Source organism: Dreissena polymorpha, chromosome 16 (genome assembly GCF_020536995.1).
Source record: "Dreissena polymorpha isolate Duluth1 chromosome 16, UMN_Dpol_1.0, whole genome shotgun sequence".
Lineage (NCBI taxonomy): Eukaryota > Metazoa > Mollusca > Bivalvia > Myida > Dreissenidae > Dreissena > Dreissena polymorpha.
In genome coordinates this window covers 22,857,400-22,929,488 of record NC_068370.1, presented here as the reverse complement: position 1 = coordinate 22,929,488, position 72,089 = coordinate 22,857,400, and the positions used below count along the sequence as shown (strand labels likewise).

The window sequence follows — 72,089 nt, the reverse complement described above, 5'->3', positions numbered from 1 at the left end:
TGCTCATAACAAACACAGAGGTGCCTATGTTTATACAAAATGTGTACTTATTAAACAAGAGCATACACTACTACTACTACTGCTGTAACACATACAACTGAAAACAACAATGTCAAAACAATGTGAAAGTACTCTTATCTTTGTAGCAACATTGGGTTCATTTTCAACCAAAAATGTGCACTAGCATTCGCAAAAAGACTTCATGCAAATGTATGTTATTTTATTGAACTAAATCTCGAAATATGGTTTTAATTTATAATGTATTGTTGTAAGTTCAATTGCACTCTCTTAAACCACACCGAATATGTCAATAGAGATTGTGTTGGAAACAAAAGTAGTGCCGTTTTGACATTAATGAACGCATTTACTCGAACGATACTGATACTGAACAAGAAGCATTCTGCTTATTTAAGTCATTGAACATGCATTAATACCAATGCGATCAATGCTTACACTTTTCAACAAACCATTTTATTACATAACAGTGACAAATCGGACAAAAGCAAAACTGTTCTCATTTGGTTCTGAAAACTGCGAATCAAAACAAGATATGCGTATCCATCATGTAAAACAATAAATACTTTTGGATGTTATAAGACTTCAAAGAAGAGGTGTATAATAAGAATGAGGATCTGAAAAAAAGATCAAAAAACTTAAACAATAATTCGATTTTAATGTTCGCGTGAGCACATACCCTGTTTTCCAATTGTTTAGCAATGATTGTTGTGTTGTATTTAATGAGTTCATTAAAATGTAAGTAGACAGATAGATTGTAAACTGTATTATACTTTCTATCGGCAATAATGTCAAAAATATCAGAGATAATACCGATAAACTTTAAGCAAACTAAACGATGTTTTAATGCAAAACATTACAATGATTACAAAACGGATAATATCAGATATGGTTTTAAGAGGATTCTTGTAACATTTGATGACTCAGCGAAGTAAAATTAAACAATTGAACGGAATAATTTCAAGGTGAAATACATGTAAGACATTTAAACAACGTCAACCATAACAGAGCTTGTGAATTACATTTATTCAGATATTGAATAAAATAATTTAAAAACGAAAATAATTTGCAAAAGAAATATAGTTATAATGTTTGAAAAGTAAGCGCCAAATGATGTTGAACAGTTTTCATGCATTATATAACATGCATCATTATTTAACACTCATACAGTTCTAATACAATTTTAAATAATAAAACATATTGCGTTTATCTCGAATGTGTTCATTTAGATAATTTGCAAGTCATGTATTGTCCTTTAATCGTGGACTTTGTTTTCCAAAAAAGAAGTCAAAACTAGGTAATTTTGACTTTTGTAGAATGTGTTCTCCCCGAAAACGTTTGAATACGTTAAATACATTTTCTTTCTCGGCAAAACGAAAAGATGAAAAATGTGTATTACCACTGTTATATCAACATATTAATTGCTGAACGATTAATATGTTAAAGTTAATATCTATGCTTTAGCTTATGTTGCAGTTGTTGTTTGGTCATTTGTGTGTGTTGTATTTCCGAGTTAATGTTCTTCCATAGGCAATACTGCAGTTTTCACGAATATTTATCTGTCGAGGTGGTTTGACAATTGCATTTGCTTTTCTCTATGGTCTTGAAATGCAATTATGTTTTGTTTTTTTTATTTCGTGTGGGGTTTCTTTCCAGATGCCTTAAGTTCTCTTATAGGTGATTGAACTGCTGTTTAAATTGGTGTTAACTTTTCGGTTATATTTCTAAAAAGATATTGTGTCCTACAACTAGTACAGGTAGCATATATGAATCACTTATGTTACGTTATGGGTAAGTTTTAGTACGACTTGATTGTAATATGTTACCAGTTTACATCGCTTGATCGAATTTCATATTATTCATCTTAAAGATTATGTAAGTTGCATTTGTAAATAAAAGCGCTAAAGGCACTGAAGTTCTTCGCTATTGCATAATCTTAAACGCAACTCAGTTTTCAAAATTATGTTATAGCTTTTTATATCGCAAGTTTAAAATGAACACAACCCATTCATATTTATAAATAGTGTGTCTTAAAGCACAGGTCGAGATGTGTGTGCACGGTTTATCCACATACTTATGTTAATGGAGCTTTTAGGATGACAAACGGTAAAAAAGATCCCTTTTAGATGTTTACAAACAAAATGCCACAAGGTTAAATTTAAGACCTCATTGGTTGTTTATTTGATTTAAAAGTGATTTTGTTGATTTTCCTTGTCAGCGAGGTTACTTTGAAGTTATTATCACTTTTATCTTTTTATCAAATCATTAATTCAGAAGATAATTTAAGCTTCATTTTGAGAAAACGGGGCTTAATGCACATGGAATAATTGTCATCCCAGTACCAGATACTCTCTTTAAACGAAAAATACCATACAATCAGACAGTGTCGTCCTTGATCAGCTTGTGTGTATTAAGCAAGCATTCAGCTCCGTTTTCCCTGAAAGCAGCCAATATAAACAGATTCCAATGAAAAACTGGCCAATGTCGTCGCACAATCTGTTAAACACTTGACTGACCAATGTCGTCGCACAAGCTGTTAACGCCTATTGATTACATACACAGACTGGCTGTGTGCAGTGTACCAGTGGTGAAGTATAAACAGGCAGATGTGGTGGTTATCGTTCCTAGCGTAGTTAAAAGCAGACTGACTTGCCAAACTCCCTCTACATTAGTTGTCCGTTAGCGCGAACAACTAAAAATAGTTCCTTTAGTCTCATAAACAGGCGTTATGAATCTATTTTGTGCACAAAAAACTGAAAAAAGTGTTGAAAAAATATCCCCAGTGCAAAAAAATGAATTCTTGAATTCATGATCGACAAAGGACTAATATATTTATTAACTACCAATGTTTAAATGTTATTCAGTGCCATAATGTGAATGAAATAACATTAATATATATGTGTTGTGTTTTGAAGACCATATTAAATTATAATGAAATAGCGGAAATATATTGTATAGACCTAATCACTTCGATCATAACGGTATTTGTAAGGAGAATTCTTTTTTATTGCACTGGGGATGGTTTATTCAAAACCATCATTTTATGATATATTCATAACAAGAAAACGGATAAACAACAAGTTTCATTGCAAACGCTCGTTTCAGTTTTTTTCACACAACCATAGACAGCAATAGATATGCATTGAAGAAATACAAGCGTGACATGTCTTGCAATGTTATGCATGCGTATAGAATATATTTTCTAATATATAAATTGCAAGTAGTTGTCGTTTTCTTATTGTCGGACTTTTTTTGTTAAATCTCGATTGACTTTCCTTTGATTCGTGTTAGCTGTAAATTGTTAAGTGCATTTTCCTTGGTCTGTCTTTTTAAAGCTTATATTCATATGCAATTGAGCTAGGCAATTCCTTTTTACTGTGATTACCTAACGTTCATGTATTGCGTCACTGGCAACTTCATTCGAACGAGTAATGTTTGTACAAAGGTTACCGATTATTTGCAGACGTTGTATCAGTAAATTTGTTCACATTAGATGATACAATTATTTCATAGAACAATGCAAAAAAACTGTTTACCTTTTGTGTATAAAGTCTACTGAAAACTGTTTCTAATATATAGCTATTTTGACTCAAACAGCCTTTGTATACACGTTCGTGTGATCTGTCTACAACAGTTAAAACGTATCCCACTCCACTGTGAGTCCTGACTTTCGTAGCAATTTTTTTTTATTTTAATGGTCGATTGATTATGTTCTTTTTGTGACCAGCTAGGTGTTCACTGAAGAAAAAAAAAAGTTCAATCTCAATAGCAAACATATATTACTATCTAAAGATGCAATAATATCCGTAAACGTCTACAATACTTATTACTGTTTTATGTTCGTTTCTCCTTGAAACTTTCAAAAGTATAATACTAATGACACATTTGCATCGTAATTGTATTTTTGAGTTTACCTAAAATTCAACCTTATCATAGGTTTATATAAATATCTCTTATTCGACTGCATTCAGTTACCTATGTAGTTCGGATGTTGATGGTTTATTATATCCTGGTGGTAGACAAATCTGGTATTTTTAACTCAGAAGGTTACAATATACTAAATATTGTTGGTGATAAATGCTGTCCTCTCTATAAACAATCAACAGCATTAATATGCAGACACAATCCTCTGTATGGGCGCTTGCAATGACATTATTTGTGAATATTTATGTGTGCAACATAAACCCTCATCAACTGGTGAGAAGCCGTTAAGAAGATGGCCGTAAAACAGTGACCGTTAATTCGCGTAGATTTCTTTCTTACATACCACATGACCTATATTTTGTATTGTTTAACTCAATTCGGCTTGGAATGTTCTTTAAGATAAGGTATGAGTATGAGGGTCTCTATGCGCACAATTTTTCTTTAATTTGTGTTACATTTATTGTTTTTACATTGACTTTGTTGAGGAAATCTTTAAATATATTGTGATCAGAAGCCTGCGTCGTGTTTCTGCAACTAATATACAGTACAAGGTGTTTAATTCAGCATTGCAATAATATTATAATATTGGACAGCGTTGTGTACACAACGGTCATATGTTTGGACGAGTACACACAGCATGCATAAGTTATTGGACTATCCCAGATGAGATAATCATGTGAAGATTGCGATGTCCATGCCAACACACGTATGTTTCACCGTTTTATACGCATTATTACTTTTGAATTTTATAGAAGAAATTTCGTAGCGAGTAAAGTCGATGTATATAGCGAATATTAATCAGAAATTAACGCTAGACACTTTCTTGCTGGTTTGGCTAGAAAGTGAGCAGCATTTAAACAATTAATGCACGTAAAGGGTTTAAAACGGCGAAAAATACCTGTCTCGGCATGGAAATCGCCATCTTGAATATAACCTGATTACCCCCTTTTTACCCCATGGGCCAGTGCAATGTGAGTATGAATAATATGAACGATTCAAAATATATTTCAGTTATGATCAAAACATAGTAAAATTATATTTGTGTTGTATTATATGCGTTGAGTTATATTATAACGTTTAAGTCCAATATCCACGCAGATTTGTCGTTCCTTGCTCTTACATACAATTTCTGCCATCACAAGAAAATCCTACCCGATTTGGTAGGATTTTATTTTGTGTTGTTTAAGTATTATATTATGAAAAGTAGTATCATTTTCTTTTATAGATTTGAAAAAAATGTCTGGATAAGTTAAGGTTCATAATACAATAATAAAATGCTTAAATTATACAGTAAAAATGCAACGGAAAATTTATTGTACCACGTTGCTCGGCTATCATCACGTGATTGGTTATGAAGGCAGGCATTTGATCCAGCTATGCTGTTTCCGGTCAAATCTCTGCGCGGAGGTTGGTTTAGGTCCGCGAAAGAGCGCGATTGTTCATAGAATACGGTCTCTGGGATATGCATAATATTTTAAATATAAATTTATACAACTACGAGGTATTTTACTTATATTTTTAAGCATGATTAGTTTGGTGAGTATATAATGTGTTATTGTTAAACGTCATTATAACATCCCCCGCTTGTCTCGCCTAGTACAAACTATTCCAGACACGAGACAACAAAAGAACTGTCAGAGTTTGTTGTTCAAATGTTGCACTGAATTCATGTCCATAACTCAAAAGAATACACGTGAGAACGCCCATATGCTTTGCCGAACATTATGTTCATGTTTCAACATGTCATTTAATGATATCTAATGGCAACTTACGCAAAGAAGTATTTATCTGATGTTATTAAAATGCCAAAAAAAGGATTTTCGTCAATGATTGCTGATTATACGTATTTCTTTGTGCGATGAAAACAGCTTTTTGGGTTATATTACAAGGATTTAAGGTATTAACGTATTCGCTATCGAATAGAACTTAAAGTTGACGTCAACGTCTATATCTTTTCATAATGGGATCTGTATGTTATTTCTATCATGCATGATATGTGTTTAGTGATGATATTTTCTCAAATCTTTTAAACAAGAAGGATTAATGTCTTAATTCATTTCATGGGGCCTCAGAAAGTTGGTTTTCTTCTATTCAGCAGCATATCAAATCATTTAGTTATTACATGACAATTAAATCTGTTGTTTTTTTTTTATTGCATTGCTTTTGGGTTCAAATAATAATGCTATGAAGTTATGTTGGTGTGCGAATGATTAATGCCGGATAAATTGTAAGGTTTCATGCGCCAACTTATCGGTTTGAACCCAACATGCTTTGCATATACCGTTCCAGGACGGTAACACCAGATTTAATATTTCTTTATGTCGTTATGTATGTATTGAATACTGATCGCCTTTTTTAAATTAAAGATTTATGAATAGTACTGAGCATGTATCTACTTAAAATACTTATAATAAGTTTCATTATTCCTTTCATTATGCTGATTCTTGCAACGTTAATTAGTGTCATTGTAATTGCTTATTAGTTAGCAAGAGTAACGGGGTTTATCGTCAATTGAGCAAAACGCGTAGTAAAAGAAAGTCATTTGGAAGATTTCTTGGTTTAAACCATGTCGTTAAAACTAGATTGGAAACGGATTCTGAATTATAAAAAATATAATTTTGCCCCATTATTTTAAAGTGTAAGATTTATTTGTAAAAATGAATCTTTAACTAAGAACCGTTAGTAGAAATAAAACATTGTGCTATCGGCCCTGTCGAATTTGTACATAATTCGATAAAATGTTTTTGAACTGTGAACCTAAGACATTAGAAAGAGGGATTTTCGCTCTAAGGATTCTGTTTGATTCAATGGTTGCATTTGTGAGATTTCTATTAGTTCGACAGAGACCCTGCTGTGAGTCTTCCTAGATATGAGATTATGGGTTTGGATGGATGTCAAAGAAAATCAAATCATGAGAACCATTAATAAACCAACAGAGAGAATGGAAAGTATGCGTGCATGTTAAACAAAATTTCGTTTCGAACGTTGTACAAATATGTTGAACGAATGAAAAAATCAAATAAGTGTCCAATTTATAACGAATAATCAAGTTATGCCATTGAAACGATATGGTGTGTTTGTAGTTCAAACTGCAATTTAAAAAATGAAAACAAGAACAAGAATGACATGTTTAACATAGGAATTCCGTAAACACTGGGTGCAATCAAAACTGTAAATGCCTTGTGTTTGAATGCATTTTCAGCCCCCTTAATCCTGTTCAGTATGTCGTATGTGCGATCTTTTTTAATTTTAACCTTTAAATTCGGCTTTTAAAGCTCATTATTTTAATGGAACCTTTCTTCCAATGTATATTTTACAAGAATTATTCAGGCAGCTATTACGCAGAGTTTCGCCTTTAGAAGATTATATCAGCTCCGATAAATGACAATTTGATGATTTTTTTTTGCCACTTAAATAGGACTGAAGAACTATATTTTCTTCGATAACATATTATAGACAGTCTCCGAATGTTGCGTTCGCGGAGATAATTATTCCTGTTAACATTAATTGTGTTTATTAGGAATATTTTGCCAAAAGTGAACTCGTGCAAATTTGAACTTTTCTGAAATTGATCCATCTTGTGCACTTGCTCCATCTCCATTATTCTACGTGAACTCGGTTTATGTTTGCTGGGTCATCGCTGTGAGTATTTTCAAAACTGTTATATCGAAAACAATTATTTAGTGATCAGTTATGTTGATTTTAAATATTGATGGTGTTGTGTCTCGAAATTAGTGTCACATTATTATTTGCATACGTTGCTCAATAAGCCTTTTATCACCAATTACATAAATAGCGAGCTACTCTGATACGTGCAAGAATGTTATTCTTACGGTTTAGGAACAAGTCTACGATCATTTGCATCAATGATATTTAACTGTTTTAAATCTTGTGTTCATTAGCGTTTTTTGACATTGAGACATTTACAAACAGGACATGGTCAAAAATAGTATATTATTATAATTTTGTAAACAAACTGATTTTATACGTTTTACAACTTTGTTCAGCTTTGTTTTGTGTACCTTAGGTCATGTTATGTGCTTTATGAAAATAATTATGCAAATAAATCCTGGACTTTAAAGATTTAAACTTTCTGATGTTATACTTAGAACGAACATACAAAATCGGAAAATTGAACTGCAACAATGTATTATCATGATAAAAAAAGGAGCAAAAAAGTTTTAAGAAGATCGCAACCTAGAAGATCAGAAATTACAAGTCTTATTATAATGTGTTTCTGTTCACTTTGTTTTTATACCGCATGACTTTTAAGCATAATACGTATTTCTCACATTGCCCTGTGATTTAAAATAATATGTTATCTGAATGGATAATAGCATGTTGAATAATATGTTATTGACGTTCATAAACTCTTCATTAAGCCACCAATTTTTCCTCGTTACGTTTAAAGTCTTTCCACTTCATTTTCGCATAAGAGGCACCAGTGATCTTTTTTTGTGATGTTCCGTGATTGCGATGCGCAATAAAACAACATATATATCGCGTTCTCGCATTTAAAATCCGTTGCCTCGCATCATGTTTTTTGCGTTCTTGCCCCTTTCATATCCAAAGTCGACAATGCAAAAAGACAGTGCGATATTGCGGAATGGTATTAGTTTGTAGTAGAGATCTTTTGCATGCTTTGATTATGTTCGATCAAGATATTTATTTTGCACTATCACTTGTCGGCTTCATGTTAGGATAAACTGTATTAATTTTAATAGAAAATAATGTATTCATGAAGTTTACATAAAACAATAATTAGTTATAACTTAATGGAGTTTATCGTCGACCTATTAATGTATTCGCTAAAACTACAAAAGACAAGTGTTTTAGTGACATTTTGGGGTAACAAATTATTGCTTCAATAGTTGAATATATTGCATTTTATTGAGAAGTCATTACTAGAAAAGCCTTGTTTCATGCTCGTAGCACGATGTGTAAACATACCCTAAGTGGCACATCCATGGTATTTCCCCCTAAATCAGGACCTGTATATTCACCAATTTTTATTCGCTCTTATCAGTCAGTTATTTGGCATTTATATACTTGAAATGATTTATGAATGAAATCTTTCGGAAAAGAAATGTACAATATACAAAAAATAGTTTTGATGAAAATCGCCTTAAATTGGATTAGATCCTACAAAATGCGAATTTGAACTGCAAACGAATCTTATTATCGACAGTGTGCATTTCTTGAATACAGATTGTACAACTACTAAGTACTTGTGCGTGCCCGCTAAACATGTAACTTGATCAATATCTGTCTTTTGTAATAATATATTTATTAGTGAAACAAATTTCATCATTTAACCACTCACATATGTAAATATTGCACATAATATATGAATATTTAGAACACAATACTATGTTTACTACATAAACATTTAATTTTCCAATATCAATATATGCAATATGTATGCAATATAAAAACATTCATAAAAATAACAAATATGAACGTGTGGAACGTATAAGCAAAACATTTTAATACGTACATATTACAATTTACCAAACCAATGTGAATTCATATAACACACATGTATACAATTATACACAAAAATAGTAATGTAGGACTGTGCAACGTTTGACACGCCATAATATGAACGCCATGATTACATCGTTGTGCAAGCATGTAAACGTATTTCCATCACAATGGTAAACAAATAATCTGAATTCTACAATGCATGACAACACACATCTCGAAAAAGCACCCATATAAATTTAATTAATTTGAGACCGCATTGAGTCTTGTCGCTTCGAAATATTCATTAAACAGAACATATAGTTCATGAGCGGTAAAATGTCATGGAACATCGAAACATCTCTAGGACAAGGAGTTTGCATTTGTTTCTAACGAGATCTGCCTTCGCGTAGCCGGTAAGTTAACTCTCATTTAATACAAAATGACATCGCGAGGTAGAAAAACTCTGAAACGTTGAAAATAGAACCGAATAAAAGCCTACGTGAGAAATAACAATTAAATTCATTAACGTCTTTTCTAAAACAATTGTTATTATTGAGTCTGTATGTTCGTATTTAAATAAAAAAACAAATCAATTCCATTAATTTAAATTCTTCTTTTAAAACTAAAAAATCATCGTATACAAGTTAAACCTAAGAATAAAGTATGTTTTGGTTGTCAATGTTTATCTCTTAAAATAAGTTCAAGACCTGATATTAATCGACCAGGAAACTCCTAAAAACAATATCAACTAACGCAACTAATTAGGATGTCAGTTTCAGCCATTTACCGTGTGATGAAAACCTTAACAGTGAAATCTTACACAGCGTGTTTGGAATTATTTCGTTCCAATCGTCTAACCATCATCTTGAACTCAGTTAACTCAATTTGGAATCGTCAAAATCTTAAATACAAGACTGTTAATAAACTACATGAAATTATCTTCTCCATAATACTGTTTGACATATAACGGGAGTTCATTAAGGCAGTCCCGTCTACGTGCTTTTGACCAAGACTCCGCAATTTGTTCGTTAGTACTTTATTTTTACGCAACATCCAACATAACTGTTTTAAGTCAAGCATTTACCATAGATGAAAATGTAAAAAAACATTTTCATTTGAAATAAAACAAATTAATAACTAGCACTGGATGTAACTTTTTGTAACGGTACATACTTACGGAAATTTAAATATGTTCACTAACTGTTCAACGTAAAGTCATAATTATTATACAGAAAAAACATCGTTGCGTTGAGCATGCACATTTCGTTCAAGAGCTCTTATTGAAATTGGAATGTTCTTTGATATATAACTGCATTATTATTTTTCAATCAATAACGGATTTTGAATAATCACTTAACTATGTTTAAAAAAAGAGCCTTCTTTTGCATATTGCATTTTAACAAAAATCATTATATTTTTAAAGATGCATAAAAAGCGTTGTTAATTTGACGCATGTGTGTTTATTAATTGCTTTATAGTTTTTTACGATGAGCTGTATATGAATAGGTCGCAAAAATGTTCTGTTCTGTTTTACTTTTATAAGCGATTTCGCTGGTTTACTTCTTCCTTGAAAATATCATGTTATTGACACATGCTAATGCCCTTATTTTTGTTGTTATGCATTCAATATTATTCACAAATGGCGCCTTTATTCATGGCAAAATCCGTCGCTTTAACAACCGAAAGACATATCAAGAAGACGGTTTTACATGTGTGTGAATGAACGTTTGATAAAATTTTTTGATTATCAATCTTCCTACAACCCATAATTATCGCAAGATATCTAGGTCAAAACCCTCATATACAGATACGCAAATAACAACATTTTTACACTACCTAAAAGATCTGTAAACAAACATGGCGCACAAAAAATGTTACAAATGTCTACACATGGCAGCCAATATAAGTTATGCAAATTATTGACGTGATTAACTCAACTGTGTCGTACACTCAATTTCTTGACACAACAGGAGAAATGACTTAATATACAATTAACGAGAGAATTCTTACAAATGACATTCCCCGTTACCGAACATTAGGATACTGGTAAATGTTTAATCTATTAACCTCTTAGAGGAAACTTATTCAGATGAACTTAAGACATACATGTCAGCGAATTAGTTTTTCAAACGTCAACACCGCAATCGAGTAAACCCACTTTAACTGAGCCTGTCATCATCTAACAACCACATAGCATGCAAACTAGCGAAATATCTGCTCAATAATCCGGTATCACCTACATATAGTTTTCTATTCGGTTGAATTTTACGGAATTCGAATCTAGAGACATCGATATATAATCATAGAGACACGGTGGTAGAGAATGACCCATAATTCGATAGTAGATTTTATGTTAAATTATTTTTAAATTCTTTGTGGTCAAAAGGTTATTCCATAAGCACAAGTAAAGATATAAACTGTTAATGATCAACAACTTGTAGCCATATCCTTCACTTACCTGAACCTTTTAGGAAACTGCAGTCAAGAGAAACTCACGGAATATTACTGAATTAATTACTGAAACGATAATTTGCCAAAAATATTCTTTTGAAGCATCGGTTATTCACTTTTAGCAGGCCTATTGTTCTTTTTTTTCTGGTTAATTCTACACATAAAATGGACTTGCATGTATGTTGGCATAGTGGTCTACTGTTATGACGCAATCGGTCTATGAATCGGAAGGGCCCTGGTTCGAATCGCATATCACTTGATTATTTCTGAGAAAAATATACCCACGCTTAATCATTTTCTCTCTTCTCAGATTTATAAATGGGAAAAACATGCTTGCCGTGGACTGCGTTACGAATCAAGTCTAGTTGGCTCTAAGTATCCATGTGCATAATATCAATTGTGCGAGATAAATCGGAAACTTCGTTCACGTAAACTTTTCGGAGACAATACAAAATGTCTTCAAATGCATTTGATCCTCTTGATTATTTTGAGTAGAGTGTCGGAAAGAAATTGGGCTTTATGCGGACAGAAAACTACTCGAATGTTGCTTGCACGCACATGTAGTGTTTTCAAAGTAAAGTTGACATGTACGGAGATGTATGATTTAATGGTATGTAGGGTGGTTATACAAATGCTGCAGTTGATAATATAATTCTGGATAAGTTTAATTAGTGTAATTAGTGGATATGCTCCTTTTCATTAATTGACTTAAATATAATACGACATTATACAGTAACGTCAGCAAACGATCTGTCCTCGACGCAGGATTTATATTGATATACAATATAAATCAAAATTATATTATCTTTCCTTTAGAAATAAAATCGGAACGCGGTAATGAAAAAAAGCAATTTCACAACATAAGGCACAATTAACATTTAGATATACATGTTTCATAAAAAAGAACAAACGCCAAAGGCATTTAGAATGTAATAAAGTAATCAAATTGAAAAGACAACACAATAACATTAAAATTAAGCCCTTAATAACATGTTAAAAACATATCCTATTATAATACAAGTAATAAATTAAAATACGCTTTGAGCTTGACCTATCACACAATATATCACTGACATCAAAAGAACCGGTATATGGCATTATGCATTTGTTAGAATGCTTGACGTAATAGCATGCAGCTTATTTTTTTGTACAATAAATATGAATTACACGTTAGCGTTATAGGCGGATAATTATAATAATGATACTACTACTACTACTACTACTACTACTACTACTACTACTACTACTACTACTACTACTACTACTACTACTACTACTACTACTACTACTTCTGCTACTACTACTACTACTACTACTACTACTACTACTACTACTACTACTATTCATCATCATCATCATCATCACCATCATCATCATCATCATCATCATCATCATCATCATCATCATCATCATCATCATCATCATCATCATCATCATCATCAAAACGATAGCACGCGTCACTCCAAAACAAAGCATATAGCTCGCTACTCGTATTTGCGATATATAGTTAAATCCTATGAATTCGAACTTTTTGTGAAGCAGGCGCATGGTTTCGAACTCATTTACATGATCGATGGATGGGTAGACATGATACACATATTGCAAATATTGCAAATTATGCAACCGAATATAAGTAAACATAAGATCATTTTTATACCACTATTTTAAATATATCGAAAAATAAATATGCTTATGTTGTCCACGCATGTCAAATTCATTAACGCACTTAACAGGACGCCACATTTACGGTTGAGTGGACACTATGGATGTGGACACTAATTGGAACTACGGGGTGACTCGTAATCATCGTCTTGGTCTGTCTTGTTGTTAAACAACATGTCGTCGTCGGTATCGTTTGCCTTCGTTGGTACTACTGAACTATGTTCGACGTTTCCACGTTCACTAATATAATTCATTAATGGATTAAAAGCTTTTGTCGGACTTCGAGTTGAACTAAGATTGCAATTTTTATCTGGAATATCTGGGATCGCACGTTTCAATGGCAAGTTTGAAACACGATTATTCGACAGTGGATAAATGTCGTCATATTGCAATTGCCCTGGGTTTTGAGTCAAATGTTTCAATTCTTCTGATACCAGTTTGTCCGTATTAATACGCTTGTAAAGTGGATTTTGAACCATGTTTCTGTCCGAAAATGGAATCTGAGATAAGTTTGCTAAGTCATCATTATTACACATAGCGGCATGGCCATTTACGCAGCCATGTAGGTCATTACTTTCATCACCATTGTTCTCATTCTTGCCTGCACCACTATGAGCTGCCGAGTCGTTTCTAAGACGAAAACAACCACGGGCACTTACAACGTCGTCCTTGACGCTTCCACTGGCGCCTATGCTTCGTCTTTCACCGTTTGAGTCATTGATGGTCTCAAAAACACTGTCTCGCCTTACACTAAATGAGAAATCTATTTTCAAAGATGGCGCTGTACTTTCCTTCGACCCGTCACTCCCGCTAATTGACGTACTCCTTGTATCCATGGTTATAGAGTTAGTGTCCGAGCTGCCTAGCAAAGCGGACAGTTCGCGCTTTCGCTGAGCTGTATACTTCGTACGGTTGACCTCGTCGTAATATCTAGACACGTTGTATTCCTCTGGATTCACAACTCTTGACACTAGCTCTGGTTTCATATATGCTAAAATACATAAGGTTATGATAACGTTAAAAGGTACATATTAGTAAATTAATTAGTGCAAACAAAAATATTACACATTTTATACCTTGCATTTATTTCAAAATAATATTTTAGTGAAAATCCATTATTCAAAAATAATTTGATGTAAAGAAAAAAACGACTCACAACAGCAATTAGTTATATATTTGCGAAATATACAAAGGTCGATAAAAATTGTACGTGTGTTACTTACTTCGAAAGGCTTTGCTTTGACTTCCACCCTGCAGAGAAATAAACATTCGAAATCTTACACCATACATGGATTTTTTAAACGGAATATGAATGCATGAATATTGAAGATACACATGTAACACGAAGATGTCTGAATTCCAGCAGAACGCGTATAATGTATTTTAATGAAATACTTGTTTAAACGAAACACACAAGGTAAACATGTCTTTATCATTTTAGCATACCTCCTGAACTTTCACGTTCGATCCACGACGGAATTTTATACAACAAGAATGCCGTATCTGCAAACGGATACTTATATATTAATATACATACTTATTTGGAAATAAAGCATGTAAATATACTGAAACAATCACATATTTAATAAAGTGAACATCGAGAAGTAATGATCAGGTAAACATAAAGTTAATGGTAAAGGTTTAGACTTCTCCTGACCGTTAATACATGAATGCATAACAAAGACTCTAATCTATCTGTAAACACAATTGTTCCATGCGGTAAAAAAAAGTTATTTCCGACCGCCAGAATAACAGTAATATATCATACATTAAAACATAATGTTAGTGAAGTAGTGTTTGTAAACGTTTTTAGACGTTCGGTGCTCCATAAACAAGTAGAGTAGGTAAATAGCATTATGTTTAAAAAAATCCAAATGAAAATACAACCTTAAATGAACAGGAAAATGCGTATTCACGTGTTTATACAAAGTCCAGAACGAAGTAATATGAGTTAAAGGTATGCAAATTAATACATTAAAATTTATATAACATCTGAGTAAACAAATCGATGCATAAAATGACAGATAATTAATTTTAAGGACTTTAATTTACGAACTATTTATAAACTAAAGAAGTTTCTATCCAAAGTGACATTAGTTGCAGCTTTTCGTATAACTTATTAATGGAACTCAACAATTAATATACAATAACTTCATGTTTTTTAAATATTACCTGGTCGTTAAAAAATATGCATTGCACATATACTAATTTAGAAAAATAAAATGTATAAGATAAATACGTACATTCTTGTCTAGAGCACAAGTAACAACTAAGACTGCTATACTCTGAAAACGGAATGAACATGATTTAGAACTTAATAATCAGTGAAATGCTCATAGTAGGCAGAAGACGATGTAGTATGCTTACAAAGTTACACATCACAATGTATGCTGGTTATAACTTTTGAAAATTCGATTGACATATAAACAGCATTAGTATGTTTTAATACTTACAAACATAAATACGCTTATTGCATGGATTGCATTGGTAACCACATTATCTGCATTCGAAGATTCCAGACCAACAGCGGTTGCCTCAAACAGCAGTTGTAGCCCAATTAATACTGATCCCTTTGCTATTGCTTTCCTGCAAAAATGTGTTCACTATTTAACATTAGACGCACACTACATAAGCTATATTTTGATATATTTTCTTATTGTGACATCTTCATAAAGTAAACTTGTTTTTACGTAGTAGTATATTATTTATTATTTATTATTCTTTTTGCCTCAACAAATATATAAACCATAGTAATACTGTTATTGGAAGTAGACATGTATACTTCGAGGCACTTTGAACTAGTTTTTTTTTTAGAAAAGGCAAGTGCTACGATGTAGTCATGGGTAATATCATTATACAGGCTTCTAACACATTCGCGATTTTGTGCTACTCGAATGATGACAGTTATATTGCCACGTTCATGCACGTGTCAAATTTAATAAATGCAGCGTGAAAATCATAACACAAGTAGAAATATGTATTTCTTCGGTCATATAGTAAAGAGCGGACTTTTGGACCGAATATCAACCCAAACATAAAAGATCACTTCACAGCGACACGATCACGCAATGAAAATATTAAATGACCTCAATCTGACTTCATATCAAATAACATCGAAATAATAATTTATTGAAATTAATACAATACAAACGTAAAAATATTAAATCAAATTTTACGGAAACGCAATTGGAAGTAAAATAATACACGCATGCAATTTTTACGAGCATCTCGAATAATGTTTGCGCAAAAAAACTAAGCGACATATTTTCTATTGCACTATGGCAAAAACTTATGCCCAATCATACATTGAATTTCATTCGTTATTAACTCATGCACAGTAGTATTCTGATGATGCTGCGGTGGTATTTTCTTTTCTGAGCGCTAGAAATAACAAGACGAGCAACTGAATGATTTCTCATTGAAAGATGGACTTTTAACTGAAAACACTTAACATAGTATTTCGTCAAATAAGTGGATATTTTGCAGGTTGGCAAAGTTGACTTGAAAGTGTTACTTTACATGCGTGATATGGGCTATACTTTTTCAAATAACCATGATATTATAAATATACGAAGTACCTAATATTTATAATTTTTTTATAAGTTTAAACATAATTGAGGACAGGATAATTAAAATTAAATATATCAAATTAACCAGATGTCAAGGCAAACGTATCTATGAAATTCAATATATCCAATTTACCATAATTCGACGAAGTTATGTCTCTTTGTATACAATGCCAATGTCAATGACAGAAAAAAAACATAATTTCTGTTTTCTAGTTTAGGTTTGAATAAAATTGTTCAGTGATTAAACTAATGTCATGTGTATTCCTCATTGATAGCTTTGACCGAACACGTCTTGTATTTCCTTTTCACAAATATATGGTGATAAGCATATTTTGTGGAAAGTTCATGTTTTGTTTAATAATTAAATTGTGATACTTACAAATAGTTTTTCCTTTCTTGGAACTTCGCTTCATCTCTCCAAGAAAGTATTTTCTTCAGGCACACACTGACTAGGACCACGAATACCTGTTAATTACAAATCGTTTGTTAAGTTTTAAATATTAACAGCATTGTTAAAATATGACTGAGACATGGCTGGAAGCGCAAATGTGTCACACTACCAGTTATTATTCCGGATATATAGTCGTCCCACATGCATAGATATTGATACCAGTAAGAGGAGCCGCTTTACCTTTGTCTGGGTATTTAAACTTTGCTTTTCTTATGATCTGATTTTTGAGACCTTTGAAGTGAAACAAAAACGAAGCACAGACATAATTGACACGCAGTCGTTATATTAAATCACACAGACCAAACCAGTAACATCTTATAGAGTTCAAACTGCATTATAGTGTCAATAGCTTTAAAATAATGTAACACAATAAATGTCAAAAACAAAAACACATATTAGACTAGGCATATGTTTTCCTTATTTCCGTATAATTATATATACCCCGTCTCCGGCGATCGCCGATATTTTCATACAACCATTTCAACGCCTTTTCAATGAAGCATTTAATCTAAAGTCACCCACAATTTGTGAAATATAAACGTCGACTTAAATGGAGAGCCGAATTTAATTCCGATTTTATCTTTCATGGGAAATGCAATTTTCATTTAAACATTATGAGAGGGATTGAAATAGGCTTTGACCACTTACCGCTAGTTCAATCAAAGTCAAGATGAGGAACACATAGAACCGCTTCATGTCAATGTTCAGCCAGAAGCTGCAGAGATAAAAACAAATCGAATATACTTTTTTTATTAGTTCAATGCAGTCATTTAAAAGTGTAAGTCGAATGCTGATTAAAACGGAAATGTTGGATCATTTAATGTTAAGTCCCTTTTTTGGAAATACAGCATATATATTTAAAACAGTGACCATCTTACAATACAGACCATACTATGAACACAACAATACTACTCAATTAGTACATATAAACAAAAAACGTTAACCGAATCCTTGTTTGGTAAATTTATTTTTTATTATTAAAATAAATATTTGAACACGCTTACATAGCTTTGAAGCCAATAATTGAAGTGTCCATTGCTTTTCCAACGACGACTACTGGTAGTGTTGTCAATAACGGTATACCTACAAATAATTATGTTGCTCGATGTAACTTCTGTTGACCACCGCATGTACTCGGATTAACAGAAATAAGCGGATAATTTGACGTATCGTCACCAAGGTTATATATAATATATAAATACAAGTTGCAAAGTACCAAATTATCGCTATGGAATATGTCCTCAACTTTAACTTTTTGACAACGTTATGTGTTTGTTTGTTCAAGAGATTTTAGAAATTAATCATTAATCTGCATATTTTTAGAGCTTTTCGTGTTCTTCTTGCCAACAAAGGCGCATTAAATATACAAAACCTCAAAGCGATCTTATTGTGTTTTGTGTGACAATAATGAATTAATTATTGATTCTATCTTGAAGATTTTCCGTAGATCATGTCAGGGACGTAGTTTTAAGACTACTGCAATATGCAAATATGATGTTAGTAATTGCAGGTCATTTCAACAGCGGCTACTCATGTTTTTAGCGCATTTCTAACCGTTGCATATTTAATTAAATTAATTTTAATAATTTAAGAAGTAACTTTTATCGTACTGAACTCTTTGATTCAATTTATTACATATTATTAAATTATAACGTTCTACATTAAACATAGCGGAGTGTATCATAAACAACATGTTTCAATGGAATTTTAACCTTCTTTATTTATATACGAATCGATGCGATTATATCTTTTTACACATTAAAAACAGCAATCTGGCTTTCAAACACAACGATCTTAATGAAGAAATGTTATTTACACATGAACACATTTCTTAAACATAACATAAACAATGATGTTGATTTTGTTTTGATTGTTTTTTTGTTTCGATTGGTTTTAGTTGTCTTCCTCGAAAAATCGTGAATACTACAACGACTTAAATATCTGCAATACTTTTGGTACACGTAATAAGATATTTTTTCGTTATAGATGCAAAATAAAAATTCATGTTCATGTCTATTAATCGTAATGCAAATCAAATGCCATTTTTATCACATTTTTGGTCGGAGCACCATCAAAACATATTACTTGAACTTCGTTATAACACGTTAACAAATTTACACACATATTTGTAGAAGACACTGGGGAATTAATAAGGATAACTGTGTAAGTCTTAAGGTTTTCAAAATAAAACAATTATTACTTATAATAATTATAATCGTGTAAATAAACATCATATCGGATTTCCGGAAATAAAAAACGTTGATCATAACCACTTCAGTAATGCAACTGACGTCTGAATTCGAACGCATCGTCCTACCAACGCTACTTCACAATAACAATCGTTCTAACCAGTATCTCATTCAGACGATTTAATTATCTCATATCCCCGCTCGCAGAAAATGTTCTGATAACATGTCAACGCTTCATAATATCTGGTAAGTAAAGCCGAGTAAGGGAGCTAAATGATAAGTGTATGTACACATTTCCGTTTCTGCACACACACACAAACAACATTAGATAAAAAATATAAAACTAAAAAAGCAAGTCTTTCACATATCTTCTACAATAGCCTGAACAAAACTTAAATTACTCTCAAGATCAAGATATTTTTCATAACATATCGGCAACGTGAGGACACATTACACGAGGCCACAAAACCGGTTTAACATTTGGTAACTGTTGACACATACTATGTGTTTATTTATCGAATATATTACCTTGGGGTCGATTATTAAATTTATCTGGTAAGCGCTGTCGGCTTTGCAGCGTCCGAGTACAGGAGTTTGTAATGCTATTTTGATTATAACTGGGTGGACACAAGAATTTCTTTTGTTATTTATGAATATACATTTTGAATTGCAATTAGAAATTATCCGCGTGAACAAACGCTCGAAATTATGCTTTATAATTTAGATTTTATCGATATTGAGACCATGGTTTCTTTAAGTTATATACATTTTTCAGTATTAACAAACACTGTTTTGCATAATAACCAAGAAATTCAAACTTATAATATTCCAACCCATTTCGGTTACTTATTGAATAGAATACCCGTACTCAGTGCTTATTGAGCACATTACTGCTACTTACCTATTGCCCCAAAAGCAAACTTCGCGGTTGTCATCTCAATCTTGTTAATTCGATGTGTAACAAGGAAAATATGGAACATTTCCAAAGAGATGGTTGTCATGGCAACGAATAGACAGAATGTGATGATAAATCCGACCAGCTGAACCATCGCCTGTAAGAAGAAAACATACAATTGATATAAATTCAAGGTTCAGGGGAATACGTTATTATTATTACAGTCACACAAATTAGAAATGATGTGGTACACTTTATGCTGCTACTGCAATGACTTGTTTGCTTCAGTTGCTTCAATCACTACTAACACTTACACTGGAACTACTTACCAATATAACAACTACACATATTGTTCTGAAGTTTTTCTTTCTTCTGTTCTTCCATTCTCTAGTTATTTATTTTTTACAACAACAACAATACTAACAACAACAACAACAAAAGCTAGAACTTTTATTTCTTTTACTATTAATACTTCTACCGCTACTACTTTTACGCCTGCCTGCCACCATTACTACTGCTACAAATTCTTATTTCATACAAACAGTAACAACAACAAACTAAAGTGTTATTACAACTGCCACTGCAATGTTTTTCTTCTACTACTACGACTTCTTATTATATTACTAGTAGAGCTACTTCGATTACTTCTGCTCAATTACTTCTTGATGTTACCTCAATGGCAGACATGCATTTTATTACCTGGCTTGTAACAACGTCCATTATGCTTAGAAGGCACACACAAGACATCAGCAGTGTACTAGTTATGTATGAAAGATGGAGCAAGCATATGCCTCGTGTTCTCAACCTACAATATATTGACTTTTTGAAAAATAAATTCGCTTGATATCATACAAAAATTATTCAGAATCCTCAAATATATACAAAAAACTTGTTGTCTGGAAAATAACTTGGTTCTTAACGTAATCTGCATGTTATCCTCTCAAATATAATGTTAAAAAGTATAGTTTGAACAAAGTTAAAAATTAATATATCCGGTACACTTTGAAACGCTTAATTTGACTATAACCTATGAACATGATAATTTAAAACAACTGCTGTGCCATTTAACAAAGTATATACTTGTTTTAAATCAAAACGTTTCTTTAATGCACGATACATGTTTGTGCTGACCCACAGGAACACTTGACGTGTGTTTATCTTGTTGACATTTACAGCACTACCTTTACTTTATACTATTTTAATACCTCACTCCTTTGTTAACTTTCATATAGCCATTCATGTATAATTTCAATATGACATGATGATGGAACGTAAAATATCACAGATTTAGTTTTTATGGCTTGCGTAAAACCATAGTAACATGGGTTTTCTGATAAGTAGTTGCACTTAAGCTCATATTCGATAGTAATACTAGTCAATTGTATATACCCATATGATGCGATAAATATTATCAGCGTGATGACCAAAACAAGCACTGAGAACACGTAGCAAACCGACAGAACAGCATGTCTCTGCCCTTCGGGCCTGTCCGGCGCCTTTCCCTGCAAAGTTATTACATTAGTTGAGACATCATTTTGGAATTTAAACACCATACGGCCACGTAGAATGCCTTGTAATGCAGGTACCTCAATTAATACAATTTTATTAAATGTTTATTACATGTTAGATGAGTGAGCTGATGCGCTTAAAGCTACGTATTTCAGTTATAATCTGCTAACCGTTATGTTGGATGGCAATAATCCTACAACAAAATGCCCTGGGAGTTCACATTCACACGTCGTGAATTCCTTTGAAGTTTCTATGGTAACACACCCGTCTGAAGTCCACATTCCGCTGTATGTATCTCTGCCAAACAAACACATGAAATACTTTTGGGATCTTCAGCGGTTACATTACCATGTCATGGTTACCAGTGTGCTTCTCAACGGTATATATTACTTATCTAGAGTTGGTAATCTCGATTTGATTAACACACTGGGCATTGTGTGGATGAAAAAGGACAAGAATGAATTGTATAATGTTTTACACAGAACTCTATGTTCTATGAAACGACATCAAAAAAGATAAAATTAGAATCATATAACCGCAACATGGACAGTGGAATACGATGAGGTTTTAAGTTGATCAATTTAATTGGTAAATATATATTAGCGTAATGTATAATATCGATGATGTGCGTCTTATTGTTTTATCTTAATAATAAACAAAAATACTCATACATTTTTCAGTGGACTGCCATGATGATAACTTATCGAACAGCAATCGAAAGATTCATATGGAAGTTATTTTTGTCTAAATACTTACTGTGGATCAAATGACCATCGGATACATTTCGTAGTATTTAAATCGGTTATTTTGACCTGAAAAATTTGAACACTTGAATAGATTTAATGAAGAACTACGAGCAACAAATTTTATCGCTTGTTGGTAATTGTGTATGGCTCAAACGTACAATGTTAATTATTTAAAGGTGCGTATAGCACAGTTGTATCTGTTGGTCAACATGAAGATTCACAACTGTGAAGGATAACATAAACAGGTCTATATTTCTCGGAAATAGCCTGATATCATTGTTGTAAATCAAACACGTTTTGTCTGTAATCAAACTAAAATATATATAATACCTGTGGATTGTGCTTAATGATGACTCTAACAGTTGAGATGTATTTTTTCCTCGGTTCCTTGTACACGGGCGCCATTGAATACATCCGGGATACAGGATCAAATTTCATTCTATTTATTGCAAAACCACACAAGTTCTATAAATATTGACCGGTTAAATTGTATTTTAAACACACATAGTTTTAAAATGAGTAATGTTCTGTCGTCAGTATAAGTTATAATATGAACGTTTGACAAAATAAGATTGAAAATGCCGGCACAACTTAATTCTTTTAAATTAGACGCCGAGTTAAAATCGATTCGTATTTATACTGTTTTTGAGCAAGAGCAAAAGAAACACATGTCTTTTTGACGCATTGCTTAGAATATATATGCTTATAGTTGGTAATGAAGGACCAACATTGACAAAGCTTCACGAAACATATTTCTGATGCAAACACATGTAAAGACCTGTAAATGCGGTATGTATTTGGAACAATGAACAGCCTCAGTTATGTAAAACACGAGTCGAGAAAAATACATCGCATTTATTTTTGTTTAAGTAGCAATTGAACAATGCCAGCTAATATTTCAATAAGTGACGATACCTTAGTCAGGCTTTTCAGCCACGTGACATAAAACATATCAATCGTACCTAGACTCGTTCCTCATTGCCTCGTCCCTGTATAACAATAAGTCGGCTAGAAAGTTTGTCGTGACGGAGTACACCTGCTCTGTTACATCGTCTTAAATGACAACGCAAACATGTTCATTGGTGTTAATGCATTCAAACATTTAGTGTGCTACAGGTGTTATTTTTTAATAAGTACTTACACCAACAGTTTTTTTATAACTGAATAATCGTGAAACAGATGACAGTTACTTCATTCTGAATAAATGGAGTTATAAATTCAAATCATGATAAGTGCAAAACATATTTGAAAACACATTTGAAGCTTAATTTAGGCTAACCGTATCTCACTTCTTGATGTGTGATGTCGTTGTCATCGATGCCAAATCTTACCAGCATTACTGTATCTACTTTGCTTTCTAAAATATATTAAATATAAAAATAAGTATTACTATTTTACGACTGGCTTTAACGATTACAATTTAAAATATAACCGAGCTTTTATGCACAAAAGATGTGTACATTCAAACAGAGGTAGTGGGATCAACCGATGTCGCAATATCCATACAATTATCACAAACCTCTATTTACCTGACCGATCAGTTTGATACTCATTTATTGCAGGATAAAGTCTTAACACATTGAAGCCTAAGGAAGTATTTACTCTGAGAGTGCGAGCTTGACTTGAGACATTGCATTTAGTCGGATTCCCTTACTTTTACCGATGCAAGTTTAGATACATTTATTTTAAAACGCTTATTGCATATCTATTCGTGTGTTGCTTAGAACGTGGCTTAATGATTAGTTAATTGCGAGATCAAAAGAGACATCGATAAAAAGATACATAGATAATAGCTTGTTTCAGCTGAATATCCAAACATCTACCCTAAAGATCTTTACTGTAATGAGTCGTGTTCATCGTTAACGGATGCTGCATTCATAAACTTACATCCTACTAGTGTTGACAATAAAACCAGCGTACATTACAAACGAGATTATTTACATTTCGATATTAAATTTTTTAGCCACATTTGTTAAGACTAAGGGTGGATGCCTTTTTTTTCACTTGATTTTCTTTTCACGAATGATTTTCGGCCCATTGGCCGAGATGATTATCTTTGCCCGAAAAAAATGAATAACGGCCCGCTCGCGACGTCGATTTGTTAATATTTACAGTAGCGATATGTAATATTATCAATTGCAACTATCATCAGTTGACTAAAACAGCTATACAATAACACTGTGTCTCACCTATTAAATCGTTGTACGAAATGTGCTGGAGGTTGTCGTACATCATCAAATTGATGGCTCCGGAGATCAGAATATTGATGGTTGCAATAGTACTCGGTCCGGCCATTATATCACGCTTTTCATCGGGCGTCGCTGTGGAAGCGCGATGCAAGATGGCACCAATTACCTCCGCAACCCTCTGTTACACATTGTTTAACATGAATTATATACAAATAAAACAATTATGGTGTAAAACATTGATTTGGTATTTGGTCTTCACAAGTATGTGTGACTGTTTTGAAGCGGCTACGATATTTGAAGTAAGTGTTGAATGCATATAAGTTTATTTAGTGAGGTTTAGAAATCCTAACCCTCTAGCATAGGCAAGTGGTTCAGAACTTCGTTCCAAGCAAATAAACTTATCAGTTAACACACTTGCCTGCTATACATGTATATCTATCAAATCATGTTTGCATTCTTCTGTATAAAGTGCGCGATAAAATAAAAGATAACGACCGAAAACACACCTAATTTATCAAATGACGTGATTGACATAAAAGATACATGACTATTTTGCGCGTTTTGAATACAGGAACCTGTGTCAGATGGTGTGTTATCTTCTTAATGAAAGTATGATAAAGGTATACAATAACAAAACAACGCGTAATTAAATTATATCGCTGTAATGCAAGAGATGCAGTGTAAACTGTAAAATATCTCATACCAGTGCCTCTATTTTATTGAGGAACCTGTGTCAGATGGGGTGTTATCTTCTTAATGATAGTATGATAAATGTATACTTTGATAAAAGTATAACGTAATTAAATTACATCGCGGTAATGCAAGAGATGTAGTGTAAACTGTATAATATCTCATACCAGTGCCTCTATTTTATTGTCTCCAGAATTAAGCTGGGGAAAGGAGAGCATGTGGCTGATGAGCTCCTCAAGGATTCCGGCGACCATATCGATGTCGCCCGAGTAGAAAGTGACGTTCCTCTTCGTGAGGGCAAAGTTGTACAGATCGTCAAATATTTTAGTGATGTTGTTTTTCTGATAGCCGTTTTTTAGCAACAGTACCTAAATAAGACGACATACACAGTATTGAGTATTGTGTGTCTGGTTATGGCCAATATGTGTTTTTCATTTTTAACGTAACATATATTATTAAATTCAAGTGTACCTCTTGCTTTTACAAGTTGTCTGACCTACATTATTTATTCCAATATGACCAAATACAATCTAGAGCATTCTTATATGTTGCATTGTTTATTCCTACCTCATCATGCAGGTAAATCAACATAAGGGACTGACACTTGGAGAAGTTTGGTTTCTCCCATTTGCAGATGCGCGTTACAGAATCACATTTGCAATCGCGCTTGGCGTTTCCTGAAATAACAAATGCTTGAATGTACAAAATACAAGCGGGCTCTTCCGGGTTACGATTCGGCAGTTATATTAATTAATGTTGTGATTTTAACAATAATATAGACTGATCAAAAACTAAAGCTTGTGTGCAAAAACGATTATTAAAAAATATATATATATATTTTCTATCAGATAACTGATGTTTAAAACAATCGTTTGTTAATTTAACAATCTTTTTATTTTTAATACGTAGCCAAACGTGTACGTTATATGATTATTTTTTTATTGTTTTATTTGTCGAAAGCACTTTGCTATAATATCATTCCAGTCGTTAAAATTTAGTCAGAACCATTTCTATCAATTACAAAATACAACAATTACCAAGTCAAGCAAAAACAACACATTCATCCATATATATGACAAATTAATATTGTTAGTACCACCGAAAAAATAAAAATATCAATAACGAAGCTATGATGCAAATGCTTTCAAAAGGATATTTATGTTAATACATTACCGAACGGAAGAAAACTATAAATACTTTACTATGAAAGAATATTTTGCAAATGCATAAAATTCACGAGAATTTAACTGATTTTTATTCCGAGAAAGTGGCATTAACATCATACGGCAGGCTTTCTTTGGTATTAAAAACCTATTTATAAACCAAAATCCCATATGGACGTTAAATAGCAATTAATGTATTGTAAATTGCTTGTACTTATTAAATGTGCTCATTAATATGACCACTTACTTTATGAATAATAAACACGAGGCAATGTTGAAAATAGGAGTTCATCTTTAGAATACGATAAAAAGGACCTGAGATGAGAAAAAGCATAACCCGGTCAAATTAATCCGAGGCGCATACACATACCCATTAAACAACCAACCGTAAACATATAAATACATTTCTTACAACAAGGTTTAACTTATAAATAATATATATACATTTCTTATAAGCGGTTGAACTTCTATTTCCAATTATTTTCATTAAGACATGTTTGATTATTTTTGCAGACAATATTCCCGCTGTGTTTTGATGGCCAAGATTCGCGGAAAAAATCATTGTAGAAAGCTGTGAGGAGGAAACAAAAGCGATCACCCAACAATGTTGACAGCAAAGCGATCACCCAACAATTTTGATCAGAAAAGCGAACACCCAACAATTTTGACAGCAAAGCGATCACCCAACAATTTTGACAGCAAAGCGATCAACCAACATTTTTGACAGCAAAGCGATCACCCAACAATGTTGACAGTGTAACAGTTAGTACCAAAGACACTTTAAATCAACAAATTGTTAATTGTAGCAACTGATACATCGCATAGTTCATGACGTTAAAAGCATCAAAGATTTTGTCAAATGTAATATATATTGTAAACAACTGGACAAAACTTAATTCACAGTCAAATACAAAAGCAATGACATTAGTGACGTAAAGACCACAAATTCTCGTCACATTACTATTAAGAAGATATTTTCGTCGTTCTTAGCAATACACATAAGCTTATTTAACTGGCAATACTCCGTTTTACTATCATGCTTTTGAAGGCTGCCATCAGTGTATCTTTGCAGAAATTGCCGTGTGTGTCATGGAAACACGCTGCTTATCGAACCTTTGCATTATACATTCAAGAAAGAAAGCTTACTGGCTCGCACAGGATGTGGACATGTCTGGCTAATGAAAATAAAGCGATCGAGACCTTCGAACAACACGATCTGACTGTTCTGGAGTTGTCCCTTGTCGGCTTGATTGTATTTATCATGCATGTTAAAACGTAAAACTTGTGTTATACATATAATTAGTATTAAATATATCTTAATATATAATTTATCATACGACTATTAAAGACTGGTAATGTTGTCTTTAACTTGGAAAGTGTTATTGAAGTGAGACAGTTTGTAGGTTCCCAAGGGCTTACACTGAAATGCACGCATCGAGCACTCAATTGAATGCCCACACATATTTCAAGTCTTTATGCACACCATTATGTATCTGGGCATACCGTTGTGCCTTTATCTTTGTAAAGCTGCTAAATGCATTTTAGCTTGCATAATGTGAGTGAACGTGACATTCACGCAAACGTGAAAGAGGTCAATATTATAAGCTACATGTACCACCTGAAACAGCATCTAGATTGAGATCTGATATAAACAAACCAAAGCGTGTTTAAAATACGGTATTTCTACATTTCCTGTTTTTAACATAATGTTTGAAGTGAGGCAAGAGTTACCAACGATTTATTGGTTTACATATTCTTATAAGTAATTTACATATTCTTATAAGTAATAAGCAATTCATACAGGATATTATTGGAACAAAGCAACGGATTCTTTTGTTGTAATTAATCTAAGCTAAAAACACTATGATGTTTTGGTTTAAATATGCATCGGAACATGTTCGATATTTTATGTGTAACGAGATAATTCTTTATCGGAAATTCCGATAGTGTTTTTGTAGAATATTCGTTAGTAAAATGTAGGAAAATTCATCATAAATAATTGTAAATTACAGTTTGATCTATCCCTGTGAATATTTGTTGTAGTTAGCTCGGATATTATTTAGCAAAGTCACTGATTATGACCTTTTCAGTATATTGTAAAGCAACTCCAAGCGACTTATGCTTGAAGTCTAATTAAACAATGTAAGCAAACTACTTTTTACTTGTATACACACAGACACACACACACACACACACCTCATAAAAAACAGTATACAACGGCGTTCTAAGATAGCGTTTCCCATTCCTTTGAAAAGACTATAAACATAATTTCCACTATGTCATAAAACTATATAAGCACAAAGACTATAAGTAAGTGCAATGACAACACCATATCACACGGTTATTAATATGAACATCCTAATGCAACATATAACATAACATTGGGGTCAATATACATAATAATTCGATGCATTTTTATGGACCAGCAAATTAAGGCATTATATACAGAGGGGGTAATCACGCGACAAACAAGATGGCGACGCCCATGCCGAAGCTGGTATTTTTCGTCGATTTATACCGTTTATTACTTGTATTTTTTTATTCCGATCACTTTCCAGCCATATTAGGAAGAAAGTTACTGGCTTTTATTTCATAGTAATATTCGCTATATATCTCGACTTTAATCGGTGCGAAATTTCTTAGCAGAATGACCTAATAAGCGCTCCACTAAGAACATTTGCGGGGAGTAAAGTCGAGATTTAAAGCGAATTTAAATACGAAATAAACGCTTATCACCTTTTGAATGATATGGCTGGAAAGTAATTAAGGGTATAAAACGGCGAAATATAACTGTCTCGGTATGGACGTCGCCATCTTGACTATCACGTGATTACCCCCTCTGATACACATGATTAAATAATCACATTAATCAAAGCAATAATTAAAGTCCATTAAAGGACGCAAACTTTTAATTAAACAATAAGACAAAAATTAAGTACGCCCATTTTATCGCCACGACACAATTTGCAATCAAATACCACAATACCATACAAGCGCAATGACTAATTCTCACGAAACTACTTAATGTAGCTGTTTTATTTACTTTATATCAGGCTTTTTTAGAATACAATTATTAATACATATAATACAATTTTCATTAGCAGAGCGATTCGTTTTATAAAATACAATATTGCGAAATATGTGTGATTTATTGTATTATTTGACTCCAGAATCTAGTCATTCAAATTTGAATTGCCGATATAAATCACCCTCGAGATGAACAAAACGAGTACATCATTTAGTGCTATGGCAAGAGTAGGTTCGTGAGCCCTGTTCACAATCCTCTCTTGTGAACGTTTTCTTACCGACATCAACCACTCCGAGCCTATAACTGCCAATCAGGTATTCCCCTTGTCAAAGTGAACATCAATAGTGTATTGTATTAACATATAGAATCTTACAGTGACACACCAGAAATGTGTCACAGACACTGACGCTCCCATTTCACATGCTTATACACAGAAGACAATACACTACATATTTTCTTCAGTTGGCGAATAAGGCCATAATTTTGCCAAAACCTGTCGTTATCAAATTTCCTTTCTCTATGACAATCTACACATAAAGGTCATTTAACTGCGAACTTTTGATGGAAATCCACACAAAAGTCGATTTGGAGTTTAAAACACTGATTTTTGTGACAATGTCTTATTTTGTGCCAAAAAAACTTCAGAGAATTTATCTGTCAAAAACACGTTGTCGATTAAAATTGTTTAACACTGCACGTTGAGTGCATTCAATGTGAAAGTTTGAGCCAGATTTTCTTTGTAGCTACAAACAGGAGTTTAATGCAGATAATTTCGGAGGTATCTACTACAGTTGAAAATCTTTTTTTCAGGGCCATACGTCTGATAAAACTCGTAGCAGCAAGGTTTCATTTTGTAAAAGATCATGAACACAAACAAGGTCATCAAACTGTAGACGTTTGAGCGAGAGCATCTAAAAAGTTACAGAGGCGTTCCAAACACACCTTTTCAGACGTGCTAAATTGATCATAATAAGTTTTGACACATAATTATACAATGTGTGTGTAACTTGGACGGGCAGTTTTAATATAATACAACTGATATAATAAAAGAAGCATTCGAGTAATTGACCAAAGATCAAATATAAGATGCAGAGAGTGACCAAATATCAGGTACATAGAGTAACCGGTGCAGCAAAAGGCACGTTCAAAGCTTGTTGAACTAAATACTTTTGTGAAGCAAATGTTCAAGCAAAACACGCCCATGTACACGTGTGGATATGTGTTTTAATTGTCTAAGTCGCTGTTATGTATTTATTGTTATCTGGGACGTTTAAGTCCTTGGTGCAAACTTACATGAAATAACTGGCGATTATATTAAAAAATTAACTATAAAACGCACTTGTCATGTCATTGTTTATATGTAATTCATATAAATAAGAATCTGGTTATAGAAGAAATACACCTATAATTACCTCCGAACTCTGTCGGGCATCTTTTCACGTCAAAATGACCTGCGGAAGTATTGGACCACGTGACCAAGCCTTCGGTTTCTTCTGTGCAAAAACTGGATAAATCGGCGTCTTCTATGTAACAAAACAACGATGTCAAGGGGTTTATCAATTTGATATTTGTTTTGGGTCAGCACGAAAGTGCAAGTTGTTTGCGTTATTATTAGAAAGTGTGTGTTACAAAATAACTAAATATTCATTACATATGGTATGAAACTTTAAATAAATAATAACCTAGCGTTAAAAATAAAAGTTATAATATTGTGCTTTGATTTGGTAAATCAAGAGGTACATTACATTTTTGACGTTGCTCTACGGAACATGGGTAATATATACACAGTTTTTTGTACCTATATGAATACATCAATTATTAATACAAGGCAATTCAGTTCATGACTGAGCGTGTTATACCATTTTACCGACACACAAAAATCATGAAATAGATCATACTAGGTACGACAAACAAATACGCCGTGGCGCTCGCTGCTCCAGCTTCGTTGGTGACCTTGCATGTGTACTCTGCCGTCTTTGTAGCCTTAGTGACTGCCAACAGAAGACCCGTTGGATACATATCTTCCGTGTACTCCAACCTCGCATTCGTGTCAATCTTTATTCCGTTCTGAAATGCGAACAGAAAAAATGTTTGGTCTGTTTACGAGTTAACTTGAATAAAAATATCTTTGTCTTGAGTCAACAAATCTTTCGATATACTTCGAAAATACGAATCTTCTTTTTTTCATGATTTCTTGGACATCACTCGACACATTAACATACCCATTTTGCATTCATGTATTGTAAATTCAACTGTTCCGTCAATGCAAAATAGGAACATTGCATCGTCATAAGAAAATCTGATTACAACTTACGTTTGAAAACATAAAAAGAGTATCTATTTAACATATTGAATAACAAGTGTTTGTTGTACATGTTTGTAGATGTCGGTGTACATTAAATTTACTTAAAGAGTTATAATAGAAAGAAATCATTACTACGTGAGAAATAAATATTCGATCATTTAATAAAAACAACACATTTGTATGCTGTCCATGCATAACAAAACTACACAATACAATCTTAATCGGTATACGATTGTCTATAAGGTCAACATCAGCGTGTTAAATGACCGCATAAATGATTCAAACGTTTGCTTTCACACTTGTGGAGGGAAAAAAAGAGTCACAGCCTTTGTGTCGATGTAGATAAATTATGGTTTGTTTGTCTAAGTTTATAACAAATGTATGCTTAACATCTTCTTCGCGAATTTTAATGTGTTGGGAAAAAGTTCGGACAATCGTCACTGTTATCGAATTTTCTTTAAGCAATACAAGTGTTAATATTATAGCAATTTATAATCCGAATCAAATACTGGAGTATTTCAACAACATTAAAACACGCTCTGACGAAGATTCCCTATTTCTATTTAAACGTGTTTCTGATGCCTTTCTAAACGGCTGAAAAACGTACTTCGAAGGGCGGTTTAATGTTCACCACACAATAACGTCACGCCGCCAAGAAAATATTTGCGTAGTTAAATATTATTCTTTCGGTATGTTAAGCATGTATACAACATAAGTGGAAGAGTTGTAAGGGTGTGGATAGTTATCGTAGACAAAGATATAATAAAATTGAAATAATTCATGGTTTATGGGTTTCGACGCGTTTTAACGCACTCGTTGATTGAGTGAAATGGTATTCCACTCGCCCAGAGAGCACTTGAAATTCACCGTAACGCAATCAATACATTTGAAATGAAACCCATCGGAGAGCACAGCTATGTAAAGTTCCTTATAAATTCTATCAAAAAGCATATTACAGGCTTGGCGAAAGTGGAAAAAAGCTGCCGGTCATCCGGACAGGCATTTCAGAAAATGTGCCGGTCCGGACAAAATTGAGCCGGACCGAAAAAACAACTAGAAAATTCAAAGATGGCAGCGATCACATCTTGATCGTTTTATTCAACCGTCCCTTAAACCGATTTTAATCGCTTAGAGGCTAAGCGACACCGGCAGCTAATTGGTGTTAATATGTTGTGTAATGTCAATATAGGTGCGAAAAATTCGCGTGTCAGTGTTTATTACATGCACAATGTATTCCCTATCAGCGGTTCGGTGCGCTAATTTCAATAACGTAAGTGCAAGCCGAATAATTATCAAATTATAATTATTCAAAACGATTAAAACATTATTGCATGTACTTTGATGAAATTGCAGTTCGGAGCAGACCGGCTGTTAAATATACTGCGCACAGTATAAAACAAGTTTCCTGACATTTAATTATCATTTTAGTATAAAGGCATTACTTTTTCAGAACGTGTACGAGAAATTAATTAAATAATCAAGAGGATTCATTTACATGCTAACGCAATGTAATTGTTAACAGAGATTCATTTTCATTTTTGCCTGGTATCAGAAAGTCCCCGGGAAGCACGATTTTTACATGACACTGTGTATGATGCAATATAACAGTTCTTTGTACATGTAACGTATTGCATTCAATCTAAATTTAAATTCGCTCGTCCAATGAAAGCTCTGCCCCATAATGCACTGTACTCTTTACACTTCTGAAAAATGGCGTTTGCAAATGGTTGTGTTATCACTAGAACATTGTTTATACTTAATAAACAACCTTTTTAAAAGCCATGCTTCATAAAGAATTTTTATATTTTATGATATTTTAATGTCCTTATCTACTCGAAAAATATGTCAAAGCTATCAAGATCTTTTTTGTTAGAAGGCAGTTGCCGATTTTTCGACTGAGTTTGAAGTAGGTGTTGTGTAACCAATTGGATTTGCTAATTGTACGTAACAAACCTTTTGCAAACATCAAAACAATGAGCGATTTCATTTTCATGATGTAGTAAGGGGTTTGCTCTTCGAATTTTCAACTTTGAAAAAAAAAGATTTGTTTGTAGTCATTTCACATTTTGCCGGTCGCCAGGACCGGCATTCTTGTTAATCCTGCCGGACCAAATGAAAATCTGCCGGTCAGGACCGGCGGACCGGCAATTTCGCCAAGCCTGTATTATAAAATACTTATCATTGTTATAATTTCATGATAAGGTAAATGTGCATACCTTGTACCATTCGTACTTAAACAGCAGCCAACTGTCGTCGGGAGACATGCAATATATGGTCAACGCCTCCCCATGCTGGACACTAATGGACATAGGATCCAGCTGGACCTGAGGGTAATTGTTTACTGTGACCTTTAACGTCTTCGTTTGAACTTCATCAAAATCTATTGCTTTGCACGTAAAAACGCCTGCGAAAATAAACATTCAACCTTTTGATACAATATAATAATTATAGTAACTACAATTATAAGATTAGATCTACATAAAATCAATTAACAAGCGAGGCAACGCAAAAAAACCCACATATATTAGCGAGATGATCACGTTTATGTGCCGAAAAATATTTAAAAAAATGTCGTAATGTCGTAAATCCATCGACAGAAAATGCATATGAGCTATAAGTAACCAATCAATTACACACAAAAAACAGATGATGACAAAAGTGCTCGATAGAAAAAGAAAAATCAATTCACGAGTGGCATTGATAAAAATCATTATTATACCACATATAAATATATATATAATATAAAATATGTGAACAAATTAAATTCCGCGATGTAACAATTTTTTCCTAGCTTAAGAATACTGAGTCCCATCTTTTCGTCGGCTGAAAGAGGGCATTTATCCATTAATTAGCAAATTACCCTGATCAATAGGGAAAACTACATCCAGGTTAAGATTTGCCAGATGCAGGTTATGCACCTGGTCCTGAATCACAGTTTCCCAGGCATTACGCAATGTCAAGCTCGTGTCCAAGCGCGCATCGTCCTTGTACCACTCGAACCTGATACCATTGGACCCTTTGGCCGCACAAACCAAGGTGAGCATCTTCCCCCGAAGTGTCATGTGTTTATTCGAGTTGTCCGTATTGACGAACTCACTGATATACAATTCTGCGTTGTGAGAAATAAAACGGAAAATATCAAAACCTTTTTATGTCAAGCATATTATAAGTTCATTATTTCTATGCACTTAAAAAAATACTACCGTATTAACAATTGATATATCCATTAAACCAACGTCTGTAAATGTGTATTTATTTTAGCAGTTCCGCAGAAACATACATTAATGGTTTCTTACAAAAGCAATTAGAATTTCCGCAAAAAACTTGGAATTAAACATTGTTACATAGAGAAGTTTTACTACATATGCTTTTTATCCTTTGCCCTATCATGTAAGTATCGACTTGATTTTGATTTTAAATGATTATTATATTACCTGTAACGTATAAACCTCATGATAATATCGGCTATTAATGTGTAACACGTATTTGTTCTTATAATTGATACATATTTTCAGTTAATAACTGAAACAAATAGATACTGACTTGGTAACTAAAGCTTTGCAAACAGACACAAGTTACCATGGTTTCGTTCGATCTTGGTATCCGTGTGTGCGAACTCAATGCCCGCGACGTCAACGGTACCTATGAGTGCCTTGATGGCGCCAGGGACTTGAACGTCTTCAGTCACGACGATGTAGAAAGAAAAATGTAGGTGGCTGACCAATACATCGAAGCTAAATGAAAAATGAACGACACATACATTTACTTGTGACCAGGCATTTTGCGTTAAATTATATACACGTTGCAGAGTAAGTAAAATTTAAAACCGAGTTTCTGAATGGTTAACAATTATATATCTTTTTATGACGGTAACACAATCCATCAATTTGTAAGAATTAACCAACCCGTGCTTATGATATTTGAAGTTTCATTCAAATCCTGCAATTTCTTTTACAAAAAGCGTTTTTATTGAACTGACACCAAATTTAATTTTTAGACACCTTCAGAGCTGGGAATCGTTATTTTCTGCACCGTACTTTGCCTCAACAATATCGATCTTTGAAAATAATACAGTTTATAAAGCAAATTAATTACATGAAGGTAATTCATTTGATAGTCTATGAGTTTGACAATAACGGTGAAATTATAAAAACGGTGTGTCAGTACAGTATCAATAGCATGCAATCCGACGCTCTCAAACCATGCACTTTGGACTGTGATGATTGTCTTCTGTATTGATATTTTTATATAGTTGATACATATACGCTCTCTTTGGATAACACTTCATTTTAAAACTAAACTTACTAATAAACTTTACAACAAATAAGTGCTAGAACACGCATCGGCAGCCCTTACTTTTATGAATATAATTCTGGATTTTATTTCTGAAATTAATACAACAAAAGTTACAAACGAGTTTTATCATACGATGAAAAGACTAAACTTGAATAGCATTAGCCAACAGGAACACTTTTTTATGAATCTTATGCAATGAATAAAATCGTATTTTTGGTATAAGGACAATTACACAACTATCCACTTACATGAAGTCATGTATCCTTAGTTTAGTTAAGGAACTTAACCCACTTGAAATCAGTGACGTCGATAACTGAAATAAATTAACAACAAAAACGTATGTACATGTACCTTTCACAACCTGTGATTTATTTTAAGAGGGCATTGATTCTAGCACACAGTCAGGCTGCGCAAACGGATATATTTTGTTGCATAAAATTAAAAATGTCTGCTAAAATGTCTGCACATACTTACTCAACCACTGACCTTATATTCTTCTAGAATATTATTGTCCAATTTCAAAAGTAGTTATTTGTATACTACACTTCATATGGTGTGGTACATACGCCATCCACAAAACGCCATCTCCGAACAATAAATCTCCTACTGACGCAATAAAATAACATCTTAAGGGACGTTTTTTCATAATAAAAAGCTCATTAATAGGATTTACGTCCTACATTATAAAGATTTATGGGACACTCTACTTGTTAATTGCATTATATCACAAATGAGAAAAACTGTATGATACACTATTTAATTATGCGAAGAATCCGTCAAAGCCCACAGTTTTCCATATTATTGCACATGTGTTAAATAATGTAATTGAATTCAATGAAGACTTTTCACTAATATAATATGATATTATAACCAAAGTAAAACTTCAGTTGTGTCAGACTTAGATAACCTTTCAGAGGTTCTTCGTAAAATGAAATAAACACAGTACCACAATTAGACACAAGACAACAATACATGAAGAATACATATATACTAATGAATGAAATGTGACCAATGATTAACACTTGGCTCAGTTTTATATAGAAAATACATTATCGCATGATAAGTGTAAAACGATGTACATGTAGACATCCAAACAGTATTTGCAGGATATCATCATTTGGTCTATTGTTAACACAAATATAAGTGTGTAATCATGATATAGCATGCTTAACTTTATTCCGGTTGCATATCATTTTTACTTATGTGTTCAACAAGGAAGGAATTGTATCATTGAAATCGGAACTGATACTCTAGCAGTCTTCTTTTATTTCATAGCATGTTGGTGTAAAATGTGTGTCCACTACAAAAATATCCAGAATGCAAAACAACATCAACAACATATGTTCACTTTTTGCTGCTCCTATTTTAATTTGGTGTATTATTATTGAAGCCCTGCATGGGTTATAATGTAATTTTGTCATAACGAATGCATAGATTTTTTTAAACGCATTGGGAGTGCTAACTATAAATACCTAACATTCTTGCAAATTCTAATTTTCTGCAAACTAATAGCGCGTAAGAGTACAAATTAATTCTCGATGACAGACAGTTCATATCGGGTTTCCGGGGGAGGTGTTGATACTAGTATTGTTTGAGAATGATTTCGGGCGGATTTACTTCCTTGCGATTTATAAGTAAGACCCTACTAAGCTCTGAATAATACAATAATAATTATGTTGGATATAACATAATAGCAATGTAAAATAAAATTAATAAAACGCGACGATATCATGTCAAGTATACGTGGACAATAATTCATAATACCACTTAATGTTCTTTCTTTTAGCAAGAACATACTATCAAACATATTAGCAATATGATCCGTCCTTAAATGGGCATTATGTTTGTGGTTACTCAAGTAGAACACGAAAAACATATTCACGCATATAAATTATATAAGAATGTTGAGCCATAACGAATCATAGATAACATATATACTGTACTGTGAACACTTTTGTTATATTCTACACTATTTTGGGGGTTGTGTCGTTAGTCTTTTCAAGCAAAGCATCACCTGCGCGCAGTTCAATACTATAATAATTGTACTGGAGCATCTCAAAGCGAAAACATTTTACAGTATCTCAAAATATGTCAAAGCCAAATTATTGTAATGATAGTGACCGTTCCAGAGACATCTTGATCATATGATTAAAGTAGTAAAAAAAAGCCTACTTTGAAATGTTCTACAACCACAGCAAAGGGCACTTGTCATAAGTTTTTTTTTTCTCCGTAAATGTAGAAATATGACATTATCTTAATGTAATGTTAATTTCAACACTAAGTTTATGTACACTTAAAATTATACATTTTTTTAAATACTACAGACACTCGATTCGAAAAGGGGGGAATATGTGTTAAGGATCAAAGAGCATTGAACTCCACTGATGGTCTTCATTTACTTTGTTGAAGAAACAAGAAAACAGATTGGATTAATTAAGAAGCTCCGCTGGTGAACTCATGTATATTATTTGAAAAAACACTTTCAAAATTATCAAGAAATCACTTATTTAAGCAATTTGTTATTGTATATGCACTTGAAAATAAACATTTGACATCTCAAACACTGCAGGGCAGCGATAGTTTTCAACATTGGCATTACAAAAGTTCCTTACGAATTCATGTAAATGCAAGCTTTCTTGATAGTCTAATACTAAGATTGCGGATGAAAACATTTCGTAGTATTGTTTTCTTATATTCCAGGTACATATGTATGCATATGTGAGTTAATGTCAATTTTCTTAAGGGTCACGCATGTGTTGTTCGAAGAATCTAGGCTTCAAGTTGTTTTTAGTGGCGACCGACCAATCTGTGGAACAATACGGCGTTCGCGAATCAATTCTTCCAATGCACAGAGTGTTACGCATATATAACCTTTATGTCACCTATAGGAAACATAAAAAGGTACAATACGCTATTAGGTCATATATTTTCCTTGACTTTGGAATGACATCATCATTACAAATGAAAATCAAAAAGTCCATCATGTTTAAAAACCTCTAGGAAGTGCTTTAACATTTGAGTTGCGTTTATTCACTCGAAAAAAAAGTGTACGTTCGTGTTTATTTCAAAGGTCGATAAATAAATCATTATTTTATTGAAGAAATCATATATTGCATTTATAATATGATTCCAATCATAGCTAAGCCCTAAAAGAATTACCATATTCACCGATTTTGTGAAAGGTAAATGCGCTTCGGACAATGTTAAAACTGACATTAATATCGACGTAAGTGGCTTGAATGAGGTTTATTTAGCCTGCACAAATTAAAAGAATACTTAAGTATTCGTATTTCGAAAACTATGAGGTTTATCTTGTATTTATCCTGGTTTAAACGAAAAATGCTTTGCATTGGTCATTCCAATCCGTTGGCTGAAAAGGTAAGCATTTAAATAGTGTGTTAACGTATTGCCATATATTGTATATGGAATTTCTCACTTTACTAGACTATGCATACGATGTGAGAATTGGATATATACGTTAAATGCCTTCGAACAAGCAAATCGCGTTAAAAAAAATAGTTTTCTTATTTCATCGGTTTACAAATCGTTGTCGTTCTTCCGCATAAATGGGTTTATAATTTTAAAGAATATCCGCACAATTTGATATCGTCAGTAGAATGATTTAAAAGTGTATTTGATTTATTTCGAATCACAAGGTGGAAGCTAGTATTTCACATTCCGCATCGGCGACACAGACAAACGCTTAGTAGTGCGGTGTTTTTTCTCAAAAAGGCAGTTTGAACGGTGGGGAAGGGGTTAGGAAAGATGTATCATGACGCTTGCGAACAGCCGCGGTAAAGCAACACTGCGGGTTGAGATGGACATCGCGGCAGGCCACACGTATCGCGGCGATCCGCGCTAACATCGAGGTTTTCATTATTATTTAGTTTATATTATTAACAACTAATACCATGTAAAAAAACACAAAACATGCATGAAGTTTTAATAGTCAGTAATTAAAATAATGCCGCGGTTGTTTGCAGCGACATTTTTCGCGTATCGCAGCGGTCAACGGTATGCTGTGTTATTTCATTGGTTAATAGTTTGCCTTACGAACTAATCGGCTTTTCAAACCTGCTACTTTACGCAGGTGCATATACAAGTATCTTTTGAATACGATTAATATGTATAAAGCGTTCATTTAGGGACGTTGAACAAGATTTTAATTCGTGCAAACAGTATAAAAATAGATCAAGTGGCTCATACGCAGTACAACCTCAGGCTTTTGAGGATTAAGGTCCATCCGTTAAATATACTTATTGCGGCAAATATGAATAAAACTATCGTTTGGCGTAAAACTCGTCTGGTTACGTCACGTACCCAATTAAAGTACCAAGTCCTGTACATTTAAATTGATATTGTTAGATACTTTTGTGTTGTATGTTTACATTTTTTTTCAATTATTTGATTATGGTTACGTTAAGGTTAAAATAAAACTAGACAAGTATACATTTATGTTTTGTCTGTTGATTCAATTTTTGAATCTATACGATACGCATGCACACTCTAATAGTATTGTTTATATGATAACATTTGTAGTTATTTTGTCTTTGATTATAACATTTATTTCGTGTAACGTCTACAATAAAATATAAATTAAATACGTTTAACTATACACTCCTTTATGCAAATAAACTTATTAGAAATTTATCAAGTATACTGAAATAATGTTTCCAACTGTGTTCTTATTTCCTATCATGGATGGTCCCGAAGAGCAAATGGTAATAATGATTTCTCTTCTGATAATACACGCTAGTTTAGAGTTTCATCATGCTATCATGTGTATCTACTTGATGTCAATCGAGTTTCCAAGAATCTTCTACTTAAGGTATTAGATCGGGGATCTTGACTTCAACCCATATATAGGCCAAACTGTAGAAGGCTTCGGAGACAGTCACACAGTGTCTCTGAGGACCGGTTTGCCGTAAACTTAGAATTGTTGATCTGAGTCCATGATTATAATAACCATTTATTTGATAACATTTTATAAAGCGACGTCTTACATGAACTTATGATTGCATTTGTTGACAATGTCATGTATAAGACACATGTCGTTGGTATGGGTCAGTGATTTGGTGTTATTATGCATCCGAATACTTCCATCTTAACTGAAATTGTTTCTATGTTTTAATATATAGACATTGATCAAACTAGTCCGAAATGCAATCCTTACTTGCGTCTGCAGGTAAACTACTTACGGGAAAACTTGATGAACAATCCAAACTTTAGTTATCGATTGCAAACTGTTAATATATTATCAGCAACAGTTCCTTGGATTCAATTTTCATTAAATGTAATGTTACAGTATGTCTGCATGTAAGCAAACTTCAAACACAATTATAAAACCAACTCCATCCCAACGGATGATTTTTTAGCGTAAACGTTTCTCTACGATAAGTAATAAGGACTATATCTATAACATTGATAATAAAGAAATCCACCTACACAAATATATCCGCTGATTATTTAACAGTTTCTATTTACATTCCAAGAAATTCTCACATACCGTGACAGTTTCGATCCACCATTTTAAATCTTCATCAGACTGTGACTTAGTGGAAATGCACGTCACAGGGGGGGGAGTTACTGCCGGAATGGTTCCCAGCAGTAAACAAAGACCTGTAGATGGGGCACAGTTGGTAGCCCCCCTCGTCCCTGTTCATAACCCGTCTCTCCTTAGCTATCGAAACCGATACCCTAAGTTTTCTGAGTGCGGTTTTGTTTTCCCTATCAATCACTTTCACCCCCTCCCAGTCATTGACATGGTTGTGCCTAGCTATATGGTTTGTAACTGCACTAGAGTGTTCTGTTGCTTCTGATTCTCTCCTTCCTGACCGCGTGAAAACTTGTGGGCTGTTTTTTGGCATCTTGTTTTTGCTCATTCATCCGAGTACCAAGTTTGCGACCTGTTTCATCTATGTACACAGTTTCACAATTCTTGCACGGGATCTTGTATACACAGCCACACACCTCTTCTGTCAGCGTCTTGTCCTTAGGATGTACGAGAAAGCGTCTGAGAGTACTGTGTCGTCGCATTCGTACACTTATGTTGTGCTTTCTGTAGACTCGCGCCAGCGCCTCTGATACATTTTTCACATAGGGAATGACTACCATACCCTTCGACTTATTCTTGGTTTTATCCCTTTCTTTCCTCCTTTTACCCTTCCCCTCTTGCTTTTCTAATAACTTCGTTTCCGTGTCTTTAACCACTTTGTTTATTGTCCATTGTCGTTATCCACACACTTTCAAAGCTCCCCTAATGTGGTCAAGTTCCTTTTTCTGATCCTCTTTATCCGTCACTATAGTAAACATATGTCGACTAGAGTTCTTACCACACTCAATTTGTGAGATAACGGATGGTGGGAGTCGAATTGCAGATATTGATCTGTATGGGTAGGTTTCCTGTAAACAAATAACTTCACCGATCCGTCCTCCTTTCTCACAATCAAAGAGTCCAGAAATGTTATCTTGCCCTCAGCTTCCTCCTCGTTTGTGAATTTGATACTGCCTGTAGTATCCACTGTATTCAAGTGCTCTGTCAACTGATATACATACCCTTTCTTCACAATCTCTATATATCCGCTGAGTTATTGAATAAAACCTCTGCATGTATAATTAGCAAGAGTGTGGTTTCAAGCACACGTTAACCTGTTGTTTGTTTTTCTAAATAATAAAAGAATTGTTTTTCGAAAAAGCCCACTGCACTAGGTCAAAGATATTTGCTCGGGTCAGTGACCTCCATGTTAATCCCGAGGACAGGTGTGAAACTTCAAAAATGCCTGTATCGGTAATATAGATATTTATTTGATTTACACATATTCTCTGAAACATTCCATGCTGAGAAAAAACCTTAACCGATATTTTGTATAGGCATTTAACACATATGTTAAGTTTGCTTTCAATTTCTTTTGTAAATCATAAAGACATAATTATGGAAGATTTGTACGCAAACGGCAACTTGAATTTTCAAATAACAAAAAAGGGGCATACTTCATATAAAGTAAAAGTCAGAGTCATGGACCTTGGTCGGTGATCTAAATAAATGACCCAAAACACATGTGTGAAGACTTATAATAAAACCTGTTGATAACTGTTGCACATTTACATAACCAGAGCATTACGCATTAGCCGAATGCCGACTCATTCATTTGTGGAGTTGTATAGTTTGGAATAATCTGTAAATAGTCGAGCTAACAACACACACGCATTTAGTTGTAAAGGAAACCAAACATTTGATGAAGTAATTGGTTCCATGCCCCATATTTTTGGACGCGTTTCTGTCAGTCATTGTCACACTTCCCATTTACCAGTGTCTGATTGAGATGTGCCAATTCGTTTCTAGACGATAACGGGGATATATAACATATATTGTGGCGGCAAGTTATAATCTCTTCAGTCTGGCATTTGAAGAAATGAATGATGCGAACATAATCTTGCATTAACCCTAATTACAAATTTCTAATACCCAAAAGACGACGTCAAAGACCTTTACAAATCGCCAGTTTCCAGTTTCCGTCCTCCGAAATATTCCTTTCGTTAAAGAACATTGACCTCTTATATATAAGACTATAAGAGATACCATCAATTTACGTTAATAAATTAATAGTCTATTATTACCAACGTGTAACGTCGAATGATCACTGACCTTTCTTGCTTTTTCTTCGTTGCATTAGCGGCCTTATTATTTTTGTTAAGGGAAAATTGAAGGCCCGTGCCTACAAGTCTAAAATGGAGCTTCATACTATAATAAGGATTTTCTAAAATCTTATATTCATATATCATACTAGTATTAGTTTAATACTATATATGCTTAAATTCATCATATAAACAGTCTGATTTATTTAAAAAATGACTTCTTTTAAAGACCTTCACATATATTTTTGAGTTTTTGAATACGACTTTTGCTACTGTTTAATATAGACAGACAGACATACAGACATATAGATTATTTACGTCTCACTTTCGCACACGATATTACAGATACACATATTAAAATATGGTAAAAATAAAAGACACATGTACAAAACCACTCAGTATGAGTTATGAGAGATACACCTAAATCATTTGTTTAAAATGTGACAGAAAACAAAACACGCTAGTACAATAAGAATCACATATTTACAAAATATTCCCTATCTATACAAGGTATTTTGTCTGGTGTCTAGTATATCCTGACCAGCTTTTCACTGTATTTAACGATTTCGTCATTAGATAGTTTGTAACAGAAGTTGTTATCATCACTATACTCAGTGAGATCCGGATTTATTTCAAATATTTTTATGAACAACTTTTCTCTAATATCTCTATAGAGATTACATGACATAAGTACATGATATTCGTCTTCCACTTGGTTTATACAGTTAAAACAATTGTTCATTTGGTACAATTTCTTGATATCGTCCAGTTTCTATTTTAAGTGGTGCTACACCACAACGGAATTTAGCAAATGCACTTCTATGGGACCTAGGTATAATATTATTTTTAACATAAGCCTCAGTGTTATGTGTTTGCTTAAACAGCTTATATGTTCTAAGTTTGTTTCCTCCTCTGCCATGAGCAGCTTTTTCTCTGTTTATATTATTTAACCAAACAGCCTTATAGTCATTAAATAGATAATCAATACAGTTATTGGTAATATATTTGCGTTCAGATGTCGAATAGATTATACTGATGTCCAGCGGTACTTTCATACATATCTTTTGGTGCAAAATCTTTTTGTGGTGTCTTTTAATGTAAGACCATTTAAACACTTCGTCGTTGATACGGTTATTGTCCATACTACTTAACCGGAACCAGTGTGTTAGGACCGACTTCCAAGGCCGTGCATTTGGGGGGAGCCAATCTATATCTCCAGTTTTTCCCGCGTAAGGTGTATATTTTCCCACTCCGAGGTAGAAATGATACGCTCTATGATGTACGGCAGTGATAGAGGCATAGTCCTGGGTTCCCTATATTGCTGCCCCATAGAACAGTTTTGTATAGATATTATACGGCATTCCACCAAGTGATTTGAATTTTGATATAAGCAGCCCTAAGGCTCGAGTCGCCGACTTAGCGACATACTTGGCCGTTACACTATAGTCTAGAAAGTCTTACAAAACAAGTCCGAGATATCGATATTCAGCAACACATTGTAGTTCATTGTTGTTACATGTGAATCTATAATTTGTTTTCACAACAGTTTCATTTCGGAAATGCATTATTTTACTTTTGTTTGTATTTATAGTCATTTTATTGGAGGTACACCACGATCCTAAGATATCAAGGAAACTCTGTAGGTCACTCTTAGTCTCGGCAATGAGTACTAGGTCATCCGCGTAAAGTAAGTGGTTAATAGTCGTTTCTTCTATATGTTAAAATCGACGAATTGAGAAAATCATTAAACCACTAGCTGACATTTCACTTGTATAAACTTAACCATCTTATTTTGTTTTGGTCTTGCTATCTTGACGATAGTCGGAATAGAGGGAAACACTACCTTAGCGACTTGCATCTATCTCTGATATATTTTTATCATAAAATGAAGAGACACACACTTGCCTAATTTGACATGCTGAAGAAACACTCCATAAATGAACGTGCGGATAATGTGTACTAACTTACCGATTGTCTTAGATCATCCAACGTTCGATTCATCTCGCTTTTATTTTGAGCTTCCGAGAAAGAGACTTGGACTTTGATGTCATAGCGGTACCGATCTACATCTAAAACGAGATAAAATACTATGCATTAATAAATTGCACATCCGAGAAAATCAGAACATGCAAAAAAATGAAACGACACAAATTAATTATTCTTTTTTTCAACACAATTATCGGTTTATGATACACTCAGTTGTTTAACATGTCTTCACGGCCATGCTTTGTTCATACACATGTACGTATTTTGTAAAATCAGCATAATTACTTATAGACTCGACTCAGTATCTGTTTGCAAACAAGGGCATACATGTATCACCATTGTTATGGTTTGCTACTCAACCATAATGTTCAACAAATCGTTTTGACATCTGCCAACACCATTTTAAAGTGACACACTGTAAAGAGATGTTATATGAGCCCAAACTGTAAAATTTTCATGGTAAGTGTGCTTTGTACAATACTAGTACATTTCGTTCAAATATTACGTATTTTATGCTATTTGATGTATCATCATTTTATATATTTACGATGAATCAATTAGTTTCACTTCGGACAAAACAATGAAAAAATTATCCAATGATATTTCTGTTGACGTACCCATATTATATTGTGAAACAGGTACGCAAACAGAATAGTTATGAATATAGGTAGTAATAAGTGCGTGCGTTGACTTTGTAGATCACAAAACTGAGATGAATGGCTATTTACATATATATGCAATGGCTTAACGGATTTGTGATACGTTAAGCACGTCTTTGGCCCTTTTTGTTTAATTGCATATCGCCGATTATTATTCGGCGATGGTTATGCGCCGAAATTTTAATAAAATTGAAATGAATACATTACGTTAATCATAAGATAAATGGTTACATTTATCTATAGCAAATTGTCCCTAGACAGAAAGAAAAGTTTTTTATTAAAATGTATTGTTGGCTTTAATGAATACATAGCATTCTGCACACGAAACTTCGTTTAAAGAGCTGCTCCTTAAATAAATAAATAAAATCTGTTTATTTCTTGTTTAAAATATTATTAATTTTATCAGGGAGAATTAGTCTTAAAAGCAGTCTCCACAACGTTCAGTGGTTGTATTGTTGAATTTAATTCAATTAGTGTTCGCAGCACAGCATAATGGAGAAAACGACACGTCTAAGGCTTGTTCTATGTTTATATGCAATAGCTGTCAAAGGAAAGACATTAGTTATATGCAAACATATTCAGCACATTTGTATCGAGGATATTTTAATTTGGTCAGATGTCATAAACATTTAAATTTAATCTAAAACCATTTTGTTATCGACTTTTCAGAAAATTGTCCTGAACAACCAGTCATTTAAAATCTGAGCTGTATCCAAATACTATGCACACGACTAATAATCTAAGAGCAGATGATGACCTATGTAGCTGAGAAATTATGTGGTAAATAAACGTAAAGCTTAGCTAGAAGTTGTACAGGTATTTTCAGCTAATCTGGCAAGTATTACTTTTGTTTTGTTTTTGCGATTTAACTATTCACTTCAAATTACAATGTTTCTTTTGATCATAAGGTAGTATTGCAGCGTTGTTATGTTTTCCTTTGATATATAACCATAAGCAACTATCTTCTAAAAATGTTTTTGAAACATGCAAAGCATAACTTTACAATTAATGTTTTTTCAACAAAACCGGCGTTTTGACTTTAAAAACGTGCATTTAATTTTGAAGATCAAACCGGAGGTTAAGACACTCTTATAACAGTTCCCTAGATAAAGAAAGTCATAAAATCAATGTGGTGAATAAACCATCCAAGCACACGCTTGATTTTTACCAATGCAACTCCTTGTAGAAGTCATCATGCATTTTTAATCATTAAATTGATTAATTTTGCCTAACTTTTATCAGAATGCTAGGGAAATGATAAGGCAAAATAAGACGTGAAAGCAATTGTAAAGCGGAAATTGATTAAGTTACTTCAATGTTTATACGTGATAAAAAATGCTGAACGTTAAAATTAGTTTTATTTTATTTGTTGAATTTGTGAATTATTGTGTTCAGTAATCGTTAAAACCATTTTATGTGTGTTATTTGTAATATCCTCAATATATATTGATATTGGCAATAGGTGATAGTTATAAATCTCAACGACGCGCAGAACAATACATTCCTTGGAGATACCAATACCATGTAATAATACATTTATCGTAAGTCACTTTTCCATACAACTGATAGACAATGACACTATTTACTTATGCAACATAGGCAAACATGGGTTTAAGAATATACATGACATTATCGCATGGACATTTGGCGTTTGCTTTGTCTATGTATACCAAATGAAGGCATCAACCCGGATTAAGTACATCGTTTCAAGTTCTAAAAAGCTTATGTTCTTAGAAACCTATTAAGAAATGCTGTAACTGCAATCAGTATGCTCGAGAATTGGTTTAACCAGTGATAAATAAGTGGAACACATACAAATGCCACACGGCTATTATAAGGATTACACACTTATGTGGCCTAAAATTTTGTGTATTAATTAATATTGATGTGGCACATGTGCACATAATTGTAAAAGTAGTTTGTATACATAAAGTCAAGTTGACGTCCTAAAAAGGTCTATTATTAACGATTCTGTAACCGGTGAATAGCCTTGTGATACTAAATATGTATTTCCAAAGTATTGTTCATCGTTAACAGTTTGTTGACATCTACAAATAGTTATCCACGTCGCTTCCACTTTGCATGAACGTAGTTATTAAAATCATAAAAAATATTTAAAGTATGGACATTAAGAGGCTCTTTACGCTTCTATGTAACACTCACGTTAGGTAGATGTTATACTAAATCATCCTATTTCATCATACACAATTGCTGTCGTTGTCGATTGATAATGACCACGGGTCACAGTTTTTTTTTAACTAAATGCAACCAGCGGACAGTACATATATGACAGACGGAACATGAATTTAATAATACGAAAGCAAAAAGTATTATTGTGAATAAGCAATATCTTGGATGTTAAATTAAGACAATAAATATATACCATTTATACTTTTGATTCCTTGGCTATTTGATAATATGTCATATATCATGATTCAAAAGGAAATATAAATATTAAAGTAATAAAATACACATGCAATACTCAATAAAATATCCTTAACGAAAACTGAACAAGTAAATACATTACAACTTATTCGTGGCTCTATGAAGCAATGAAAAGTACAAACTAGAAATTTTATTTCACAAGCTTAGCTGTATTGTAATACAATTAGCGTAATGCATGAACATAGGTTTCACTTGTTGAATGGATTCCATAATTGGACCAACATAAAGCTTTCTCCAACTAAAGGACACGAAAAGTGATTGAAATTAGGCAATTGTTCAATTAAATCAAATTATGTGAAATTTCTATGCACATCGGATGCATAAATTTCTAAGAAGCTGAAAACTCCATTACTGTGACAACTTTTTTATGCGGGTACTCTTTGGGGAAACAATAATCTTTTTGATCTAGTATCCTGCTAAAACTCACTTACATTAAGAAAGCTGATATTTATATTGAAATTCATGGGGGCTAAATGTCAACAGTGCAAAAAGAACACTTATGGTATTTCATCAAAGGTGTGAATTAAAAGCGATCGAAGAATTGCCATACATGAGTACTGATATTGAATTGTTTAATACATGTATCATTATATAAACAATGTTTTGAGTTATGATGGAAGTTTTAATTATAACCATGAAAATTGTGTTCTTAAAGCTCTTTAGACCACGAATAGATCTATGATTAAATCAAATGACTTTTACATATTTTGTCAGCTAGTTGACTCTTATGTGTTCTATATAAAATTATGCTTCAGAAGGATGTTGATTTCCTAAGTCAGATTATAAATATTATCAATTTCATACATTTGACATTCAGCAAACGATTGCTTCATCGTCATTTAAATATATGTAATGTAGCTGTTTGTGGAGAATTATATAGATATTCATTTACGTCAGCAGATTTAATTATGTTAACATTCCACAGTATTGTTTAAATATTCAATTATGGAAATATCATGATGTAAATTATCTAAAATATAAAGCTTTAAAAGATTTTAATAGGGGTTAAACACTCTGGTGTTCGATTGTCATGGACATTTTAAATATTTTTTAATTAGGTTATGTATTTGAAAATTCCAACTTTGTGCAAGTAAATAGTTTTATTTTCGAGTTTAAATGTAGACTAATTGACAATGTTTAACATGATTGATTTGGTAAAATGAATTACAGATCTCTTTTATACATGTTGTGTAACCTCTTTAGAATATGTAGGATGAATACACATACTGCCAAAAATACAGAGCAATACACGAACGTGATTTCTTGTACTTCTACATAATATACACAATATATCTTTAAAGTTTCGTGTCAAACAAGGAAATACAAGTTTGCGACACAGAGTGAAAATGGGCACAAACCAACCACTAACGACCGACTGACCAACCGACCAACAGTATATCCCCTCAAATTAAATCATTCTCGTCTGGTAATTATTGTTGCTCATAATTGAATTGTTTACATTAACTAATTTATTCCCTTAAACAAACTGCTGATAACTATCAACTCAAATGTTATAGATATAAGAAATTAAAAAGTAAACAAATTCTTGTTCTTGTTTAATATAAGCAAGTTATTTTTCCTTGCAATATTGTTACTGTCTTAATATAATCAAAATGGGATTCACTGCTTACACTTAGCATAACATACAGACGGTATTGTACGATAAATACATGTTTTGATAGAAACGTCTTCACAAGTCTAAACGACTGTTGGGATAAAGGCCATGTTTTCTTTTTCTTATAAACAAGTCCAATAATCGATTGCATTAAACATGAAGCAATGTCTTCACGTGATACATATTACAAATGAAATCAAGCATTGCATACGAACTCACAACGAATTAAATTCTCAAGCTTCTTCTAGTGAAATTATTGGATATGTTTGATAGCAAATTGCAAAAATTACCAACGAATGGACTTGTGTGTGAAATGATCGTAATAATGGTATTTTGGAACTGTATACGATCATTTTACGAAAACTGTCTTTCGAAAGTCTCAAAAAGATGTCTCAGAATCTCGATGTATTAATTTCTAGCGATTAAATCTGTCTCCACAAATATCCGTCAATCTCAGCGTTATGCTATAACTTGAACAGCGAAATTGCCCTCGCAATAGTGACAATTTGTAACGAAATGCCAAACTAAATCCGCTAAGAATCGCTACCAGACAATTGTGTTGGAGATCCGTTCGCAAAAGACATAGTCGTTTAACACTTTAAATGATTAATACGTGAGTTTTGGCGTAATAAATGTGTTATTTGCGATTCGGTTAACATTGAAGAGATGTGAATTTCTTTCCTTTCACTCATCCAGAGAACAACGGCATTTTCTCCTGTTACACGCAAGGGATTAGGAAACTCAAACTTAACTGTCTTTTCTTATCACTGAAAGTTCACACATAATTGTGTACTTAAGGGTACACAGTTGTGGTGCTGAACACATAGCTATATCGACGAAACAATTCAAAATACAATATATTTCCTCCAACTTGCCATTCATTCAGTAAACAATCGTCAGATTCATTCGATGATCGGACAAAATAACGACATACGGTGTTCTGTAATAATCCAAATAGCCATCAGCTTTATGTAGATAGTTATTGTTGCTGAGTTAAAAGTAAACTAATTGAGTCTTTTATGCAATAATTGACAAATCAAATAATTCCAAGATATTTAAAAAAATGTCCTATGAAATATGAAGCATGTTGTACATACATATGTTTGCAAATGTTCAAGTTCTAAGAAAGAAAAGCTTTTGCTCGCTATTACGCCCTTATATTTAAGCAAATTAAGGCAGTGATGAAGTGATGAATCATTCATTTCTATTAATTTTTAGTCTGCATTAACAACGTGTTGTCATATTGAAAGACATATTTTCATGGTTTTAAGGTCGTTAAATTGAAGGCTGATACAGCATCATTTACAGTCGGCGCATTTCGCCTAAATCAATGCTTGTAATTTTATATAGTGAAGCTTGACAGTTGATAAAATATCTTATCACAGTCTTGCATATTTTCTGAATGATGGTAATCTGTAACGTGAATATGAATGCACACCTTAGTTTACAAAATGGGAAAAAACAACAGACTTCTTCTCTAAGAGTTTGATGTTAAGTTCATGTAAAAGGGGAAGTAATGTATGTTTATATATGTGGTACCAAGTTTGATAATACGTATGGATGTGTGCTTATTATTATAGATTTGCATTCAATTACGTGCACCATATTGTTTACATTATTGATCCGAAATTCTACAGATTTATAATGAGTAATTTCTTTGTATGCATATATAGCTTAGGTGTTTAATTTGGATTATACAATCTTATTGTATTGGGAAAAATATATAAATATGATCACTTACGTTTTGGGGCTGGTAGCGTCACGGCCGTCGTGTTGGCCGACTGTCCCGTGGGAATCTCGCAATAGTCGCCCTCAAAGCCCGGACTGCACTCACACTGGTTGATGAGTGAACCGAAGAAGTAGCTGAAGCACAAGAGAGTCTGGAAATAAGCTACATAAGGTGAAATATATTTATCTCTGTGGAAGTTGTATATGTCATATGGCATATAAACATATAATAATTGTATTCAATAATATTAAAGATAATGATTAATTTTTCTTTTTACAAAGGGTTTAACATTTTCCTTAAAAGATTACACTCAATCAATAAACGTTTTTGAGATTTCAGATGTGAAATCAATAAAGCTATCTCTTAAAAAGGACCCGTTCACAGATCTGTCAAATATTCGAAAACAAAGTGAATAAGGAGGATCAAACTAACAACACGAAAAATACCGTTTTCTCAATCAATATCTGTTGACATTCATACAATATGGCTAATGAGATCCAAATGAACTAAACTATTGCGAGCTGGTTATGTCTCACTTCAGCCAAAACAGGAAAACTGCACATAAATATTGCCCGCTTCCCTGGCCGTCTAATGTTTAAACGTAATGGCACTATTTTCAAACTCGGTCAATATAATATACTATAATTAACATTACTGTTCTGAACAAATAGTATGTGTTTATGTCTATAAGCCTTATCGTTTTAAAATCTAATCTAGATATTTACACTAAGTGACCCTACTTCGAACTCGGCCGAGATAGCATTAGGGAAAATCGAGGGGTAAGAGCCAGAACGTGATAGGTCCACTCTTTATCAAAAATAACTTTTTGCACGATTATAAAGTTATTCCAATGGTCTTCAATTTGAACTATACCCCGGAATCATATAGTGTATGCAACATAGTTAATCAGACAGAATCAGTGTGCACTAAGTGCTTCTCAACAATTTTGGTGTATGCCAGAATGTTTTATATTCATTTCATGATTGCAAGAAAGCTTTAAGTGCACTTAAGTGTTTTTGGCACCATACGTTTGCATACATATTGAGAGAAAATACATGTGCCAAAAAGATTTAAGTGCACTTAGATCATTAAAAAATAAGCCAGCTGTGACTCTTATTTAAGGTAAAAACAAGAAGTATTTACCTTGTTAAGAACATACTGTATCTGGTTTATATCAAAAGGAATACACAAACTCTTGAGTTAATTAGTAATTAGACAGGGAGGAAAATTACTCATCTGTGTTTATGTTGATCAAAGACATCGTTCTCCCACTAAGATGGTAAAATAATATCATTGTTTCATCACCTTTATCAGCGAATGTTCATGCTTATGAAAAGAAGATATTTTCAAAGAAAACTGCTTTCACAGTAAAAAGTTAGATTTGTAAGTCTTAGATTTGTGTGTAAAAAAGGTGTTTATTATAATCAAAATACTAAATGCTTCAAATTTGAGCTTGAAAGCACAGGAAGAAATCACTGCTTATCATTTGTTGAGATTGTGCAGTGATTTATTTTATCCTTGCATTATATGTCTCGCCGACTTCAGTGCCACTCTATTCGTTCACTATAGACAGGTTTTATTGCTAAGGTTAATTTTATGGTTATAGCATTCAAGTAGTTCATTACACTTTGAAAGTTTGAAAAAAACATGTTAAAAGCTGTACATCTATTCACGTTTTGATTTCAAATAAAAGTTTAACATGCAAAAGTGTTGCTTTTAATTTTACCGTGAGTTTTTAACGTCCAATTTTTTATAAACAAATCAGATCATCAAATTTGAAGCAATATGTGCAAACAACTGTCATACAACATTTATTACAGCATGGCAATATCAGGAGAAGACTGGGAAGAGTTTTCAAACATGAAGATGAACCATTCAGTGATGAAATGGAAAGAAAAAACAAACCAGAGTGTGTGGCTACCAAACTCGAAACAGAAGGCTATAGTATTCATCAGCCATTTATCACATAAGGAATAGAAACCAATGATTAAGAATTAAAGTCTAGCAATATGCCACTGCTCCAATGTGAAAAGGGGGATAGTGATATTAAAAGTGATTAATTTTTTTTTTTTGGCGAAGCTTGTTCAAAAAAGATATTAAAGAACTAAAAGGGCCCTTTTTCAGCCGTGAAGCACTGAAAATGAATCAGAATTTAATGACGATGTGAAAGATCCAACATGTAAGGTACACCAGAAAGAATTGAATAATTCTGATTCAGACACTGATTGATACAAAATCAAAATTCCACATCGACGTCAAAAAGTCAAAATCAAAATATCCGGTTTCAAAAAAGCATTGTTGACGAATCGTAATAGAGATAAGCTCTGGAAAAGAAAACAAACTGTTCTATCGAGAAAAACGCGTGTGAATCCAGGAAGACCTTATGTCTATCATGCAATACAGAAAGCAAAACAGTAAAATTACAAAACATACCGAGCAAGTACTCCTCTCATGGAAACAAATCGACAAAATCTAGATGATCTGCATGCAATCAACGGATTAAAAAGGAAAATTGTGAACGATGAGGACATTGCCTGATCAGTGCCATTAATATGTCAGCAAATGAGTTCCCTTCACATAAAAATTGTGTAACTTTTAACTCTTGTATGATGCCAAATTTCCAATTACAGCAGCAAAGAAGAAAGACCTTCTATCACTTTGCTCTAATGGAATAATTCCTTCAGAATATCACCAGTATTTCAAAGATATTCCATCTGATAAGACAACAAGGGACTGTCTTCAAGAACCAGATACACTGGAAGAAAGTGAAGATTCAGAAGTGGAATAGAAAATCTGAATATTCACTTTTTCCATTGTGAAGATTGGAGACTAACAAGTCCATACTGATTGATATAAATGTATTGTTACATATGCATGTCCTGTAAAATTCTAGAATGTAAAAGGAAATAACTATGTTCTCCTAACAAAGAATATCTCCTATTATGATTATTAATATGAACTTGTGCTAAGTACTCATGTCTCGTTTAGTCTCTCAAAATAGATGCATAGCACATGACTGTTTTGCCTAAAGGGAACTAAGTCGTGTGTGGCATAGGAAAAGCAGGGCACTATTCTTATGCATCAATTGCAGTTAACACTGTCGAACTCTGAGAAAATATATGTTAAACCTTTATGCCATAATAAAGAAAGTGCTGTTTTGAACGCAAATGCATTAAATATTTTATGCACTCCTATAATATGTTTATAATACTATAACCATACTTTTACCTATATTATAACTTAATATTATGCTGATATTCATACGGAAATAAAAGTTGTAGTCTGTCAAACTTTCTTTTGGGTGTTTCTCCACTATTTGAAAAATGGAGTCATTACGTTCTGGCTCAAACCATTCGAAATATGGTCTCACCGAGTTTCATGATTGAGCAATATATGTGGCTGCTTGAGTGTTAACAATTAAAATGTTGACGACGGACAACGGCTGACAACAAAATGACCACAAAACCTAACCATGAGGAAGTTTTGCTAGGGTCAGCTTAACATTATAAATAGTTTATAAATATAAATAAACACAGCAACATTATTGCATTCATTTTTTAAGCCTGTTTTATACAGGTGACCCAGCTTCGATCGTTTACTTCAATCTTAATGTAAAAAAATGTAATGTTATGTCATAAGTATTGGTATTCAAAGAAGACAAAAATGTTATAAATTATGTTTCATAGAATCACGTTACGTTTTAATCCTGCTGCTTTTTTGTATCAAACCGATGCGAATTTCAATTGACATGAAGCTGTTATGAAAAAAAAGCGTTTGTAATTCACATAATTATCTATTCAGGTACCAAATAATTAAACGTGTGAAGTTGAAGTTAGAGAACTTGAGTAGTTTACATACACTTTAAAGTTATGGGGCCTTTAACAAACGTTTTAATACTTACTCATGAGAGACAGATATGAAGATTGTGTACCATATAATGCTAGGTTCTTAAATATTGGTATTGAGAAGAGATTAATATAATAATTTTACATTTTTATTTAATTTTGACCGTACTTAGTGTGTGGTCAAGAAAAGCCATACACATGTTAAGCAAAGTCAGCAATTTGATGGTTTTTTCATCAACATCAAGGCGGTGACCGTATAATTTATCATATTTTATTAATTTGTATGAACTACCTATGTTATCCACTTAAAACGTTCCCTTTAAATTGATTATTAATGTGTTAAGTGTTCGATTTTCAAGCTTTTGTACCGGTTAAACACCTGAATCATTCCAAGGCGATTAGTCTAATTGTTAACATTGTTTAAAGGTTAATGTTATAATCTACGTATTATTGTGTATAGTATCTTTAGGCAGTGAGTCGTTCGCATCAAACAAAAGACTTGCGGACAACACTTTTTCTTTTGTTATCGTTTGCAGAGTTTAATTGTTCCTTTATATTATGACATGACAACTAGTTGTGTTGTTATTGTGTTCATTGAATATCCACATCAGCTTAGAAATAAACTGTTTTAAAATATTAGTTTTAATATTTCAATAGTATGTTCAAGTATATTATCATTTGTGGCTAAGCCATCAAGAAAACATGTCTTATTACCACTCTTAAAATCAAATTCAACCAAATATGCTCCAAACGCTTCCATTGAACATCTCCCTTTTTGTCATCATAAACTTGTGCATATTAAACACCAGCTTTCAACCAATAGACATATGCAATATTGTTAAATAATTACTTTTTAAAGATAACTTGAATTCGCGGAGGTAGTCACACAAATTTTAATAGCTGTATGTCTATAAAAAGTCAGTTCAGTAGAAGAAATTTAAACCAATTGAAAGGAGCACGTTTTGTATAATAAATGAAATTTTTAAAATATCAATCCGCATTAAGAAAACTGTATTTATTAAATGCTTCTCCGTTTGTATTTATATATATATTATATATTTAAAACCTCTTGTTTCGAATATATTTTATATGATTTAGTATTATTATTCGCTTCCAACAAAAGTGTGTATTAAACCAAGTTAATCCACATTTAGCATGCGAACAGTCTGGTGAATAAACTCCAACTACTAATTACTAGTTTGAGTTTTATTATTCTGTGTGCTATTTTATTCGAATAGATGTCGTTTAGAAACAATTTCTGCATATTTTAGTTTGAATAATTCAAATGCTTTTTGAAAATGACTTCATTATCCTTGTCGTGAATCAAGCAATCCTATACTGTCGCATGTTTTTGTCAGTATCATAGGAGAAGTAAAATTAATTGTTGCATAAGGTATTGATTAATCAGCCAGACTTAAATTCATTAATTTTGTAGAATAAAATTGTTATTAAATATAGTAATAAATGTGAATCTCAAAAGTAGTAGTCCAAAAGTACAAACAAGACAATATGTGTTTCAACGGGCTTTTATACACATCGTGTAGTTTAAGGGGGCCATAAGTAGGGTTAAGCACTTTCGAAACTGATAACGCTAATACCGATACAAGGTCGTAAATGTTGTGATGTCCGTGCAAAGGTCAGACATGCTCACCCCTGTGTGACATTTATATTTAATCCGAAAGACATTTATATTTAATCCACAAACTATAGCTGTACTACACACATTAACAGGTCTGAAATCATATTCGGCCAGCGTAGCTCCAGACCAGCCAGCCAATACGCGCAATCTGGTAAGAAGCTATCGTGTCTGCAAGAAAGTCAAAGTTTCGTGGTCTTAATAGCGGACAAGTTAAGTCCTGGCCAGACTACGCACAGGCTGGTTTGGAGAAACGCTGGTCGCATATGGCATAAAATCAATTTTATCATGCGCGGATTATACAATATACATGCAAGTTGTAATTTATACTTGAAAGAACGTTTTTAACACGATTAAGCCAGTCTCGAAACCGAATTTCCTTTTGCAATGTCTTATATTTTAACACATTGTTTAAACATTCAGAACAACAAGGCATCATTCAATAAGATTATCGCAAACAACCATATTTTATTGTGTGTTAGAATAAATGTAAACAATTTCTGACAAACGTTATCTAGTTCTGTAGAAGGCCTACAGCAAATATTTACTATCAACGTACATTTGTACATTTATGAAATTAATTTTATAAATCTTACACATAAGATGAAACATATTAAAAAACAAATGAGGTTAAGTATCTCTTGTGCATATTGAACACTCGGACAAGAAACAGATAAATAGTACACCGTGTAATATATATCCGCATGCATAATATTCGCATTACATGGCGCAATGAGAAAATAATTATTCTCAGCACGATACTGCACGCTTTAGGCCGACTAAACGCACTGTATGTGGGTGGTCAGGAGCCATGTAAGAAATGATAACATCCGTCTTAAAAGAACGACATCTACACCGATTTCTTCTTTATGAGCGAGTTCATGGTTTACATACTAATGTACATGTGTTTATGGTAGGTCATTAAAACCAATAAATCGGCAGAGGAGTGTGGTCTATATTATTTAAATCTCTATACATTAAAATGTTACCGATACGGTTACAGCAAAGAATAAAATTTAAAATAAAGAGGAAAGTTCGCTTACTATATAGGTAAAATAGTTTTCATAGGTGAAACTTATGCTGACACGCAGTATTTGTACACATACAAATTAGCCGTGCTATTTGTCAAGGGGGTTTAATGCCTGTGCATAAAGTGTCGTCCCAGATTAGAATGTGCAGTCCGCACAGGCTAATCAGGGACGACACTTTCCGAATGTATGATATTTTCTGATTAAAGAAAGTCTCTTCTTAGCAAAAATCAAGTTAAGGCGAAAAGTGTCGTCCCTGATTGGTGCGGACTGCACAGACTAATCTGGGACGATACTTTAAGCACATGCATTCAACCCTCTTTTCAAAGAGCACGGCTCAAATGCTTCTTGTGCACGAAAACAGAAACGAAACCAGAAAAGTGACTTAAAAACGTAGATAACGAACTAAATCACATGCTTTATTTGAGGAGTAAGAAAACAAGAAAAGTGACTTAAAGACGTGATATATCGAACTAATTCACATGCTTTATTTTAGGAGTAAACGATATTTAGAGTATGCAATATAGCTCTTTTGCCACGTGTGGTCCTTATTAAAATGGAGCGTGAGGATGTATTTCGTTTATTGTAAAGACAAGTGTTTCATTAAGGCACTTAATACTATTTAAAGCCAATAAACCCTCAAAATCAACGAATATTTCGTACAATATTTCGAAAAAGATATAGTGAACACATAAACAATAATGTTCCTTATAGCAATAGCAAAAATTTAGACTTAAGATGTGGTCTGGTAACATAGATTAAACAAGATACAAAATGCTCTGTTTTTCTTTTGTTTTGCGGAATAATATATTAAACACGTGTTCATGTACCAAGTTAGTGTACGTGTGTCGTATGAATTGATATCGTTGCTGGAAATTAAAGTGGACTAAAGTGGTCCACACAAAAATAAAAAACAAACATTTTGTATCTCTTTAAATCTATGTTACCATTCCACATCTAGCATTCAAATTTTAGCTATTGCTTTAAGGAACACTGATGTTTTACTGGTTAACTTTATTTTTTAGGAATATTGAATAAAATATTCGTTGATTTTGAGTATTTTTGTTACTTATATACAATTTCTAGATCAGTGATTTATCGATTGCGCATATTTCTTAAATACTAATGTTTCGTTTCGTCAGTTGTAGGTGAGCGTCAAACTAAATTTCCGCAGAAAAAATATTATTTTTTCTCAAAAGCAGCGATCAATTAAAGACTAATGCCATTATATTTATGGGGATTTAGTATATCTTCGGTTTCTTGTTATATCTACTGTACTGAATTGAGCATGTGCTTGAACTTTTGATTATTATTCGAACGGATTAGGTCAATCGGTATGTTTTCAATCATGGCTAATTTAAAGGTGGACTGGTTCATTTGTGGATTGAAATTGGTCGGATAAATTGATATAACCAAAACGCCAGAATGCATGGTTAAAATGTGTGTAATATAAATAACTGCCATTATAATTGTTCGTCATGTTACACCTCCTCATCGCGTGGTTGGTTTTGATTGGTTTTGAAACATTCACTTAATAGTTAACACGTAATTTAACATTAATGATATGTTGATTTACTTCAGTCTGTAATTAAAAGAACGCGAGTGAACTTAAAAGAAGATTATTATGTCAGCAATTGAAATGGCAGTTATGAGTTTTAAGTTTAATAACTGTTGTTTTTGCGGCTATTGCTGATATGTCTCAACAACTGGTTTAATTATCAAATTTACAATAAAATTTCATGACTAAAACGCTTGTATGAAAAAGATCATGAGCGTTCATGCGAGTAAATCAGTACTAATACCATCAAACAAATGTCAATGAAACTACCATGCAAAATAGCATTCAAACATGTCGGATCGACACGTGAAGTATCAACCAAAGTATCATTAAGATTCTAAAATTCTAACGCTCGTATTAATATTATCCATGGCCCACACAGAATAGTATAGATAACATGCATATTAAAGGAATGACGGAAATACGTAAGCTTCAACTAGTTTATTGTATAGCTTGGAAACCCAGGCACACCCAGTTTCTTTTTTATGCAAATCACTTTATCTATATCATCGCCTAAAGAGAAGAATAGACGGCACTACGATTCGATCGATTCAGCCCGGAGGTATAGAACGAAAAAAACTGCCTTTTGTTGAGAGGAACTTAATTATTAGTTAATTATTAACAACGAGTCATGTTGGTTTTCTGTTGAGCGAGGTTGGCATTACGATGGGTCAAACTGACAAAACTCGGAGTTAAAATAGGATACGATTGATTCATTATTGTATATATCTCAAAACATACACAAAAAAGAATTGTATTATAAAATAATGAAACTGTGCTTTACGTAATTTTTAAAGTAATTTATTTAAAATATTCCACGTACATAAGATTCTTCACATTTTTATTTCAGACACACCCACATATAACATTCGTATTCCCAAATGTTTATTTCTACAAATAATTGTGATCTTATTGTATGTCTTGTAAGTAATTAGTAAATATAAAGTGTGCAGTTGCAATATCAGATGCAATTATGTATTCCCATAATAACTAACCATGTTAACCAGTTTATAACACTATCGTCCAATTCGATCTTCTATTCTATGAGCTTGTATAAGCTTTACTGCTGAATAAATGGTGTTGTTGGTGTTGTTGTTGTTGATTCACGTTGTCTTTCGTTTGAGTCGATCATACATTTGGTCGAATCATTGTGGTATTATGTTCGTTCCGAACGACTTAGTGTCGGGTGAAAATGGTCTTAGTTAAATACACTCATAATATGTCAATTGAACTAAAATTTATGCAAATTCAACTCAACTTGGTGTTAAAGTAACTTATCATACGCCACAGAGACCCATCAGCATGTCCAATTTTAATAGTATGAACACAAATTGACTAAACGTTAAGCAACTCTGATCAAACATGATGTCAACTTGACTAAAAAGTACCATGATTTGACTCAACTTTATTCAAACTAAACCAAAAATATCCGTGTCCTTAAATAGACGGCAGTTTTGGCGTTTATTACTGACGATGTCTTTCATCGATTTATCTTAACTGGTTCTTTGCTAGTCATCATCATCACCATCATCATAATTATCATATAAATCATAATCATAACAATAATAATAATAACAATAATAATAATAATAATAATTAAAAAATAATAATAATAATAATAGAAGTAGTAGTAGTAGTAGTAGTAGTAGTAGTAGTAGTAGTAGTAGTAGAAGTAGAAGTAGTAGTAGTAGTAGTAGTAGTAGTAGTAGTAGTAGTAGTAGTAGTAGTAGTAGTAGTAGTAGTAGTAGTAGTAGTAGTAGTAGTAGTAGTAGACGTAAAAGCAGTAGCATTAGTAGTAGTAGTAGCAGTAGTAGTAGTAGTAGCAGTAGTAGTAGTAGCAGTAGAAGTAGTAGTAGTAGAAGTAGTAGTAGTAGTAGTAGTAGTAGTAGTAGTAGTAGTAGTAGTAGTAGTAGTAGTAGTAGTAGTAGTAGTAGTAGTAGTAGTAGTAGTAGTAGAAGAAGTAGTAGTAGTAGTAGTAGTAGTAGTAGTAGTAGTAGTAGTAGTAGTAGTAGTAGTAGTAGTAGTAGTAGTAGTAGACGTAAAAGCAGTAGTATTAGTAGTAGTAGTAGCAGTAGTAGTAGTTGTAGTAGTAGTAGTAGAAGTAGTAGCAGTAGTAGTAGTAGTAGTACGTTTTTCTGCAAATTAATGTACCCTCGGGGTAACTAGATTGTTTTTAATTGGAAAAAATGTCAGCTTCTTAAACACGTATAAAATATCCATTTAAATTCAATTTACATACGGCGTCATACCGTGATTTAGCAGCAGCAGTAGTAGTAGTAGTAGTAGTAGTAGTAGTAGTAGTAGTAGTAGTAGTAGTAGTAGTAGTAGTAGTAGTAGTAGTAGTAGTGGTGGTAGTAGTAGTAGTAGTAGTAGTAGTAGTAGTAGTAGTAGTAGTAGTAGTAGTAGTAGTAGTAGTAGTAGTAGTAGTAGTAGTAGTAGTAGTAGTAGTAGTAGTCGTAGTCGTAGTAGTAGTAGAAGTAGTAGTAGTCGTCGTAGTAGTAGTGGTAGTAGTGGTCGTAGTGGTCGTAGTAGTGTAGTAGTCGTAGTAGTCGTAGTCGTAGTCGTCGTAGTCGTCGTCGTAGTCGTCGTCGTCGTCGTCGTCGTCGTCGTCGTCGTCGTCGTATCGTCGTCGTCGTCGTCGTAGTCGTCGTCGTCGTAGCCGTAGTCGTAGTAGTAGTAGTAGTAGTAGTAGTAGTAGTAGTAGTAGTAGAAGTAATATGATTATAGGTGTTACCTAATTTACGGGCAAAATCTTTTTTGATAACCATGTATTTTTAATAAATATATGGACATTATTGGGTTCAAAATATTATAGTTGTTTCAATAATAAAGTAAAGCATCAAAAAATAATAATCTTCAAACGAGTAACATGTTTTAAGATATGGCATCTTTTGAATTTCTGCTGGTTCGGTGGCTGCGGTATAGTAGATATGGTGTCAGCTAAGTCACTGGGAGGTATCTGTATTGATCCCTTAAGAGGGAGCGTTCTTTAGATCACCCTAAAGACACTTAGTACTGGTCCTACCCAGGAAACATTTTGTTTCCGCAAATGTCTCAATTCAACGTAAGCTTGCTAAAGCAGCATGCACTGATTTAACATATTAAATCAAAATATGTAATGTGTCAAATAAATTTTGATTGACAGGATTTTTTTTAAATTATCAATGTATAATTATATGGAACAGAAAGACAGCATACTTGTTTTGCAATTAAAATAGTTCATTAATACAGGTATCTTGCAGGGTTCTAATTTTCTTTCTTTTTGTCGCCACTAAAAAACTAGCAATTTTGTAGCAATTCATAAATCACAGTATAAACTGCATACACTTAGTTTGTAGCTGTATAGTTACACTTTAAATGCAAATAAACATAATGTTATATCATCCATATTTGTTTATTTAAACATTCAAATAACACATACAATACAACATAGATTATCAGTAATCATATGAGCTTATTTATATGTCAGTCATTGTCTTTCATGGCTAAGCCTCTAGCAGAAGCATGCACAAGATGTTAGTATATGTATATATTGAGTACATATATAAAAAGGTATGTGGTATTGTATGGAGATACAAAACCCTTCACATCATTCATTCAACTTACAATAATATTTACGTATATGAAATTTCAAAGTGATTTTATCTTTTGAAAAACTATAGAACTAATGAAGTAACATTTTATTACCTTTTACAAAATTTACAATGCCGGTTTTTTACTAGCGCATAAAACATTTATCATGGAACAACAAGTAACAGCCAATTTATTAATTACACAATAGAAAGGAAATCATATTAATGGCATTGTGCATTATCTAACCAAGCTAAACTAAATTTTCTACTGTTCAGAATTACACTATCTTATTAAAAATGATCAAAACAGGTACTTAGTGCTTTTACATACTTGTGGTAAGTTTTATATCAATAGTTTGATATGTATTGGCAGACACTCGCCTATAAACAAACTAAAAGTGCATGGGAACTTTCATATTTCTTCAGCATAATTGCCTTCAAATTGTTAATTTTACAACCCTTTGACAATGTTTGCACATCTGATCGTATAATGCCATAGCTGATTTTTGTTTATAGATAGACAGATATAGACCTTTCAAAGTTCTATAAAAGCTCACACGCGTTCCATCCAAGAAAACCAACAGAACAAATAAATAAGATCACCACAGCTTATAACTGTGTGTATAGCTTGGAAACTTTGATAGTTCAGGAATCCCTCCTTTGTTGATTTCTGGAAACCAAAACTGTCAGTGTTGCTCGATAGAATGGCTTGTGTGATGCTCAGCTCTTGCCTTGACAGAACAGCTTCTCAAAAACGGGAAACCAACAAATATGTTACAATTTTAATAAATGATGCAGACAGTTTATAAATGTCTTGGTTTTGTTTTTGATTTCGAATCTGAGAGATTTGTTACGAAATATTTTGGTACGAAAATCCAACGGTATTAGATTTTCTTGTTTAAGGCCTAAACTTCATATAGTGATATGTAACCTTTTGGGATATCGGCAAATTCCGAACATATGCGGTGTAATTTTAAATACGTTTAAAATAAGCTAAAAGACTAAAAAGTAAAATCGGAATATCGTTAAATTTTGTGACTAAATGTTTTTCTGATGGATAACAACCACAACTCACCAGAATATTGCCCCTGATCACACGTAAAACTGCTGTCTGAGAGCGAATGGAAAATGCGTCACGAATTCTGAAAAGTAAACACTGGACGCTGTATGCGCGGCGGTTAGCTCCCCTTAACAATTTGAGAGCTCGAAATCAACGCCGATGTTCATGAATTCAGCGAATCATTTTCTTAAATAGTTTTATTCATTGATTTGTGAGGATAATAATAACATAAAGATATTTAATAAATCGGATCAAATAAATTCGCAACTAAACAAACGGAGGCAGAACATGGACAAGATTAGTATTCAAGGGGGATAATTGCATCGCGAAAATATATTTCGCGTGGTATTTTTTTTTTAGATGCATCCCCTATGCATATTGTTTTGTCTAAATATCCATATGTATGAATGGTCAACGCCCGCTACGCGGGCTTTTGTCCGTATAATTATTTTTAATGATTATAATTATTATTATCAATTCAAGTCGATATGGGTTAATTATTACTGCTTGTAACGAGTGTCTGTTATTTTTACATTTAATATTTACTGGCCCATTGGGACATTATAATGAATTTGGTTTTATTAATGCAACGGAATCGGTAACACTACGCAATCTTCGAGTTTCTGTCGCATACATGAAACATGATTGATGTCCGTTGTTTAGATAGCAGATCACACCTGATATGTTATGTAATGTCGTGAACCACCATACAATACAATGTTAGCCCGTCAAGTACCATACAATGTTATGTAATGTCGTCAACCACAATACACTGTTTTATGTTCATTAATTCCATGGAAGTATATCTCACAAAATAGCATCGTTGAAAAGTTGACTTTACGACGTGTTATTTGGTCACCACGGCTGCTGATACTCTGTGTGCATTATTGCGATTCTATTGCCTGACTGCCGGAGAAACCTCGTAACCACGAACTGTTATTCAAATAATACAGAACGCAATGTCGCGGATGCTGTAAATCCTGACACCAATTTTGGCATTGTATTTTCATTCCGATTACTCAATTAGGCCTTGAATGGTTTCAGCCGTTGCTGGTGACTGATGTATATGTTATAAAGGAGTGTGATGAATGCTTATGCCAAATAGAACAACACTTTTCCTAAAATACAGCGGCGTTGATGTTCATTTATTTGGATAATTTGTGCATTATTTCATAGCGTTTCTCATACTTATAAAATGCTACCAATTAATCTTGTATAATATGTTAACTTAGTTCATTTGCAGGATGTGTAAATTAACTTATTATTCGTTCGCTCTTATCTTTAGACTTTGGAACGATGCATCCACAACGCAGTGATTTTGGCTGTTATATGCTGTTTTTTTATCGGGATGTAAAGGGTTAAACATCCGGGTAAACAAATATATCTTCAGATCATATGAGACGTGTTATGAGAAAACTAGGCTTAATGCTTGTTCGTAAAGTGTCATCCCAGATTAGCCTGTGCAGTCCGAACAGGCTAATCAGGGACGACACTTTCCGCTTTTAACACATTTTTCGTTAAAATGAAGTCCCTTCTTAGCAAAAATCCACTTTTGGCGGAAAGTGTCGTCCCTGATTTGCCTGTGCGGACTGCAGAGGCTAATCTGGGACGACACTTGACGCACATGCATTATGGCAAGTTTTGTCAGAACGCGACTCATATACACTTAGCATATGCTGACTTCTCTCAAGACAGATATGCATATGAGGTACATTAGCTACATATGAAGTTTTGTATGGAAAAAGTAGTAGCATTAATTTCAGCCACATTTTACACTTAATAATAAATGTGAAAATGCGTAAATTATTAAATGTATGTGCAAAAGTATATCAAATAATTATCTTGGTTTTGCTTTTGGAAGGTACTGATCGTTAAATATTATAAGACTGTTCATATTATTGTTTAGCTACCGAATAATCCATGATATAAAATAAACGTCAGTACATTTTGTCACTGGAATCAAACATTGAATCTCACAATAGGCTGCAGCATTAGGAGGGTATTAGAAACACTAACACGCATATATAAAGAATGTCCGCAAAAGAACGTGGGTTCGAATTAGTACGATACATTGCGTGACGATTACGATGACCGTTTCTTCCACAGAGTTCTTGAATAATTCATGCAGAAATGTATTCAATGTATTGAATCAACGTTATGTTTTGTATCACTCAAAATATATTAATAATGTTTATCATTGATTTCATAATGGTTTTCACAATAATAACTGTATGTTGCATACTATGCTTAACGTAATTTATTTTCATGGTGCGTAAATGTGTTTTATGTACGTTTTTGTTCATATCAGCGTGACAACTACCGCGACTGTTAATCCTATCATCCCCATCATTGGTTCGGAGAGCAATGCGATCGATACTTTTCTACTGGAATAAGCTATTTACTAATGTTCCTCAACATTTTCAAAGTCATTGTAAATGTACTCTGTTATTATGTTTTTACATAATTTAAAAGACTAATGAGAATTATACGATACATTCAGAGTTCTTGAATACTAGATGAAACAATATAAACAATAATGAGAATCACCGCTCTATTTTGTATCCAATCAATCGACCATAACAAAACAGTCAACATTATCTTGAAAACAGATCATTTCTTTCCCTGTTTGCCAGTAATGTTGTCATAAATAATTTAGAATTTTAACAGATATTGTTAAAAATTATAATGGATATAACTTACATGAAATCGCAATTGTCCTATACTAATAATACTGCTTCAAAATGTTTGTAGACGCCAATATGCTTATGCAATTCGGTTTTTTTTAGTTTAATTTATGGGCTATACTGTCTGGAAGATTGCATACATATGTATATCTGTAGTGGAATATCGTCTACTGTATAAAGCAATTTGGAATCAACACGTCATAACTGCATATATGGATGATTTTGCTATAAATTACATATCCATGTCAGAATGATTTTACACAACAATATCGATATATAGTATTGATAATACATTACATATCTTTAACATATATGTTGTTTCTTGTATGCAATTGTGTACGTATGTTTATATATGAACAGATGATAAAATAAAATAAAATGCCCTCTCGACGACCATTCAGTCCTCCAACCTAAGAGTCAAATAAGGATGTATTACTTGAATAAGAATACTTATGCAGTTAGTAGTGGGGAAGCAGCCATCACAGGAAAATTGCGAGTTGGTAATCTGATCGTTGTGATAAAATTGTAATATTTGTATAAACGGCGAAAAAATCCGACTTAAGAATACAAAGATCCTAGTAAGTTGTTCAGGTCATTACTTATTGAGTATTTTAATGGTACAGCATGCTTTAAATGCCATGAGTGGCCTGCATAGGAGAAGCATTGTCATAAAAGAACCTGCTTTGCGGGAGCGTATATGAATGTAACATTCACATGTGTCACTAATTGATATATTTTTAGTTGCTAAGAATCTTGTTTATTTCATTTTAAGAAGTCGCATACGTGTAACTAATATTAACATTTCTAAACTCATTGTTTTAATAGCTACTAGTATTTTAAAATATATTATATGTGAATGAATGCAAAATTAAATTGAACAAATTTCAGACGAAAGTTACCTTATTTTACACATGATATATAAACCATAATCGTATATCACTAGTAAATTGTGCAGTTAAACTTTAAAAATACATGTATTCAATCTCGTGTTAAGTGATATGTTATGTTACTTCAAAATTAAAACATGATTAATACAATTAGATTGCCTAAACCCCGCTTGTATTTTTTAGATTGGACATATAAAGATTTTGCTTTCAGCAAATTAACAACATTTTAGCAAAACAATTTGTTTTATTAATGAACACAAAGCGGTCGTTTATTTAATCTGACTTTATTTGTAATCCTCTTATTTAAAGCATGAATAATCGTATTAGCAATGTATTTTTTTAATATAGTAAGTCCGGTGTGGAATATAAAAACTGCAGCACATTCTGCGTTGAATGATTATATGGGTCAACTATTGTTGGTTTAAAAATCGTAAAGAAGATCCGAAATTACCAGTGCACGACGCTCATTAGATCCGAGTAAAATAGTAATACGCAAATTATTGAAGCGACGTCTTTAGTATTTACAAACAAGTCGCTAGTTCTTTCCACAGGCTGAGATAAGATTTCATGGACGATTTCATCGGAAAGAAACCTAGCGTTCATTATCTGTCACGAAAACGTCATTTAGGTAAAGACATAGACATCTTTTTTTCTACAAAAGCATAACCCAGCGATTAATTCGAAAATGCGTTTTAATTATTTGTATAAGTTTAATGCCCTTACGTTCGGTTGAACTGTTATACAAGTTTTTACTATCCATCGAATATGCTCAATGAGCCCAACGCATTTTTGGTATTATATATGGTAACAATATGGGAAACAATACATCAGATATCCTTACATAGGTATGAAGCATAAAGGCCTCATGCGTGTCTAAATGACAAGAACATGCAAATTGTCTGTTATAGTTGAAGAAACAGTATATATTGGATAATTTCAACATGTGGTTTGTTCATCTCTCTTTTTGCATGAGTATGTATGTTTAATTTTGTAATAAAAATAGAGTTTATATGGGAAAGGTACACATTCTCATGCTCAAGCGAATCTTCGAGTGTTCTAGAATTCTTCGACGTGTGACTGCGACGAAGCGAAAATGAAATGGTATATACAGTTAATATTACATTAAATTCCACAAATATTTTCTCCTTAAAAACGTGTTTTTAAACTCGAGTTTATGAACAGCCTCCCGTTTATCAAATGGCAATTGAGTTGTTTCCATTGAAATGACGAGTACATTTTAAATGTTGAGAATGCTTCCTGAGTTGAGAACGAGCTAAAAGCATACCTGGTCGCAGAAAGGACTATACATCAACTTCACCATATGTTCGTGGTACACTTTGTACACTTACGGAATCGGAAAGCCTGACAGAAAAAAGTTTGAAATGAAGTTTCTTACCTGCATCGTCCGCCATTAAGACACAGGTTCGTCCCGTGGTCCGGGTCACAGTGGGGGCCATACTGGCACTGGTCCCCGAAGAACTTGTCATAGCACTGGCACGAAAAGGAACTATAGTCCGCGGAGGCGATGCACTTGCCGAGATAGGAACAGTGCTTCAGGGAACAACCCAGTTGCGCTGTTACCAGAGGGTCCACTATCTCGTACGTGATGTTGAAGCCAAACACATCGAGGAGATGTTCGATGACTCTGAGGTTGCGGTTGCCGATGAAGTTCACTTCTAGACGCAGGAGGAGGCAGGGTTTACGCGTTTCTAGAGGGATTGAGAGATCGTAGTTCCACAGGATTTCGCCGATGTCGTCGCGATTCAGATGCAACGTTGGACTCTTGTAGGCGTCGTAGCTTGAGACAAATACCGAATCCTTCATGTAGAACTCCGTAAAATACAGGATGATTTTCTTGTTTGGTGGTGCGCGTATCAGCCATTCGCACGAAATCGGCGTGGGAAAAGGGCCCGGGAAGTTTGTGGTTTGGAGAATTCCCTGCGGCTTGTCAAATTCTCCGCCACAATTGGTGAAGACCTCGCGGGAATATGCATAGCGCAACAACAGAGCTAATGTAATGTACGTTGATAGAAAAAGAATTTCTCGCGCCTTGGATGTCATCTGAGTTATGCCGTTCAACACCTGGAAGGCTCCAATACTGAATCTAGAGCGTCGTATGTCAGGAAGCGTACTCTGGTCTCATTCCTGTCTGTTACGGAGGGCACAACCTGAAATTGTCGGACTAATAGTTACTTTGTTTGTTTCTGGCATTTTTGTTTTGTACGGGAATACATAAAATATGTATCATGGTGTGAGAATGGTGATAATAATTAAAACAGATGAAAAACAAGTAAACACAATACTGGCTATAAGCCTGATCCTTATTAAAACGTTGTAAACACGTTAAATATTCGATAATGGAAATAAATGTTGATACGTTCTGTATCACAAGAAAATATTCTATGTCTGGTTTCGAACACTGTACCGTCATAATAAGTGCTTTTTTGACAGGTTAACATCCTAAATATGATTTATGTCGCACGCTTTGCAAGTTATACACATTTTAATGCATCTCCTAATGTGGCATTTAATTTAGTGGTATTTTGTTAAATCATTTTCATGCATAACATTTTGAAATTTGCATTATAATACATACAATTGTTGATAACCAATCTATGTAGGAAGTCATATGTGTAAAACAAATATTACCCAGCTTATGGATTTAATGAAAAAACTCAAGGATAATATATACTTACATGTAATTATATATATACAATTATGTTATAAGTGCGAATTTTGTAACTAGCAAGGAGCTTATACCAGTTGAATCATTGACAACTTCAATCAGATATAGGCTGGCGAACCTATTTAAGACACTATTTGTACATAGTTGTACAAAATTCTTTTAACGACTTTATAAGATTCGCTTACATTTATGGTCTTTAAAACTTAATATTAAAACACTTTACATACCACATTAATTCAGTTAATGTTAACATTACACTTCTGTAAATTACAGATATTTATATGTTATCATTTGTCTGCAGATACGAAAGATTATCAAAACTTTAGTTTGAAGATTAAAGATCACACGAGGTTTCACTCTGCATGTATCCATTTTCAAAACCAAACTGTTTAACTCTAGATTTTTATTCACGCGTATTCACTAAGCGCCTTATTCACATCAGAGTATTTTCTTTGTAAAAAGGAAATGAATATCAACTAATAAGCTTATATCCAAATGTGTGGTTTGTTGAACGAT

The 72,089-nt window shown here is 33.2% G+C and overlaps 1 protein-coding gene and 2 long non-coding RNA genes across 3 annotated transcripts; all 3 read right to left on the bottom strand.

Annotated features, from left to right (window-relative positions):
- Positions 1 to 13,046: 13,046 nt before the first annotated feature.
- Positions 13,047 to 70,948, bottom strand: LOC127861711 (uncharacterized). Its single transcript, XM_052400398.1, has 14 exons — positions 70,284 to 70,948; positions 52,630 to 52,751; positions 42,443 to 42,628; positions 35,113 to 35,361; positions 34,469 to 34,656; positions 31,846 to 32,014; positions 26,324 to 26,433; positions 25,924 to 26,124; positions 25,067 to 25,244; positions 23,840 to 23,930; positions 18,187 to 18,253; positions 14,965 to 15,021; positions 14,742 to 14,769; positions 13,047 to 14,509 (listed from the first exon to the last, which is right to left on the bottom strand). The coding sequence occupies exons 1-14, from the start codon at positions 70,946 to 70,948 to the stop codon at positions 13,632 to 13,634; spliced, it is 3,189 nt and encodes a 1,062-aa protein (XP_052256358.1). The 3' UTR covers positions 13,047 to 13,631.
- LOC127862636 (uncharacterized) lies at positions 20,636 to 22,116 on the bottom strand. The gene is made up of 3 exons (XR_008040714.1): positions 22,012 to 22,116; positions 21,322 to 21,427; positions 20,636 to 20,779 (listed from the first exon to the last, which is right to left on the bottom strand). It is a non-coding gene; the product is annotated as an uncharacterized LOC127862636 (long non-coding RNA).
- Positions 35,903 to 46,213, bottom strand: LOC127862635 (uncharacterized). The gene is made up of 3 exons (XR_008040713.1): positions 46,152 to 46,213; positions 36,797 to 36,861; positions 35,903 to 35,986 (listed from the first exon to the last, which is right to left on the bottom strand). It is a non-coding gene; the product is annotated as an uncharacterized LOC127862635 (long non-coding RNA).
- Positions 70,949 to 72,089: the final 1,141 nt, after the last annotated feature.

Excerpts from the sequence above, each read along its gene's own strand:
- LOC127861711 (XM_052400398.1), bottom strand. The coding sequence starts at position 70,948 with ATGACATCCAAGGCGCGAGAAATTCTTTTTCTATCAACGTACATTACA. Across the intron at positions 18,254-23,839 it reads GCAATGAGGAACGAGTCTAG|CTTCTGGCTGAACATTGACA; the intron begins GTACGATTGATA and ends TTATCTCTGCAG. Across the intron at positions 14,770-14,964 it reads CGAACGTGAAAGTTCAGGAG|GGTGGAAGTCAAAGCAAAGC; the intron begins GTATGCTAAAAT and ends ATTTCTCTGCAG.